This window comes from Bufo gargarizans, chromosome 9 (assembly GCF_014858855.1).
Source record: "Bufo gargarizans isolate SCDJY-AF-19 chromosome 9, ASM1485885v1, whole genome shotgun sequence".
Taxonomy (NCBI): domain Eukaryota; kingdom Metazoa; phylum Chordata; class Amphibia; order Anura; family Bufonidae; genus Bufo; species Bufo gargarizans.
Genome location: NC_058088.1, coordinates 124,010,526 through 124,082,614, shown reverse-complemented (window position 1 = coordinate 124,082,614; position 72,089 = coordinate 124,010,526).

The window sequence follows — 72,089 nt, the reverse complement described above, 5'->3', positions numbered from 1 at the left end:
TAAATGGGGATTTAATAGTAAATAATAACATCTAATGATGAGGTCACAGAATGTGTGCAAACTAATTATATTTGAATTAGGAGTATCACATAATACTGAAAAACACAGTGCAAATAGCTTTAGACAATTTTATTTGCAACTAGCAGAAGAACCCCGCTTTGCATGGGAATATTTAGTCTATTTCACTTAATGTTTGTGTGTGTCTTTAAAAGATATTGACAGTATCCCCCATAACAGTAACCTCTACAGCACCCCGTCCCTTAACACTGACCCCCCCCCCCCCACAGTGCCCAGCCTTCTTAAAATGGGGCCTCCACAGCAGCTTATCCCCTTAACTTTGACCTTTATATTAGCATGCCCCTTAAACAGTGAGTTTTACAGCACCCCACTCACGTGACAGTGACTTCCTCATGGGCCTGCCCCTTAACAGTGACCTCCACAGTGCCCGTCCCTTTAACAGTGACCTCCACAGTGCCCGTCCCTTTAACAGTGACTTCCACAGTGCCCGCCCCTTTAACAGTGACATCCACGGCAGCTGCCCCTTTAACTATGATCTCCACAATGGCTGCCCCTTTAACAGCGACCTCCACAGTGCCCGTCCCTTTAACAGTGACCTCCACAGTGCCCGCCCCTTTAACATACAAATATATATATATATATATATATATAAATATATATATATACGTCCTTCTTTATATATATATATATATATATATATATATAAAGATACTATTAAAGCCATTTACTCTGCGTATTGCAGTATGGAGTCTCCATACAGCACTGTATTAAGGCTCATGCACACAAACGTATTTTCGGACCGTATGTGGAACAATTCATTTCAATGGGTCCACCAAAAAGTTATTTTGTGTGTATTCCATTCCCGTATGTCCGTATTTCCGCTAAAAATAGAACATGCCGTATTATTGTTCACATTACAGACAAGGATAGTACTGTTCTATTAGGGGCCAGCTGTTCTGTTCTGCAAAATACGGAATGCACATGGACAGCATCTGTATTTTTTGCGGATCCGTTTTTTGCAGACCGCAAAATGCATACGGTCGTATCCATGAGCCCTTACAGGCATATTTTCCTTTAGAAGCAATGCTGTTGAGGGAGAATAGCTTTATATTGCATCTAATGCATTTTTATGCCGGACTCCATATGAATTTGACAGAAAAACTCAATATGGCTCCATATGAAGTTGGAGACAACAGTGGTACAGTAGGGCCACAAAGGGGGAAAGTCAGAGCTTGTACAGAGCCATTCCAACAATTTGAAATACATGAACTCTGTTTTAATTTAAAGGGGCTGTCCAGTTTAGAAAGCATATTATCTTACACACTGTTAGGACATTGTGAGTTAATAGGGACTGGAGAGCAGGTGTCCTGTAGCACACAGACAGTGCATTGATGTGAATGGCCACTATGTAATGCTTATTTTTAGTGATGAGCGGCATAGGCAATATTAGTTTTCGCGATATTTTGCATACATTTGCAAATTCTAGAATTCACAATCTCCAGTCATTATTTTCTTGATTGCAAAAATTGGCGTATTGCGCACGCATTACAGGCGTGGCTCACTTTTGCTACATTTGTCATGCTGCTAGAAGTTTCCTGAGACCGGAAAAATGGTTGGCAGCAACTTTCGTAAGTGTGAGGAAGAACTCCTCATCACTGTAATTTTACATTACAGCACTGTTTTTGATAACATTTTGCATGCATTGCAGGACAATAGCTTATTATGCAGATAGAGTGCTCCAGTATATCTGCGATTGAAACTTCAAATTGTATCAGGTCTGAGTAGATATTACTGATTGGTGCACTAAATATTCTTGTGACATCACAGCACTATGTCTGTAGCATGTATGTATGGACAGCAGAGAAATATCTCTCACATGAACATTGCACATCCATTTTCCTGCCACTCAGCATATACCCCCCCCCCACACACACACACACAGTCTATAGTTTAGAGTTTGTGTCCTGTTGGTCAGGAGAAGCTTTCTTTGTCTGACCACCAGCTGTACACCCCATACAGTACCGTCACTTCACAAGACAGGTACAGCTCTGCTCAGCTGGCCAATATCTGATTACTTTTTGCTGTGTTGTTGAGGACATTATTTTTAATACTTGTAGTTAAACAATTTGGGATGATATGCCTGCATCCAAGAAGAAAAGCAGACCATTGTGAGGGGGATACGGAAGGAGTCTAAGGGGAAACACAGTGCGATGGCGATCATCAAACATTGCTCGGATCTAAAGAGGAGGCATATCGGGTGGATCAGAGAGATCCGTGACAGGAAATGCCCAGGTACAATGCGTACATTACTTTTGTATCTCTCGCCAACACTCTGTAATGTATATATATACAGTTATGCAAATAAGTATTTCATCCCTTTACAAATGATTATTTAGTAACTGGTGTGACACGTAGCAAATCAGCCGGTTACATCATACATCTCTACCTTGCCATGAGTATATATACTGTGTGTATATATATATATATATATATATATATATATATACACACACACACAGTACAGACCAAAAGTTTTGACACACCTTCTCATTCAAAGAGTTTTCTTTATTTTCATGACTATGAAAATTGTAGATTCACACTGAAGGCATCAAAACTATGAATTAACACATGTGGAATTATATACATAACAAAAAAGTGTGAAACAACTGAAAATATGTCATATTCTAGGTTCTTCAAAGTAGCCAGCTTTTGCTTTGATAACTGCTTTGCACACTCTTGGCATTCTCTTGATGAGCTACAAGAGGTAGTCACCTGAAATGGTCTTCCAACAGTCTTGAAGGAGTTCCCAGAGATGCTTAGCACTTGTTGGCCCTTTTGCCTTCACTCTGCGGTCCAGCCGACCCCAAACCATCTCGATTGGGTTCAGGTCCGGTGACTGTGGAGGCCAGGTCATCTGGCGCAGGACCCCATCACTCTCCTTCATGGTCAAATAGCCCTTACACAGCCTGGAGGTGTGTTTGGGGTCATTGTCTTATTGAAAAATAAATGATGGTCCAACTAAACGCAAACTGGATGGAATAGCATGCCGCTGCAAGATGCTATGGTAGCCATGCTGGTTCAGTATGCCTTCAATTTTATAACTAAATCCCCAACAGTTTCACCAGCAAAGCACCTCAACACCATCACACCTCCTCCTCCATGCTTCATGGTGGGAACCAGGCATGTAGAGTCCATCTGTTCACCTTTTCTGTGTCCCACAAAGACACGGTGGTTGGAACCAAAGATCTCAAATTTGGACTCATCAGACCAAAGCACAGATTTCCACTGGTCTAATGTCCATTCCTTGTGTTCTTTAGCCCAAACAAGTCTCTTCTGCTTGTTGCCTGTTCTTAGCAGTGGTTTCCTAGCAGATATTATATGATGATTGCCTGATTCACACAGTCTCCTCTTAACAGTTGTTCTAGAGATGTGTCTGCTGCTAGAACTCTGTGTGGCATTGACCTGGTCTCTAATCTGAGCTGCTGTTAACCTTCGATTTCTGAGGCTGGTGACTCGGATGAACTTATCCTCCGCAGCAGAGGTGACTCTTGGTCTTCCTTTCCTGGGACGGTCCGCATGTGAGCCAGTTTCTCTGTAGCGCTTGATGGTTTTTGTGACTGCACTTGGGGACACTTTCAAAGTTTTTGGAATTTTTCGGACTGACTGACCTTCATTTCTTAAAGTAATGATGGCCACGAGTTTTTCTTTACTTAGCTGTTTTTTTCTTGCCATAATGCAAATTCTAACACCTGACTTCTCCACAATGCAACTGATGGTCCCAACCCAATTTATAGGTCAAGAAATCCCACTTATTAAACCTGACAGGGCACATCTGTGAAGTGAAAACCATTTCAGGTGACTACCTCTTGAAGCTCATCAAGAGAATGCCAAGCAGTAATCAAAGCAAAAGGTGGCCACTTTGAAGAACCTAGAATATGACATATTTTAAGTTGTTTCACACTTTTTTGTTATGTATATAATTCCACATGTGTTAATTCATAGTTTTGATGCCTTCAGTGTGAATCTACAATTTTCATAGACATGAAAATAAAGAAAGCTCTTTGAATGAGAAGGTGTGTCCAAACTTTTGGTCTGTACTGTATGTATATATATATATATATATATATATATATATATATATACAGTTGCAAGAAAAAGTATGTGAACCCTTTGGAATGATATGGATTTCTGCACAAATTGGTCACAAAATGTGATCTGATCTTCATCTAAGTTACAACAATAGACAATCACAGTCTGCTTAAACTAATAACACACAAATAATTAAATGTTACCATGTTTTTATTGAACACACCATGCAAACATTCAAGGGGCAGGTGGAAAAAGTATGTGAACCCTTGGATTTAATAACTGGCTGAACCTCCTTTGGCAGCAATAACTTCAACCAAATGTTTCCTGTAGTTGCAGATCAGACATGCACAACGGTCAGGAGTAATTCTTGACCATTCCTCTTTACAGAACTGTTTCAGTTCAGCAATATTCTTGGGATGTCTGGTGTGAATTGCTTTCTTGAGGTCATGCCACAGCATCTCAATCGGGTTGAGGTCAGGACTCTGACTGGGCCACTCCAGAAGGCGTATTTTCTTCTGTTTAAACCATTCTGTTGTTGATTTACTTCTATGCTTTGGGTCGTTGTCCTGTTGCAACACCCATCTTCTGTTGAGCTTCAGCTGGTCGACATAAGGCCTTAAGTTCTCCTACAAAATGTCTTGATAAACTTGGGAATTCATTTTTCCTTCTATGATAGCAATCCGTCCAGGCCCTGATGCAGCAAAGCAGCCCCAAACCATGATGCCCCCACCACCATACTTCACAGTTGGGATGAGGTTTTGATGTTGGTGTGCTGTGTCTCTTTTTCTCAACACATAGTGTTGTGTGTTTCTTCCAAACAACTCAAGTTTGGTTTCATCTGTCCACAGAATATTTTGCCAGTACTACTGTGAAACATCCAGGTGCTCTTGTACAAACTGTAAACGTGCAGAAATGTTTTTTTTTGGACAGCAGTGGCTTCCTCTGTGGTATCCTCCCATGAAATCCATTCTTGTTTATTGTTTTACTTGTCGTAGATTCGCTAACAGGGATGTTAGCATATGCCAGAGACTTTTGTAAGTCTTTAGCTGACACTCTAGGATTCTTCTTCACCTCATTGAGCAGTCTGCGCTGTGCTCTTGCAGTCATCTTTACAGGATGGCCACTCCTAGGGAGAGTAGCAACAGTGCTGAACTTTCTCCATTTATAGACAATTTGTCTTACTATGGACTGATGAACAGCAAGGCTTTTGGAGATACTTTTAAAACCCTTTCCAGCTTTATGCAAGTCAACAATTCTTAATCGTAGGTCTTCTGAGAGCTCTTTTGTGTAAGGCATCATTCACATCAGGCAATGCTTCTTGTGAAAAGCAAACCCAGTGTGTGGTGTGTGTTTTTTATAGGGCAGGGCAGCTGTAAGCAACACCTCTAATCTCATCTCATTGATTGGACTCCAGTTGGCTGACACCTCACTCTAATTAGCTCTTGGAGAGGTCATTAGTCTAGGGATTCACATACTTTTTCCACCTACACTGTGAATGTTTGCATGGTGTGTTCAATAAAAACATGGTAACATTTAATTCTTTGTGTGTTATTAGTTTAAGCAGACTATGATTGTCTATTGTTGTGACTTAGATGAAGATCAGATCACATTTTATGACCAATTTGTGCAGAAATCCATATCATTCCAAAGGGTTCACATACTTTTTCTTGCAACTGTACTCATGCCGAGGTAGAGATGTATGATGTAATCGGCTGATTTCATATGTTTCACACCAAGTATATAGTGCAAAGTTAATTTATTTCAGAAATGCAACTTGAAAGGTGAAACTAACACAGAGATAGACTCATTACATGCAAAGCTATATATTTCAAGCCTTTATTTGTTATCATTAGGATGATTATGGCTTACAGCTTATGAAACCCCAAAGTCACAATCTCAGGTACCCTTTGCTCAGGGGGTATGGATTAATTAGCTGACTACAGTGTGACACTTTGAGCCTAAAATATTGAACCTTTTCACACAGCGAGGTACATATGTATGGTGTAATTGACTGATTTTGTACATTTCACAGACACATAAATATACCGTACACTGTCCCCCCCAAAAAGTTTTGTCCTTGTATATTAGACTTCATTGATAAATTCTACTCATGACATCATCCTTTCTCTCACATCCACGTGACTCACAATAGCTAATCCTGGAAAAGCATTACATATTACACATTTACTCCATTCCTTCACTTCTAGCAGCTGGGTGCAATACAGCTCAGGTAAGTCACGGGAATATACCATTATGTCAAGCATGGTTTTAAATCACACTCTACATTTAATCCTTATGGCTGGATAGTATCCAGTGCGTACATCCACTTCACTTCTTGTCGCTCTACTTTAGCAATAGTGTCCCCTCCTCGCTGATTACCCCTCACTAACTCTACTCCAGTGACTCTGGGTTCTTCTAATGGGCAATTTAATAATGCAATGATACCCCATGCGTTTCCAAACACTTTCTAATATTTCTTATGTGCTCCTGCATACTCACCTTAAGTTTAAGTTTCATGGTGCGGCCCACATACTGGAGGCCGCAAGGGCACTGTAAACCACAACAGAACTATCACACGTAATTGCACCTTTAATTTTATAGTCCTTGTTCCTCTTATTCGAGTGGATTGTTGATGTCATTCTCAGTCTTTCATCCTTATTTATACAGTCAGGTCCATAAATATTGGGACATCGACACAATTCTACAATTTTTGGCTCAATACACCACCACAATGGATTTGAATAGAAGCGAACAAGATGTGCTTTAACTGCAGACAGTCAGCGTAATTTTGAGGGCATTTACATACAAATCAGGTGAACGGTGTAGGAATTACACCCGTTTACATATGTGCCTCCCGCTTCTTAAGGGACCAAAGGTAATGGGACATAATAATAATTATAAATCAAACTTTCACTTTTAAATGCTTGGTTGCAAACCTTTTGCAGTCAATTACAGCCTGAAGTCTGGAATGCATAGACATCACCAGATGCTGGGTTTCATCCCTGGTGATGCTCTGCCAGGCCCCTACTGCAAATGTCTTCAGTTCCTGCTTGTTCTTGGGACATTTTCCCTTCAGTTTTGTCTTCAGCAAGTGAAATGCATGCTCAATCGGATTCAGGTCAGGTGATTGACTTGGCCATTGCATAGCATTCTACTTCTTTCCCTTAAAAAACTCTTTGGTTGCTTTCGTAGTATGCTTTGGGTCATTTGTCCATCTGCACTGTGAAGCGCCGTCCAATGAGTTCTGAATATGAGCAGATAATATTGCCCGAAACACTTCAGAATTCATCCTGCTGATTTTGTAAGTAGTCACATCATCAATAAATGCAAGAGAACCAGCTCCATTGGCAGCCATACATGCCCACGCCATGACACTACCACCACCATGCTTCACTGATGAGTTCCTTTCCTTCTCCATACTCTTCTCTTCCCATCACTCTAGTACAAGTTGATCTTGGTCTTATCTGTGCATAGGATGTTGTTCCAGAACTGTGAAGGCTTTTTTAGATGTTGTTTGGCAAACTCTAATCTGGTCTTCCTGTTTTTGAGGCTCACCAATGGTTTACACCTTGTGGCGAACCCTCTATATTCACTTGGTGAAGTCTTCTCTTGATTATTGACTTTGAAACACATACACCTACCTCCTGGAGAGTGTTCTTTATCTGGCTAACTGTTGTTAAAGGTGTTTTCTTCAGCAGGGAAATAATTCTTCAGTCACCCACCACAGTTGTTTTCTGTGGTCTTCCAGGTCTTTTGGTGTTGTTGAGCTCCCCGGTGCGTTCCTTATTTTTAAGAATATTCCAAACTGTTGTTTTGGCCATGCCTAATGTTTTTGCTATCTCTCTGATGGTTTTTTTATTATTTTTTTTTCAGCGCATTGATGGCTTGCTTCACTGATGGTGACAGCTTGTAAGTTGATAGCAACAGATTCCAACTGCAAATAGCACACTTGAAATTAACTATGGACCTTTTATCTGCTCATTATAATTGGGATAATGAGGGAATAACACACACCTGGTCATGGAACAGCTGAAAAGCCAATTGTCCCATTACTTTTGGGACAATATGTGAGGCACATATGCAAACTGTTGTAATTCCTACACTGTTCACCTGATTTAAATGTAAATACCCTCAAATTAAAGCTGATCGTCTGCAGTTAAAACACATCTTGTTCATTTCATTTCAATTCCATTGTGATGGTGTATAGAGCCAAAAATGTAAGAATTGTGTCAATGTCCCAATATTTATGGACCTGACTGTATTTCTGCACAGAAGTCAGAACCCACACCATAAGAATTTATTCTGCTTTCCCTTCCCAATAACCATGGGAATGGCGCTGTGCACTAAATGGTCACCAAGGTTCCGGGCTTTTCTAAAAAAAATATATATTGGGATGATCCTGCATTTTGTTCACCAAGATAGGGTCATTTTTCACTGGGCAGTGGGGAACAAAATCCAGGATCGTCCTGATATTATTTTTATTTTTAAGGGGTTGGCACTGTGGAGGTCAATGTTAAAGGGGCTGGTACTGTAGATGTCACTGTTATGGGGATACTGTCGATATCTTTTTACGACACACAGAAACATGAAACAAAATAGAATAAATAAAGCCGAGTCCTTCTGCGCGTCTCTTATATTATAAAAATGAGTTTCTGTCTGTCTGTCTGTCTAGATGTCTGTCTGTTCTTTTTGCGCGACTAAACGACTGGACCGATCTTCACCAAAGTTGTCACTCATGTGCATCAGGTGTCTATGAAGGTTTTAGACCTGGTCTCAGCTCTCTAGGACTTACCGTTCCTGAGATATTCCCCAAAAATGACCTGCATTAGCTAATAGAAGTCAGCAAGCCTTTCACTTAAATCCGAACAGCCATTTACACAGTCACATGCCCCTTATTAGCCAATAAAAGCTCACAGGTCCTACTCCAGGTTTCCATAATAACTGATCACAGGTTTTAGGAGTTTGCAGGTCCTTAAATATTCAGTCATGTGAGGGTTAAACAAGGGGGGGGGTTTATGTTTCTATATATAAACCAAACCTTCCAAATTCTCCTGTATGATTGTATACTGCGATTGTCCCACGCAGCAATTTCCTCAAACCTACATAGTTGATCCATCTTCCCTATCCAATGAGAAAGGGGGGGTACTTCCTCAGAAAGCCAGAATTTGGGTATTAGTAGACACGCTGCACTTAACATGGTATGAAAAACTTTAGTTGGAGGTATTTTAAGTGTAGCAGAGGGTAGACCTAATAGTGCTAATTGGGGAGAAATTGGGATATCCAATTTGCATATCATTATTAGCTTTGGCAAAGATATCTTTCCACCAGTCAATATACATTCATATTTAATTTGTCCAGGTTTTCATAATAACACAGCCATAAATAGACTATGCATATGGTCACATGTCCATTATCAGCCAATAGGTCACAGTTAAAGGGGCGGTCAAAGTTAAAGATGCGGTCAAAGTTAAAGGGGCGGCCACTGTGGAGGTCACTGTTATAGGGGCAGCCACTATGAAGGTCACTGTTAAAGGGGCGGCCACTGCTAAAGGAGTGGCCAATAATAACCCCTTAGGGACACAGCAATATTTCACCTTAAGGACCAGGCCATTTTTGGGAAATCTGACCAGTGTCACTTTAAGTGGTGATAATTTTAAAACGCTTTGACTTATCCAGGCCGTTCTGAGATTGTTTTTTTTTTTGTCACATATTTTACTTCATGACACTGGTAAAATGAATTTAAAAAAAAATACCAAATTTGCCCCAAATTTGTAAAAAATTGCAAATTTCCAAGTTTCAATTTCTCTACTTCTATAATACATGGTAATACCTCCAAAAATAGTTATTACTTTACATTCCCCATATCTCTACTTCATGTTTGGATAATTTTGTGAATGATATTTTATTTTCTGGGGCTTAGAAGTTTAGAAGCAAATCTTTCAAAAACCCAATTTTTAGGGACCAGTTCAGGTCTGAAGTCACTTTGTGAGGCTTACATAATAGAAACCACCCAAAAATGACCCCATTCTATAAACTACACCCCTCAAGGTATTCAAAACAGTTTTTTTAAAACTTTGTTAACCCTTTAGGTGTTCCACAAGAATTAATGGAATATAGAGATACAATTTCAAAATTTTACTTTTTTGGCAGATTTTCCATTTTAATAAAAATAAAATCCAGTTACAAAGCAAGGGTTAACAGCCAAACCAAACTCAAAATTTATGGCCCTGATTCTGTAGTTTACAGAAACACTCTATATGTGGTCGTAAACTGCTGTATGGGCACACGGCAGGGCGCAAAAGGGAAGAAATGCCATACGGTTTTTGGAAGGCAGATTTTGCTGGACTGTTTTGTTTGACACCATGTCCCATTTGAAGCCCCCTGATGCACCCCTAGAGTAGAAACTCCATAAAAGTGACCCCATCTAAGAAACTACACCACTCAATGTATTAAAAACTGATTTTACAAACGTCGTTAACCCTTTAGGTGTTCCACAAAAATTAATGGAAAATAGAGATACAATTTCAAAATTTCACTTTTTTTGCAAGATGAGGTGACGGTTATATTGATATTATTTTGGTGGGCAGTTGCCTTTTTGATCGCTTTCTGTTGAACTTTTTGTGATGTAAGCATACAAAAAATGGTTTATTAAACACAGTTTTTATTTTTTATGATGTTTATCTGAAGGATTAGGTCATGTGATATGTTTATAGAGCCGGTCGATACGGACGCGGTGATACCTAATATGTATACTCCCCCCCCCTCCCCCCCATTTAAAACCCCAAACTTTATTATTTCAACTTTTTCTTTCATTTCACTTTATTTTCTTGTCTTACTTTGGGACTTGAACTTTTGGGGATCTAATCCTTTACAATGCATTCCAATACTTCTGTATTGGAATGCATTGGCTGTATGATCCAGGGGGCTGGATCTCACAGGCTCGTCACCGGAAGGCAGAGCGATTCCTTCCTCAGGCATCGCGCTGCCTTTCATGCCATCGGGTCCCCCCTACAGCCGCATAGGGACCCAATGGCACCTCCACACGCCGCCGCAAACCGCAGGTAAAGCCGCAAACCGCAGGGTCACGGGACCCCCCGCGCATTCAGCCAAGGTGCCTGCTCAATGATTTGAGCAGGCACCGGGAACTTCCAATCACCGGTAGTCACTGTAGAGGTCACTGTTAAAGGAGGCGGGCACAGTGCAGGTCATTGTTATGGAGGAAACTGTTGACATCTTTTTACGACACACGGAAACATAAAATGTATAGATGAAATATACCCGTACACTCTTAAAGGGGTGGGCACTATGGAAGTCACTGTTAAAGGGGCGGGTACTGTAGAGGTCACTGTTAAAGAGGCAGCGAGTATGAAGGTTACTGCTAAAGGGGCGGGTACTGTGGAAGTCACTCTTAAAGGGGAGGGTACTGTGGTAGTCACTGTTAAAGGGGCAACTACTGCGGAGGTCACTGTGGAAGTCATTGTTAATGGGGCGGGTACTGTGGAGGTCACTGTTAAAGGGGCAGGCTTTGTGGAGGTCAATGTTAAAAGGGCGGGCGCTGTGGAGCTCACTGTTATAAGGGCGGGCACTATTAAGGGGACGGGGGTCACTGTTAAAGAAGCGGTCACTGTTAAAGGGATGGGCACTATGGAGGTGACTGTTAAAGGGGCAGTCACTATTTAATGGGCCGCCATTGTGGAAATCAATGTTAAAGGGTTGTCCACTAAGGAGCTCACTGTTAAAGGGGCGGGCACTGTAAAGGTCAATGTTAAAGGGGCGGGCACTGTGTAGGTCATTGTTAAAGGGGCGGTCACTGTTATGGGGATACTGTTGATATCTTTTTATGACACACTGAAACATGAAATCAAATATACCAATGCGTAGCCAGATGCTTCTGCTAGTTCTAGATATTTGCGAATTCTCAAAGTGCCTATATTCATGATAAAAATTTACGATTAGAATATTCCTGCTCAACTCTACTTATTTTCCCCTGTGATGGCACTGCAGAGAAAATCAACCCTTAGTACCAGGTTTCCTCACAGATTACAGTGAATTCTAGCAAGAGGACATTTTGTGATTCCCTTGCTGCTTCTTCCTCTTCTGCTTGTGGTGGCTGTTTAGGGTAATTGCTCTGCCTTGTATTTAAAGGGGTTGTCCGGGTTCAGAACTGAACCTGGGCATCCCTCCATTTTCACCCCAGCAGCCGCCCCCCTGACATGAGCATCGGAGCAGTTCATGCTCCGATGCGCTCCTTTGCTCTGCGCTTTTTAGGAGTTTTTAGGCATTTTTAGGAGTTCCGGTGACGTACTGGGGCTTTCCATGGGGCTGACAGGAACCCCGGTGATGTCACCGGCACTGATAGGTGGGATTTAGCTCTGCCCTAGCCAGTAAAATGGCTAGGGCAGAGCTAAAGCCCGCCCCTCAGAGCCGGTGACATCACCGATCACACTGCGGGGCGGAAGTTACTGCCCAGCATTGTGTTATTGAAAACAAAAGAGCCCGTGCCCTGTGCGATTTAGCGCAGGGCACGGGAGCGCATCAGAGCATGAGATGCTCCGATGCTAGGCTCAGGGATGCTGCCAGGGTGAAAATAAGGGTATGTCCAGGTTCAGCTCTGAACCCGGACAACCCCTTTAAGTCTGGGTTAGGTTATCGCACAGCTTAGGTTGGCCTGTTTTTTTTTAAGGAGGAGCTGATGATTGCTTAGTCTTTAAAAGTCAAGGCTTTTTGCTTCTCTGCATATTAGTTTTGAGATTCTTATTATCCATATTGTGTTGTGTCTTTGAATCCTGGGACTTGTGGTCCTAAATCCTGTCAGTTTTTCCCTGTGATTCTGTTATTGTCTGTTTGCTTAGTTGAGTTCTGGTTTATCTCTTGACTGTCTTGCTGAGTTAGGCCCTACGCACACGGCAATTTGCAGTCCCCAATGCGCGGGCAACGTCCGTGCAGCGGCCGGGACAGATTGAGACCCATTCAACTTGAATGGGTCAGTAATTCGTCCGGTGCCGAGGCATGTACAGAAACACCACGGAAGCACTCCGTAGTTCACCGCAGCTCCGGATTGCGGACCCATTCAAATGAATGGTTCCACATCTGTGATGCGAGGATCACACGGCCAGTGTCCACATATTGCGGACCTGCTGTTTTCAGGCCGCAATACGGCCAAGGCCAGGCAACGGCCACGTGCATGAGGTCTAATATTATAGACCAGGGTCAGTTCAGTGTATTTATTATTTCTGTTCAATATACCATTATGTGTGTCATTACCACCTCCCATCTATTCTACTTCCAGTCTTCCATCTTATTCATTCATGATCAATCATTTCTATTCATCACAGTTTATTTTAGTACATTATTGTCTGCCAATGTTGATACAAGCTACAAATGCCCAGTCGGTGTGCAACTCCGCTTTACCATAAGTTCTGGGGATATCTTAGTATCAGGAGACACTGTTGGTACTTGGGAAAGGTGACTGCCACGGGTGAAGTCTGATTCTGCAGTCTTTTGAACAACTGGTGCCATTACATGTGACCAACTTATTGTAATTGCACCCATATAACAAGTAGGAGTTTCTCAAAGTGGAGAACTTCTTTACGACACCAAAATGTCAACATTAATTAGCAGTTTTGTTTTTAAATGTCTGTATGTAGCATGGCCCAATACTGACCATAAATTAGTTAGGAGAGCCTCAACTGCAGTTTAGGCCTCATGCACAAGGCCGTTATTTTGGTCCGCATCCGAGCAGCAGTTTTGGCGGCTCAGGATGCAGACCCATTTACTTCAATGGGGCCGCAAAACATGTGCACATTAGTCCGTGTGCTGTCCACATCCGTTGCTCCGTTCCGTGGTCCGCAATAAATATTTTTGCAGACAAGAATAGGCAGTTATATTAAAGGCTGTCCTTGCCGTTCTGCAAAATTGCAGAACGCACACCATCCTTTTTTTGCGTATCCGCAGTTTGCGGACCGCAAAACACACAACAGTCATGTGCATTAGGCCTTAAATGCAGCGTCTTTTTGTGCCATCCTGTCTTAGGAATTCCTAGAATGTTTCACTTAATTTACATTATGAGTTTATCTAAGCACTGTGATGCACTATAATAACGGTAACTTTGTTATAACCCCCCTTCTTTAAGAGGGTGGCCATTTTCTGGCTATTGCTAACCAATGTGTAAGTTAGGTAACTCTAAGGCATTTACCAATAAAGCCTTTGTTGATGTTATACACAGTTTTCTTCATTCCATAAGCCATGTTCCTTTGTTTGGGAAGTGTTTTTTGTGCTGTCCATATGGTGGTCTTGTCCATAAAATGTCTGCTAATGGAGGGTCATGTGACAAATCACTCAGCCTCCTTCATTCAAACACACTGCCCCTGCGCTCAGCACTTGCACTGTTGGGAGCATAGTACAGGGGCAATGTGTTTGAATGCGGGAGGCTGAGTGATGTCTGGTCATGTGACCCTCCATCAGCGGCCATCTTATGGACAGGACTTCTATATGGTCAACACAGAAGCTCATCCCAACAAGGGGATGGTTTATGAAATATAGTAAATGGCACATAATACCAACAAAGGCTATTTTAGTAAGTTCCATATAGCCATTAATACTGGTTTACAGTAGCCATAATATGGCCAACCCCTTTATCTCACAAATGCTGCCAACTTACCTAAATGGGAGTGAATACATGATGTGTTGGGTTGACAGTCAAAAAATATAGCACCAAATTCCAATAAAGCATTTTAAAGGTATTAGATGGTTTAGAAGAACACTAGATATCCTATGTTATAGACATATACATTATGTTGCTGTCAGCTAGCTACATAATGTGCATGACCAGCTAGATTCACAAACATATCTAGAGGCAGCAAAGAGTGTCTCACTCTGAAGGAACCAGATGTTCATTAAAAGCAGAACTGTGTAATGCTTAATGTATTCTGTACTGGTTGTATAGGAGAACTCAGCAGTTCCTTTTAGGTTCCCACACAGATTACAGCTGATTTCTAAGGGTACCAATAAAGCAACAATCTGTAATCTGCTTGTTGTCCAGGTATAATTCTAACATAAGGGCATTCTCCAGTGGGAAGAAAGAAACTGATTTCTAATGGGTTCCTTGTATGAGGAGGGAAACTCTAAGAAGAAAAATATTTGATTTCCATGAGAAACCATAATGACTTCCTTTCTGTTCATCTGTCTGTTATTAATGTTTTCATAAACAAGCCCTGGCCACGTGTCAGTAAGTTTGAGATATGTAGGAATGAGGTGTCTATATGTGAAGAATATGCTCATGGTAATACCATTACCACACCTCCTACGCACTTCAGAGACCAATCCATTATCCAGATCACTTCATATTTTGACAGTAAATATGTGATATCATTAATTATCTTCTATTTAGTTTTTTTTTGTGTTGATTGAAGTTATTGATACTTAGCACGTGAATAAAATCTTTCAGTTTATGGCCCAGCATATTTTGTTTATTTACAAGTACAAGGGCGTTAGAATAAAAGTGAATTTATTTCAGTAATTCAATTCAAAAAGTCAAACACATCTATAGATTCAGTACACACAGAGTGAGCTATTGCAAGCCTTTTTTTTCTTTTTATGTTGATGATTATGGCTTAACGCTAATGAAAAAACTAAAGTCAGTATCTCAGAAAATTAGAATATTATATAAGACCAATAAAAAAATGAAATTAAATAAAGAAATGTTGGCCTACTGAAACATGTACATACTGTTTGTTTTGAATGAATTACTGCCTCAATGTGGAGTGGCATGGAGGAGATCAGCCTGTGGCACTGCTAAGCTGTTACAGAAGCCCAGATTGCTTTGGCCTTCAGTTCAACTGTACTGTTGGGTCTGTGGATATTACTGGGGGGGCCCTGAGTATGTCACTGGGGCGCTGTGGATGTTTCTGTTATGGGAGCACTGTGGATGTCACAGTTATGGGGGGACTATGGACGTCACTGTTATGGGGGCGCTGTGGATGTCACTGTAGTGGGGGCTCAGTATGAGTTGTAGGGCTCATGCAAATGACTGTAAGCAGGAATCATGGTCCATGTGTTGGCCACATTTTTAAGTTTGCTGGTGGCTTCCCTCACCCGATCTGCCTGTAGTTGGGCACTGTGGATGTCACAGTTATGAGAGCACTCTGGATGTCACTGTTATGGGGGCACTGTGGATGTCACTGTTATGGGGGCACTGTGGATGTCACTGTTATGGGGGCACTGTGGATGTCACTGTTATGGGGGCACTGTGAATGTCACTGTTATGGAGGCACTGTGGATGTCACTGTTATGGGAGCACTGTGGATGTCACTGTTATGGGAGCACTGTGGATGTCACTGTTATGGGAGCACTGTGGATGTCACTGTTATGGGGGCACTGTGGATGTCACTCTTATGGGAGCACTGTGGAGGTCACTGTTATAGGGGCTCAGTATGAGTTATAGGGCATGGTCATGCAAATGACTGTGAACAGCCCAGGAATCATGGTCCATGTGTCGGCCATATTTTTAAGTTTGCTGGTGACTTCCCTGACCCGATCTGCCTGTATGATAGTAATGTATAATACAACCAGTCTTTATCTGACCATAGGGCCATTCTCGTGCACTCAACTCATCATGTGTACCTACACCCTGATCAGATAGAGACTGACTGTATCATGCATTACTGTCATACAGTCAGTTCAGGTCAGGAGAATGTTGGCCTCAGAAATGCGACCTGCACACAACCGTGTTCCCCGGGCTCATCATGGTCGTATAAGATAAACCCTTCAGCAGGCAGAACCGAAAAAGTTAGGATTAGGCACATGCACATGACCGTATCCGTTTTGCAGTCTGCAAGTTGTAGATCCGTTAAGTATACTGCCCGTGTACGATCTGCATTTTTTGTGGAGCCATTTCATTCTATGGGTTCCAGATCCACAATTTGAGGACCAGAATAGGACATGTTCTATGTTTTACAGAACTGATATACTGATGTGGAAAGCACACTGATGATGTCTACGTGTCTTCCACATCTGTATGGGATCTTAAAACATAAAACCCAACGGCTCTGTAAATGCTGATTGCACACAGACAGTATACTTATTTAGCTTGCAGACCATAAAACGGATATGGTCGTGTGCAGGAGGCTTTAGATACACACAAGAGCTGGCAGTATAATACAATATAGGATTAGATACACGATTTAGCAGGCAGTATCATACAAAATAGGATTAGATAAACCTTTGAGCAGACAGTATCACATATGAAAATCTTTGCTACAGGAACAGAAGACTGTATTGCAGTCAGTATTTCACATGATGAGCTTAGATACAAACCACACTAGGCAGTATTGTACAGGATGGGATTAGATACGTAGCTCAGCAGGTGTGGCACACAACAGGCGTGGCCAGCCTGTGACTCATCATCGTGCAGAGTAGCCATGTAAACAGGAAGGGGAGAATGTAGATTTGCCAGGAAAGCATGATGCCCAGACAGGGGAAAGAAAAGCACAGACATAAAAAACAGGTATTGGGGGCATATGTATGCATGGTGAGGGGTGTTAGGAGCACATAAAAATAATTTTTATTTTGAGCCTAGTCCATTACTTTAATTTCTATTTTGTATGCCCATAGAAATGTATATAGAACACTATTATAAGGGCTCTTTTTCTAAATTGGGTTTGGGCGCTTATGAGGACACACCCCCTTTCACTCTCTCTCCACACTTTAGTTAACCTTAATATAATTGATCCGTGATCTCTCCTAACTGTTTGTTCCATCCACTCCATTTTTATGCTGGTAGAGGCTTATTTAATGTAAAGTTGTCCAGGATCTAGGGAATTCCATGCTGCTGCATGGCAGATGATAGCTCCAATGGTAAAACTTTATGATGACTAGAGGGTATTTTCAGTGGGTTATCTACTGCCATGAAAAAGCACAATAATGAAAGCCTATTTGAGGTGCCACATTAGTGTAGGGACCCACATGAAAGAGGCCACTATGATGTTGTAAGTGGGTCTTTGAAATTTGATCAAACCATATACAAAGTGCCTCATGCTTATAATTAGTGTAGAGCGAATCGAGCTTCGGATCAGAGATCCAGTCTATTTGATCATACACTTCGGTTTTAATGCCATGTCCCTATACAGCATTAAAATGTATTGCCCCTGTGTAGGCAAAATTGTGTTTCAGCTGAAGTCACGCGAGACTTCAGTGAATTAATTCGGTAATCACTTCTGCGTCTTTAAGAACATTTTAAAACAGTAATTTGAAGTCAAGTTTGGTACTAATCAAAATGTCGACTCATAACACAAGGCCTCACACATTTCCATTGATGGAAAAAAAAAAAGGCGCTTGGAATATGGTGACACAAAATAAATGAAAGAGGTGGCAAGCATCCTTTTATATCCTGCTTTCAATTGAAAGCCAGCAGTCTCACTCACATCACAAACGCCTATGGGATCAACACATGATGATAAGTACAAGCAGCACACAAACTCAAAGTCACCATCCTCCTCCTGGTCCAGCATCTTCAGCCACGTCAACCACTGCTGTCCTCCTTGCCCCCTCTCAACCACATGCCACTCTGCCTCTCGCCTTGAGCAGTTCCTGCTCATCTGCCCATAGTCAGGTGTCTGTCAAGGAAATGTTTGAGCGTAAGAAGCCAATGTCACGGAGTCACCCCCTTGCCCGGCGTCTGACAGCTGGCTTGTCGGAACTCTTAGCCCGCCAGCTTGTAGCATACAAGCTGGTGGAGTATGAGGCCTTCAAATAATTTGTAGCTATTGGGACACCGCAGTGGAATGTACCCGGCCAAAATTTCTTTTCACAAAAGGCAATCCCCAACCTGTACTATTGTGGAAAAGGAAGTCATGGCATGTCTGGCACACAGTGTTGGGGCAAGGGTCCATCTGATCACTGATACCTGGTCTGCAAAGCACGGTCAGGGCAGGTATATCACATACGCTGCTGATGGCTGCCAAGCATGGAATGCGTAGCACTGCAGAGGAGTTGGTGACACCGCCACGACTTGCAGGCAGGCATGCTGCCACCTCCTCTACTCCTCCTACTCCATCCTCTTCGCTAACCTCCTCGGCTGAGTCATCTTCTGCTGCTGCGTCTTGCTCCAATCAACTGCACCCCCCCCCCCATCTCCCCAGGGGCTATTCCACATCCCGGATACCACAGTGTCACGCCGTGTTGGGGTTGACTTGCCTGAAAGCACACACACCGGACCAGCACTCCTGTCCACCCTAAACACACAGGTGGATCAGTAGCTGACTCTGCACCAACTGGAGATCGGCAAAGTGGTGTGTGACAGCGGAAGCAATTTGTTGGCGGCATTGAATTTGGGCAAGTTGACACATGTGCCATGCATTGCACATGTGTTGAATCTGATCGTACAATGATTTGTGCATAAGTACCCAGGCATACAGGACGTCCTCAAGCAGGCCAGGAAGGTGTGTTGCCATTTCAGCTGTTCCTACACCGCCATGACGCACATTTCAGATATTCAACAACATGCCAGTGAGGCGCTTGATTTGCGACAGCCCGACACGTTGGAATTCAACACTCCTAATGTTTGACCACCTGCTCCAACAGGAAAAAGCCGTCAACGAATATTTGTATGACCGGGGTGCTAGGACAGCCTCTGCGGAGCTGGGTATTTTTTTGCCACGTTACCGGACGCTTATGCGCAATGCCTGTAGGCTCATGCGTCCTTTTGAGGAGGTGACAAACCTAGTCAGTCGCACCAAAGGCACCATCAGTGACATCATCCCATTTGTTTTCTTCCTAGGGCATGCCCTGCAAAGAGTGCTGGATCAGGCCGTAGATGTGCGTGAAGAGGAAGAGGACCACCATGACCACCAGAAACAGACTTATCAGCATCGCTTGCTGGACCTGCAGCAACGCTGGAAGAGGAGTCTGAGGAGCAATGTGGCTTTGAGGAGGAGGAAGACCAACCACAGCAGGCATCCCAGGGTGCTCGTTGTCACCTATCTGGTACCCATGGTGTTGTATGTGGCTGGGGGGGAAGAACAGACCTTCAGTGAGATCAGTGAGGACGAGGAAAGGGACATGAGTAGCTCGGAATCCAACCTTGTGCAAATGGGGTCTTTCGTGCTGTCGTGCCTCCTGAGGGACCCTCGTATAAAAAGGCTGAAGGAGAATGACCTGTACTGGGTGGCCACGCTACTAGACCCTCGGTATAAGCAGAAAGTGCCTGAATTGTTACCGAATTACCGGAAGTCGGAAAGGATGCAGCAGTTCTAAAACAAGCTAAAAAGTATGCTTTACACAGCGTATAAGGGTGATGTCACAGCACAATGGGAATCTAACAGGGGAAGAGGTGAAAGTAATCCTCCTCCTACCATGACCACACCGGCAAGGACAGGACGTTTTACAGACGTGTTGTTGATGGAGGACATGCAGAGCTTTTTAAGTCCTACGCATCGCCACAGCCCTTCAGGGTCCACCCTCAGAGAACGACTCGACCGACAGGTAGCAGACTACCTCGCCTTAACTGCAGATATCGACACTCTGAGGAGCGATGAACCCCTTGACTACTGGGTGAGCAGGCTTGGCTATCCCAATTTGCGATAGAACTTCTGGCCTGCTCCGCTTCAAGTGTCCTGTCAGAAAGGACCTTCAGTGCAGCAGGAGGTATTGTCACCGAGAAGAGAAGTTGCCTAGGTCAAAAAAGTCTAGATTGCTTCACCTTTATTAAGATGAATGAGGCATGGATCCCGAAGGGACTGACAGTGGGCGGTACATTTGACTAAAAAAGGCCTGATGAGATGAGATGCCTTGGGCTAAAAATGGTCCACACGCTGGTGTATTTTATCTCTGCATGCCAGATGACTTCCGTGACTTCTCCGCCACCAACTAGGGTTCAAGCCGCAATGTTTTAGTGCACTTTCTGCCTGGAAAACATCAAGCGGCTGCATATTTTTCTGGCCTCTGGTGCTGCACTGTGGCTGCAAAAACAAAACAATAAAAAAGGCACATACATGTGTCAATTCCCCTCTGTGATCGTTACCTTGTTGTGGTGAAGGGGCTTGCGTATCACAATGAAGCGATCACCTCTATGAGTGTGTTGGCAATGGCACTGTTGGCACACCCCAGATGATAAGGCCGTTGCTTCATTGTAAACAGACCAAAAGCGATCGGCTGGATAATTTTTCATAGAAAAAACATTACTTTTCTTTGTGATCATCTAAGGTGATCATTAAAGCCTACTAGGCCAACAATGGGCCCACACTGCAGAATCATTGTTTTCTGAGTCACTTACCTGTCACTGAACTACCTCAGCACAACCATAGGCTTTGAAAAAAAAACATCGCCTGAAATCTCCCAAACGTGCGCACGAGCACAGTCATCACTACACCAAGATTGACACATAGAGAAAAACTTTATGTCATGAGTGTGTCAACTATTGACAACTCTTTGCGGTTGTCTAAAATCTATTCGGTACATGTCCCCTGATAGGGGACGTAACAGGGATTAAACTGATAAGAATAGTACTACTTAACACACCACTCATATCTGGTGGCACAGTACATTGCACGGCACATGCACAGTGCCCCAAATTGGAAGTAGGAGGACCAACCAAGCATCTTTTTCCATCTCCCAGTTCCTAAAATCTATTCCATAGACTGGCCCCTGATGGGGGATGTAACAGGGATTAAACTGTTAGGAATAGTACTACTTAACATACCACTCAGATCAGATAGCACAGTACATTGCACGGCGCACACGCAGTGCCCCAAATTGGAAGTAAGAGGACCGACCAAGCTCCTTTTTCCATCTTCCGGATCCTAAAATCTATTCCATACACCGGCCCCTGATAGGGGACAAAACAGAGATTAAACTGGTAAGAACATATTTTTTAAATTAACAAAAAAGAGGACAGGCTCTGAGGAGCTGGATATTTTTTGGCCGTGTTACTGAACGCTCATGCACAATGGCTGTAGGCTCGTGCGTCCTTTTGCGGAGGTGACAAACCTGGTCAGTCAAACCCAAGGCAACATCATCGACCTCATCCCATATGCGTTTTTTTCTGGAGCATGCCCTGCAAAGAGTGCTGGATCAGGCCGTACATGAGCATGAAGAGAAAGAGTTGTGGTCACCATCACCACCAGAAGCAGCCTTGTCGTTGTCGATTGCTGGACCTGCGACAACGCAGAGAGAGGAGTCAGAGGAGGAAGGTGGCTTTGAGGAGGTGGAAGACCAACCACAGCAGGCGTCCCAGGAGGCTATTTGTCACCTTTTGGGGACCCTTGGTGTTGTACGTGGCTGGGTGGATGAAGAGACCTTCAATGACGTCAGTGAGGACAAGGAATGGGACATGGCTAGCTTGGTACCCAACCTTGTGCAAATGGGGAGTTTGAGGTTGTGCAAATGGACTGTTTGCGCTTGTTTGCGGTGCGTTAAACGGGGAGTTTGGTCTGTCATAGTTTGGTCTGTCACTGTGAAGCGGGTGTAACCCTTACTCTACCTGATCAATACAACATCATACCTGATGTTTTAAAGCACGTTATTCCAAACAATTTAGGAATGTTAGGTGATTTTTGCCCTTTACGGATAAAAATCTGACTCTGCGTCAACTACGTAATTTTCCATGGGAGTTTTGCCATGGATCCCCCTCCGGCATGCCACAGTCCAGGTGTTAGTCCCCTTGAAACAACTTTTTATTCACTATTGTGGCCAGAAAGAGTCCCTGTGGGTTTTAAAATTCGCCTGCCTATTGAAGTCATTGGTGGTTCGCCAGATTCGCCCGTTTGCGGAAGTTTGCCGTCCGCGAACGGAAAATTTGATGTTTGCAACATCTCTATATATTTCTCATTTTCCACAGATATAAGCCACTAAAGGCTTTTCAACATAACACTTGCTCCCCTACAACAAATTGCTGGAATGACAGAGCTGTAAAATGGCTATTTGGATCCCCAAATAATCTTTCCCTGCACTTAGAAATCATATTTTTTCCCAATGATGTTTTCTGTATGACTCTACCTAGCCTGCAACATCTGTCTCTGCACTAAGATGCTGTGAAATGATTCCTCCCTATCCTTACCGTGCACTTATAAACCTCTTAGTTTTTCACAGTTTTCTTTATCACTCTCCCTAGAGCCTGAAACGTCTGTCTCTGCACATAGATTATGTGATTTTTTTTTTCACAATAAGGTTTTCTTTCACTCTCCATAGCGCCTGCATAAACGTCTGTCCCTGAACAAAATATAATGGTGAATGGCAGAATCTAAGATGGCCACCATATTTATAGGGCTGTGACATCACCGGGCTAGCTGGCTGCTGATTGGCTGTATGCATGGCATTATGGGTCATCCCGCCTTCCCAGAGTTCCTTGTCCCATGTCTTCACAGGTGTAGCCGCCATTTTATCCACCATTGTAGCCGCCATGTTAGGAAAAATTGTGATTCGTTACCACGAAGCGAGGGAAAATACCCTTTCATTCAAAATCATTTTTTTTCTGAAATTTGGAATGAATTTGACTTTGTAAGCTTTGATTCACTCATCTCTAATAACCACCCTCTGTTTTCTATCATGGAGTCAGTTACTTACCCACATACAGATGTTTTCTCCCAGTCCGAGCATTCTCATTTTATATACTAACCTTTTATGTGGTACAGTGTCAAATGCTTTGGAGAAGTCCAGATACACGACATCCATTGATTCGGCGCTGTCAAGTCTAGAACTTACCTCCTCATAGAAACTGATTAAATTTGTTTGACATGACCGAGTCAGAGAAGTAAATCCCTTTAGGCTGAAAAGAAGAGTTTGTACAGTCTGATAAAATAGAGAAACTGACCCCCATAAATGTACATTCTTGGGAATTGCTTATATCAGCTGTAAAGACTGCATTCCATGTATACAGTGCTTGTGAGAATCACTTGTTAACCGGCTTCAGTGAAGTATAATGGATTTGTTGCACCAAAACCCGCACTGCATCATCATTTTCACTGCAGTGCACAACCTCAGGAAGCGCTGAGGAGGACAACTACGTGACTACTGCAACCCCAATCTATGCCACTACTACTACTGTCATCCTCTTCATCCCCTCACTAGGCCATTGCACTTATCCAAGGCATTTCATATTTAAAGGGGTTGTCCCATGAAAAATCTTCTACAGTTTTCAAACCAGCACCTGAATCTGAATACTTTTGTAATTGCATGTAATTACATATTTAATAAAATGTATCTCTATACGGACACTTAATTTCTTATTTCTTTCACCGGCTCACTAAGTATCTGGGCTTCATCTTTCAACCTCCTCCTGAGTTTTGATAGGGAGAGCTGAGACATGGCTCCTAAGCGGCAGAGAAGAACCTCCCCTTGAGATGTCAGCTTGATATAAATCTAGCAGAGCAATGAATGGGGAGATGTCTGGATCCATGTGAGGTATAGGGTCCTAGCTTTGTTAGAAAGAGATTGTCATGTACTACAGTATATGATGTTTGATTTCCATGTTTTACATTATTTGTTTTCCTATGAAAAATGAAAGGTGGAATCTGATTGGTTGCTATAGCGACCAGTTTTAATATATCCTACTCATGTGTGTATGTACCCTAACTGTTAAATAAACTATAGCTATTGCTGCCACAGTTCAGTGACAAGGCTACTATTTCCATTCTTTAACTAGAGCTTGTATACAGCCTGGGTTTTATTCCCCTAGCCTTGTGTTTGTGATTTGGCATCTAACAGCCATTGAGCAACTGTCACTATAATGAACTGAACCCCAGGATACCCTTTTAGGAAAACCACAAGGTCATAAGGGAAATGAAACTTCTTTGTTCAGCAAAATATATTAATGTGCTTTGACTTCTGTAGCTAAGCTTATTGCAATACTGATATGTTCAACCCCTTTCCTTGTGATTTTTTTTCCTCCGGTTGATGGTGCTTTGGGGCCACATTGCTTTAGAATTGGTTTGAAGGGAGACATTTTACAATTGGAGCATAGAGATTTACTATGTACTGAAGTATGTAGTGAATGTGCGCTTCTCTAGTTAATGTTCCATTAAAATGGGATTGGGGATGGTTATAAGAGTGTTAGAAAGGAAAATAAAAGGTAAACAGATGGGACTAATAGTGTAACTCAGCCACTGTAATGAAAAGGCACAAAGTGCTATAAAAATAAAGACAATACAATTTCTCCTGGTTTTACAGTACAGTTTATTTTTTCTTTACTCTTGAGTAGAGATGGTTCGCAGTTCGCCGAACGGGCAAACATATTGAGATGTCTGCCGACGCCATATTCTTTTACATTGTGAAAAACTTTGACCCATGACACATCCATCAGGTGGTACAGGACAGCCAATTGAGACGTTTCAGCACATGGACATACCCCCTACCCTATAAATAAACCCGATCTGGCCGCCATTTTATTTTCAGTCTTTTGCCAGTGTATGGAGAGGTTGCCGTGTGGAGCAGGGGCAGACTGTTAGAGACACCAAACGCTAGCTAATAGGGCCACAAAAGTCCTTTTAAGAACTGGTATAGGTGTGCTATTGATAGGTGTGACTTACTGAGGGGTATAATATACTTATAATATACTTTCTAACATAGAAAGTATATTATAGTGCATTTGTATTGTGTAGCAGTTGTGTGCGGTTCTGCTGTGATACGGCAGCTACACAGAGTGCCAAACGCTATTGGAACAAATAATTTTCTACTGGTGTGATTTAGGAGTTGCCCCCCAAAAAAACTGATTGAAGCAGGGGTGTTATATACCAATAAAATACTGTCTGTATAGTGAATTTGGGTAGTGCAGCATTTGTTTGCGGTTTTGCTGCGTTACTGCAGCTACACAGAGCGACAAACACTATTGGAACAAATCATTTCTACTGGTGTGGTATACCAGTTGCCCCTTCAAAAAACTGATTAAGGCAGGGGTGTGATATACATTCTTCCACAAATACTGCTCTTCTATAGGGACTTTTGTCATTTTGAAAATGACAGGCAGAGGAAGAGTCAGGCCATTGTGCAGGGGTGGTAGGGGTCGGGCAGGTGCACCAGGCCAGAGCCTAAGTGGGAAGTTGCAGAAGGTGCGTGCGATTATGTCAAAAGACGCACCAGACTTGGTTGAGTGGCTCACTCAGCCTTCCGCTTCTGCACCCTCCTCATCCTCTCTATCTGCACCCTCTTCACTCTCTGCTGTGTGCACCCAAAAGACACCACCACCACCACCATATCCCCTCTGCTCGAGTCAGAGGAATTATTTTCCCATCCATTACAAGACCTTACTGATGTGCAGCCATTCTTGACATCGGATCAGGAAGAGGAGGTATCAACGGTCACCACCCAGCAGTCTGACGATAGTACTCAGATCAGCCCAAGGAGGGTGGTCCCCACTGTTGCTGCTTAATCCGAGATCTCTAATGTCAGTGGTGGTGAAGATAACACTGATGATGTGTCTATGGACATCACGTGGGTGCCCACAAGAGAGGAAGAGGAGGGGAGTTCAGAGGGAGAGACGGAGGAGCAGATAGGGAGGAGAAGCAGGCAGAACTTACAGTGCACAGGAGGCAAAATGCAGACTGCTGATGTATCTGGAACAAGCCATCCACCATGCAGGGTCACATATGGCGCTCCCAGGATGCCGCCACATGGCTCCGCAGTGTTGGCTTTTTTTTAACTTGTCAGCTGCTGACAATAGTTTTGCCATCTGCAGCCTGTGCTGTCAACGCATAAGGCGCTATAAGCCAAACACTCACCTAATGACGACCGCCTTAAGAAGGCATCTGGCCTCACATCTCCGAGCCCAGTGGGAGCCACACCGTCAGAACCCACAAAGCCACACATCCTGCCTCAAATTTGTGGCCATTGGCACACCGCAATGGAAGGTCCCCAGAAGGAAATATTTCTCCCAGAAGGGCATCCCGGAGCTATATAGCCACGGTTTAGTGGCAAGTGAATGTATATCTGGCACACAGTGTCAGTGCCAAGATACATCTGACCACAGACACGTTGTCTAGAAAACACAGGCAGGTAAGGTACATAACTTTTACTGCCCACTGGGTGAACCTTCTGACTGCCGTCAAGCATGCAACCCATGGCACCCATGTGGATTTGGTCTTACCGCCACAGACTGCATGCAGGCCTGCCTCTTCTTCTTCTCCTCCTACTCTATTCTCCGCCTCCTTTTCCACTGCTACCGCCTCTTCCGCTGCGCTCCCCAAGATCCCTAGTACCTACTTGATGTGCCTGGTGAGACGTTGCCATGATGTGCTGAGGCTGATTTGCCTAGAAACAAAGAGCCACACCAGTCCTGCACTCCTTTCAGCTTTGCGGTCACAGGCAGATCAGTGGCTAACCCCACTCAATTTGACAGTTGACAAAGTGGTGTGTGACAACGGTGCCTATCTGCTGAGCACGCTGAAACAGGGCAAAATGACACACATGCTGTGCCTGGCACACATCCTGAACTTAGTCGTGCAGCGATTCATTGCCAAAAACCCCAGGGTCCAGGACGTCTTTCAGCAGGCCAGGAAAATCTCTGGCCATTTAAGAAGATCTTACGTGGCCATGGCTCGCCTTGCTGATGTGTAGCAGCAACACCATCTGCCCGTCAGGCGTCTGATTTGTGACTGCCCGACGAGCTGGAACTCCACCTTGTATATGCTTGATAGGCTGCTCCAGCAGAAACGTGCAGTTAATGACTACCTGTACAAACTGTGCGGAAGGACAGGTTCTGGGGAGCTTTCTTTTCACCGCGTCAGTGGCTGCTCATGCGCGACACATGCAGACTTCTGCCGCCATTTGATGAGATCACCAAACTTGTTAGTTGCAGCCAGGGCATCATCAATGACCTTGTACCTTACGCCTTTTTTCTGGAGCATGCATTGCATCGTGTCATTGATCAAGCCGTCGAGGAGCAATGCTGGATGAATTCCCGGGGGGGCTACTCCATCTGAGAATCGTCAACAGAAGTCTGAAGAGAACTCAGAGGAGGATGGTGCCGGAGCAGAGGAGGAGCAAGAAGAGTATTCTTCAAACCTTTCTGGGATCCCTGGTGTTGTCCGTGGCTGGGGGGAGGAGACAGAGGATGACATTATCCTGGACAATGAGCAGGAGCCAGGTCACTCCACTGCTTCCAGTTTAGTGCAAATATGGGCCTTCATGCTCCAGTGTTTTGAAGAGGGACCCCCGTATAAAAAGGATAAAGGCTAAGGACCAGTACTGGGTGGCAACGTACTTAGACCCCCGGTACAAAAACAAAATGGTGGACATGTTACCAGCATCACAGAGGACTGTCAGAATGCAGCACTTCTAGGCCTTTCTTCGAGAAATGCTGCATTCTGCTTTTCCGGGTGCTGGTAAAGGAATTTCCACTCACAGAGAAACAGTTGTGGGTACCAATCCAGCAGCACATGCAAGAAGAGGGCAGTTTGAAGTTGCGTTGGTCACTGTGGATATGAGATCAATCTTGCAGCCAACCCATTCAACAGTCTCCCTCCGGATCCAGCCTCTGGGAACGCCTAGACCGAGAGGTGTCTGACTACATCGGGTTAACGGATGATGTGGACGCTCTGAGAATCGAGGAACTCCTGGACTACTGGGTGTGCATGCTTGACCTAAGCCAGAGCTGGCACAATTTGCCATGAAACTTTTGGCTTGCAACTCGTCCAGTGTCCTGTCCGAAAGGATTTCAGCGCAGCAGGGGGAATCGTGACCGATAAGCGTAATTGCCTAGCTCACGACAGTGTGGACTACCTCACATTTCTAAAAATGAACGAGGCATGGATCTCAGAGGAATTCAACACATGTGATGAGTCAACCACGCTTAATAGAATTTCCTCATGACAACCCACCACCCAGAACAAATAATGCTACCTGTCTTAGATAAATACAGTCGAATGTCTAATGTTTTGGGCTTCGGAGAAATTCAACACCTGTGACAACCATGTTTTTTCAACTATTATCATTAGGGGAGATTTTGTTTTTAATCCAATATTTCATTTTTAGTTCTTTTAAACATATGCATTTGACCAGTATTTGTATATCTATTGACCGTCTAACAGACCTCTAGCCACATACTTACTTTTTCTTTTCTATACGCTGAATGCATAATTTTTGGGGCCTGTAGTCCACTGGCCTGCTGTAAAATTGATATCCAATGACCGTGTAATCTACCTCCAGACACATACAGTACAGACCAAAAGTTTGGACACACCTTCTCATTCAAAAAGTTTTCTTTATTTTCATGGCTATTGAAATTGTAGATTCACACTGAAGGCATCAAAACTATGAATTAACACATGTGGAATTATATACATAGCAAAAAAGTGTGAAACAACTGAAAATATGTCATATTCTAGGTTCTTCAAAGTAGCCACCTTTTGCTTTGATTACTGCTTTGCATACTCTTGGCATTCTCTTGATGAGCTTCAAGAGGTAGTCACCTGAAATGGTTTTCACTTCACAGGTGTGCCCTGTCAGGTTTAATAAGTGGGATTTATTGCCTTATATATGAGGTTGGGACCATCAGTTGCGTTGTGGAGAAGTCAGGTGGATACACAGCTGATAGTCCTACTGAATAGACTGTTAGAATTTGTATTATGGCAAGGAAAAAGCAGCTAAGTAAAGAAAAACAAGTGGCCATCATTACTTTAAGAAATGAAGGTCAGTCAGTCCGAAAAATTGGGAAAACTTTGAAAGTGTCCCCAAGTGCAGTCACAAAAACCATCAAGTGCTACAAAGAAACTGGCTCACATGCGGACAGCCCCAGGAAAGTAAGACCAAGAGTCACCTCTTCTGCAGAGATAAGTTCATCCGAGTCACCAGCCTCAGAAATTGCAGGTTAACAGCAGCTCAGATTAGAGACCAGGTCAATGCCACACAGAGTTCTAGCAGCAGACACATCTCTAGAACAACTGTTAAGAGGAGACTGTGTGAATCAGGCTTTCATGGTAGAATATCTGCTAGGAAACCACCGCTAAGGACAGGCAACAAGCAGAAGACACTTGTTTGGGCTAAAGAACACAAGGAATGGACATTAGACCAGTGGAAATCTGTGCTTTGGTCTGATGAGTCCAAATTTGAGATCTTTGGTTCCAACCACCGTGTCTTTGTGCGACACAGAAAAGGTGAACAGATGGACTCTACATGCCTGGTTCCCACCATGAAGCATGGAGGAGGAGGTGTGATGGTGTGGGGGTGCTTTGCTGGTGACACTGTTGGGGATTTATTCAAAATTGAAGGCATACTGAACCAGCATGGCTACCACAGCATCTTGCAGCGGCATGCTATTCCATCCGGTTTGCATTTAGTTGGACCATCATTTATTTTTCAACAGGACAATGACCCCAAACACACCTCTAGGCTGTGCAAGGGCTATTTGACCATGAAGGAGAGTGATGGGGTGCTACGCCAGATGACCTGGCCTCCACAGTCACCGGACCTGAACCCAATCGAGATGGTTTGGAGTGAGCTGGACCGCAGAGTGAAGGCAAAAGGGCCAACAAGTGCTAAGCATCTCTGGGAACTCCTTCAAGACTGTTGGAAGACCATTTCAGGTGACTACCTCTTTAAGCTCATCAAGAGAATGCCAAGAGTGTGCAAAGCAGTATTCAAACCAAAAGGTGGCTACTTTGAATAACCTAGAATATGACATATTTTCAGTTGTTCACACATTTTTGTTATGTATATAATTCCACATGTGTTAATTCATAGTTTTGATGCCTTCAGTGTGAATCTACAATTTTCATAGTCATGAAAATAAAGTAAACGCTTTGAATGAGAAGGTGTCCAAACTTTGGTCTGTACTTACTTGTTCTTTTCTGTACGGTGAATGAACAATTGTTGCGGCCTCGGAAGAATTTAACACCAGTGACGACCATGCGTTATTGAATTTCAACTATTATCAGTAGGGTTTTTGTCAAGAGGGGGGATTTTGTTAGCCATGTTTTTAATCCAATTTTATATGTTTAGTTCTTTTAAACATATGTATTTGACCTGTATTTGTACTGGCCTTCAGTAAAATTGATATCCATTGACCGTCTAATAGACCTCCAGCCACATACTAACTTGTTTTCTGTACGCTGAATGCATAATTTTTGGGGCCTGTAGTACACTGGCCTGCTGTAAAATTTATATCCAATGACTGTGTAATCTACCTCCAGCCACATACTTACTTGTTCTTTTCTGTAGTCTAAATGCATAATTTTTGGGGCCTGTAGTCCACTGGCTTGCTGTAAAATTGATATCCAATGACAGTGTAATCTACCTCCAGCCAAACACTTACTCGTTTTTGTCTGTACAGTAAATGAACAATTGTTGTGGCCTCAGAGCAATTTAACACCAGTGACAACCACGTGTTATTGAATTTCAACTATTATCATTAGGGTTTTTGTCAAGAGGGGGGATTTTGTTAGCCACGTTTTTAATCCAATTTTATCTTTTTAGTTCTTTTAAACATATGTATTTGACCTGTATTTGTACTGGCCTTCAGTAAAATTGATATCCATTGACCGTCTAATAGACCTCCAGCCACATACTAACTTGTTTTCTGTACGCTGAATGCATAATTTTTGGGGCCTGTAGTACACTGGCCTGCTGTAAAATTTATATCCAATGACTGTGTAATCTACCTCCAGCCACATACTTACTTGTTCTTTTCTGTAGTCTAAATGCATAATTTTTGGGGCCTGTAGTCCACTGGCTTGCTGTAAAATTGATATCCAATGACAGTGTAATCTACCTCCAGCCAAACACTTACTCGTTTTTGTCTGTACAGTAAATGAACAATTGTTGTGGCCTCGGAGCAATTTAACACCAGTGACAACCACGTGTTATTGAATTTCAACTATTATCATTAGGGTTTTTGTCAAGAGGGGGGATTTTGTTAGCCACGTTTTTAATCCAATTTTATCTTTTTAGTTCTTTTAAACATATGTATTTGACCTGTATTTGTACTGGCCTTCAGTAAAATTGATATCCATTGACTGTGTAATATACCTCCAGCCACATAATCATTTGATCTTTTCTGTCCGGTGAATGCCTAATGTTTGGCACTTGTAGTCCAGTCGCATACAGTAAAATGTTTATCCATTGACCGCATATTGTACCTTGAGCCACATAATCAGAATTTCAGGTCTGGTTATGTCAGGTGAAAGCCTAATTTTTAATGCGCGTACTACCATTCCGCGGCTTAAAATAAAAAATTTCTAGGCTCCGACATGGCACATTTCAGAGAATTTCCCTTTAAGGTGCATAAAAATGGCCCCTGATTGAGACATATTTTTGGTTGGAATTTTTGTCATTTATCCCCCTCTATTATGTCACTGTCCATGTTGTAGGACTATTTGTGCACGTCTACTAAGTATTTGGTGGCTGCAAATATGAACTGAAGGTTTTTCAGGTTTGCCTGCCGCGATCACATTAGCAAACCGTCCCAGGCCGATGTTTGTCCAGTACTAGAGTACTAGTCTTGAGTTAAACCCTCATTTTTACTTTCAACTTTGACTTAACCTTTGACTTAGGGTCCTATTACTTGGGCAGCTATTCTGTCAAATAACAATTGATGGTAATAGAGTAATGGTCAGTGCATATTACAAAGATTTACATGCAGCAAGTCAGAGCTTCTAAAGCATAGTCAGAAGAGAAATTAGCTCAGTCAGTGAAAAACTGTGATTCTTCAGATACATAAATGAAAAAAGGAAACTAAAACAATGAATTACCAAATGAAAAACAAAAGAAGGAAAGTATATGGAAGAAGATAAAGAACTAGCTGACTGCCTCAATGAATACTTCTGTTCAGTTTTTACAAAGGAAAATGAAGGAAAAGGACATCAGTTAGGGAGGAATACTAGTGAATCCTTTGATGCATGTGTCTTTACAGAGGAGGAGGTTCTAAGTCAGCTGTCTAAAATGAATACAAATAAATCACAGGGGCCTGATGGGATGCACCCAAAGCTATTATAAGAGCTTAGCGGTGAACTAGCAAAACTATTAACAGATTTATTTAACCAATCACTGGTAACTGCAGTCGTCCCAAAAGATTGGAAATTAGCAAATGTTGTGCCAATTCACAATAAAGGTAGTAGGGAGGAATCGGGCAACTATAGGCCAGTAAGCCTGACATCAATAGTGGGGAAATTAATGGAAACCATACTTAAGGAGAGGATTGTGGAACATCTAAAACCTAAAAACCATTCCTCTGACCCTGCTCTTTTGGTTCCTCTTGCAAGAGCATGATGGAATGCACACTCTGTAACAAACTGTCCTACATTCATGAACTTTTCATCTCTCAAAACCTTTCCTTTCTGGGTCTCACAGAAACATGCAAACATGGTGGAGTTGGTCTTCTCCTATCAGACACCTGCTCCTACAGCCCAACTCCACTGCCACCCTCCATTACGCTCATCTCATTTGAAAAACACTCTGTTCGCATCTACTCTCCCTCCAACCTTCAAGTAGCCGTCATTTATCGCCCCGCAGGCCCTGCCACCATCTTTCTTGACCACTTTAACACCTGGCTACTACACTTTCTTTCTGCCGACATCCCCACTATCATCATGGGTGACTTCAACATCCCTATTGACACCTACCACTCGGTCGCCTCTAAACTCCTATCACTCTCATCCTCCTTCAGCCTATCAAAGTGGTCTCCAGCTCCCACCCACAGAGATGATCACACTCTGGATCTTATCTTTACCCGCCTCTGCTCCCTATCTAACCTTTCTATTTCGCCTCTCCCCTATCTGACCACAACCTACTCACCTTCTCTTCATTGGTCTATTCTGCTGCTCCCACGGTCCACACACTATCACACCCCCGCAGGAGCCTTAAACATCTGGATTTTGCTTGCTTTCTGATTCTGTTCTCCCACTCTCTACCATCTGTTCCCTCCAAGAGCCAGATGCTGCTACCACCCTATATAACACCACAGTAAGTACAGCTCTGGACACTGTTGCCGCCCTCACACACAACAAAACCTGAAAAAAATTAACAGACAACCCTGGCACACCAACCTGACCAAAAAAAAACTGACTAGCTTCCAGGGCTGCTGAGCGGCAATGGAAGAAATCCCATTCTAAAGATCATTTCACTGCATACAGCTGAGGACACAGTTCCCAGAGACCCTCTACACGACTGTTCGGTCCTCTTCTCCCAAAACCCGCTTTTCCACCATTACAGAAGAAAAACTCTCCACTCTACTCTCCAGGTCTCATCTGACCACATATGCATTTGACCCAATCCCATCCCACCTCATCCCTAACCTCACCACAGTGTTTATCGCAGCCCTAACTCATTTCTTCAACCTATCACTAACCTCTGGTGTATTCCCCTCTGCTCTTAAACATGCTACCATTACACCCATCCTCAAAAAGCCTTCACTTGACCCATCTTCTTTGTCCAGTTATCGCCCCATATCACTTCTTCCGTATGCCTCAAAGCTACTAGAACAACATGTAAAATCTGAACTGTCCTCTCACCTCTCCTCTTGCTCCCTCTTTGAGTGCCTGCAATCTTCTGACCCCACTACTCGACGGAGACTGCCTTTACCAAAGTGACCAATGAACTACTAACAGCCAAAACCAAGAACCAATACTCTGTCCTCCTTCTCCTTGACCTGCCCTCTGCCTTCAACACTGTTGACCATTCCCTTCTGCTGCAAACTCTCTCATCTCTTATCATCACTGTCCTGGCCCTCTCCTGGATCACATCATACCTCACAGACCGGATGTTTAACGTCTCCCTCTCCCACACAACCTCCTTGTCTCATTCCCTCTCTGTTGGTGTCCCGCAAGGCTTTGTCCTAGGACCCCTGCTCTTCTCTATCTACACTTTCAGTATCACTCTTATGCTGACAACACACAAATCTACCTCTCTGGTCCAGATATCACCACCTTACTATCAAGAATCCCACAATGTCTATCTTTTATAGCACCCTTCTTCGCCTTTCGCTTTCTAAAACTTAACATGGATATAACAGAATTCATCATCTTTCCCCCATCTTGCTCAACCCCCTCCCCCCCCCCCACATACCTATCTATCATGATCAATGGCTGCACACTCTCCCTGGTAAACCAAGTACGCTGCCTTGGAGTGACCTTGGATTCTGCCCTTTCCTTCCAACCGCACATCCAAGCCCTTTCCAGCACCTGCCGCCTCCAACTCAAAAACATTTCCTGCACCCGCGCTTTCCTTAACTTTAAATCTGCGAAAATGCATGTACATGCCCTCATCATCCCCTGCCTAGACTACTGCAACACTCTCCTCTGTGGCCTTCCATCTAGCACTCTCGCACCCCTCCAATCTATCCTCAACTCTGCTGCCCGACTAATCCACCTCTCACCCTATTACTGCTCTGCCTGTCCCCTCTGCCAATCCCTTCACTGGATCCCCATTGCCCAGCGAATTCACTTCAAAGTACTAACAAATACATACAAGGCCGTCCATAACCTGTCCCCTCCCTACATTTCTGAGCTACTTTCCCGATACATCCCCACACGCACTCTCCGATCCTCACAAGCAAGACCTCCTTCTCTCCTCTCCTCTTATTGCCTCTTCCCACAATGGACTCCAACATTTCTCCCGTGCATCCCCCATACTCTGGAACTCGCTAACCCAACATATCAGACTCTCACCTACAGTGGAATCCTTCAAAAGAAGCCTGAAAACCCACCTCTTCAGACAAGCCTACAACCAGTAACCCTGCTGCCTCTATACCACCATGACCAACTTCACCCGCACCTACTGTGTCCTTCTCCAATACCAAGTAGATTGTAAGCCCTCACAGGCAGGGCCCTCTCTCCTTCTGTACCAGTTTGTAACTTGTCTTGTTTATGATTAGTGCTATTGTCTTTATTATGTATGTATACCTCTTCTCAAATGTACAGCGCTATGGAATGAATGTCACTTTAATAAATATTAATAATGATAATAATAATAATAATAATAATCTAACATCCCATGGATTGAAAGATGAAAAACAGCATGGGTTTACTTCAGGGAGATCATGTCAAACTAATTTTTTTTTAATTGGGTGACTAAAATAATAGATGGTGGAGGTGCAGTAGACATCGCTTATCTAGACTTTAGTAAGGCTTTTGATACTGTCCCACATAGAAGGCTTATCAATAAATTGCAGGCTTTGTGCTTGGACTCCCATATTGTTGAATGGATTAGGCAGTGGCTGAGGGAGTATATTCAGACCATGGTCTTGTTACCAGTGGGGTACCTCAGGGATCTGGTCTGGGACCCATATTGTTTAATATCTTTATCAGCAAAATTGCAGAAGGCCTTAATGCAACAGGGTGTGTCTTTTTGCTGATACAAAAATTTGTAATAGGGTTGATGTTCCTGAAGGGATACACCAAATGGAAAAGGATTTAGGAAAACTAGTAGAGTTGAGCGGACACCTGGATGTTCGGGTTCGACGGGTTCGGCCGAACTTCGGGAAAAAGTTTTTGAATTCGGGACCCGAACTTGACCCCGAACCCCATTGAAGTCAATAGGGACCCAAACTTTTGAGCACTAAAATGGCTGTAAAAATGTCATGGAAAGGGCTAGAGGGCTGCAAATTTTGTCAAAATGTGGTTAAGAGCATGGCAAGTGCTCTGCAAACAAATGTGGCTAGGGAAATGACTTAAAATAACAAAATATGTAAAAAATAAATAAATAAATCTTGATCTAGGAGTACCAGGTCCATATGGAGTAGGAGGTGGAGGAGGTGGTGGATGTGGCGGTGTAGGTGGAAGTGGCGGTGGAGGAGAAGGAGGTAGCCTACACTGCTTTTTGGTTTAAACATTTATTTTTTATTTTCTTAATTAAGGTACACCCCAAAACATTGGGAAAAAAAAAAACCTCCAGTCGTGCTAAACACACGTTCAGACAATACACTGGCTGCAGGGCAGGCCAGCACCTCCAAGGCGTAAAGGGCAAGCCCAGGCCATGTGCCCAATTTGGAGACCCAGAAGTTGCAGGGGCTGACCCCTCTCAGTTAGATCGTGTAGGCATGTGCATACTTACTGCCCCACCATGTCGCACGTCCCGGTGATGTTCACGATCCAATTTGATATCTGCTCTATCAACTTTAGATGTTCTTTTATGCGCCTACCATGGTGATCACGGGTGGCGAGGAATCAGGGTTCCAGGCCGGAGAGGGAGCGTGAGAAAAAGAGACCAAATTTAAGGGAGATAAATTTATTTTAAAAATTGGGGATCGAGCAGAAATTTGGAAAAAGCTATTGAGGCGCAAATATGGGACAAATTTCAAAAGCCCAAATGTGGGCCAAAAGAGTCAAGCAAAATTGTGGGAAAAGCTATTGATGCGCAAATGTGGGACAAAGTATTGAAGCATAAATGTGGTGCAACTTAAGTTTAAACATTGAATCAAAGGAGGTGGCATACATCAATTAACCACTTCAACCCCCCTAGCTGAAACACCCTTAATGACCAGGCCACTTTTTACACTTCTGCACTACACTACTTTCACAGTTTATTGCTCGGTCATGCAACTTACCACCCAAATGAATTTTACCTCCTTTTCTTCTCACTAATAGAGCTTTCATTTGGTGGTATTTCATTGCTGCTGACATTTTTACTTTTTTTGTAATTAATCGAAATTTAACGATTTGTTTGCCCAAAAAATGACATTTTTCACTTTCAGTTGTAAAATTTTGCAAAAAGAACGACATCCATATATAAATTTTTCGCTAAATTTATTTTTCTACGTGACTTTGATAAAAAAAAAATGTTTGGGTAAAAAAAAAAATGGTTTGGGTAAAAGTTATAGCGTTTACAAACTATGGTACAAAAATGTGAATTTCCGCTTTTTGAAGCAGCTCTGACTTTCTGAGCACTTGTCATGTTTCCTGAGGTTCTACAATGCCCAGACAGTAGAAAACCCCCACAAATGACCTCATTTCGGAAAGTAGACACCCTAAGGTATTCACTGATGGGCATAGTGAGTTCATAGAAGTTAGCGGAAAATGATGATTTTTTTTTTTCTTACAAAGTCTCATAATCCTACTTAACTTGTGACAAAAAATAAAAACTTCCATGAACTCATTATGCCCATCACAAAATACCTTGGGGTATCTTCTTTCCAAAATGGGGTCACTTGTGGGGTAGTTATACTGCCCTGGCATTTTAGAGGCCCAGATGCGTGAGAAGTAGTTTGAAATCAAAATCTGTAAAAAATGACCGGTGAAATCCGAAAGGTGCTCTTTGGAATGTGTGCCCCTTTGCCCACCTAGGCTGCAAAAAAGTGTCACACATCTGGTATTGCTGTACTCAGGAGAAGTTGGGGAATGTGTTTTGGGGTGTCATGCTGGGTGAGAGAAATATCTTGGCAAAAGACAACTTTTCCCATTTTTTTTATACAAAGTTGGCATTTGACCAAGATATTTCTCTCACCCAGCATGGGTATATGTAAAATGACACCCCAAAACACATTGCCCAACCTCTCCTGAGTACGGCGATACCAGATTTGTGACACTATTTTGCAGCCTAGGTGGGCAAAGGGGCCCACATTCCAAAGAGCACCTTTAGGATTTCACCGGCCATTTTTTACAGATTTTGATTTCAAACTACTTCGCACACATTAGGGCCCCTAAATTGCCAGGGCAGTATAACTACCCCACAAGTGACCCCATTTTGGAAAGAAGACACCCCAAGTTATTCCGTGAGGGGCATTGCGAGTTCCTAGAATTTTTTATTTTTGTCACAAGTTAGTGGAATATGAGACTTTGAAAGAAAAAAATAAAATAAATCATCATTTTTCGCAAACTTGTGACAAAAAATAAAAATTCTAGGAACTCGCCATGCCCCTCACGGAATACCTTGGGGTGTCTTCTTTCCGAAATGGGGTCACATGTGGGGTATTTCTACTGCCCTGGCATTTTAGGGACCCTAAAGCGTGAGAAGAAGTCTGGAAAATGAATGTCTAAAAAAATTTACGCATTTAGATTCCGTGAGGGGTATGGTGAGTTCATGTGAGATTTTATTTTTTGACACAAGTTAGTGGAATATGAGACTTTGTAAGAAAAAACAAAACAAAAAAAAAACATAACAATCTCCACTAACTTGGGCCAAAAGAATGTCTGAATGGAGCCTTACAGGGGGGTGATCAATGACAGGGGGGTGATCAGGGAGTCTATATGGGGTGATCACCCCGCTGTAAGGCTCCATTCAGACGTCCGTATGATTTTTACGGATACGCGTATTGGATCCGCAAAACACATACGGACGTCTGAATGGAGCCTTACAGGGGGGAGATCAATGACAGGGGGGTGATCAGGGAGTCTATATGGGGTGATCACCCCCCTGTCATTGATCACCCCCCTGTAAGGCTCCATTCAGACGTCCGTATGTGTTTTGCGGATCCGATCCATGTATCCGTGGATCCGTAAAAATCATACGGACGTCTGAATGGAGCCTTACAGGGGGGTGATCAATGACAGGGGGGTGATCAATGACAGGGGGGTGATCAGGGAGTCTATATGGGGTGATCACCCCGCTGTAAGGCTCCATTCAGACGTCCGTATGATTTTTACGGATACACGTATTGGATCCGCAAAACACATACGGACGTCTGAATGGAGCCTTACAGGGGGGTGATCAATGACAGGGGGGTGATCAGGGAGTCTATATGGGGTGATCACCCCGCTGTAAGGCTCCATTCAGACGTCCGTATGATTTTTACGGATACACGTATTGGATCCGCAAAACACATACGGACGTCTGAATGGAGCCTTACAGGGGGGTGATCAATGACAGGGGGGTGATCAGGGAGTCTATATGGGGTGATCACCCCCTTGTCATTGATCACCCCCCTGTAAGGCTCCATTCAGACGTCCGTATGTGTTTTGCGGATCCGATTCATGTATCCGTGGATCCGTAAAAATCATACGGACGTCTGAATGGAGCCTTACAGGGGGGTGATTAATGACAGGGGGGTGATCAGGGAGTCTATATGGGTGATCACCCCCCTGTCATTGATCACCCCCCTGTAAGGCTCCATTCAGACGTCCGTATACGTTTTGCGGATCCGATCCATGTATCCGTGGATCCGTAAAAATCATATGGACGTCTGAATGGAGCCTTACAGGGGGGTGATCAATGACAGGGGGGTGATCAGGGAGTCTATATGGGGTGATCACCCCGCTGTAAGGCTCCATTCAGACGTCCGTATGATTTTTACGGATACACGTATTGGATCCGCAAAACACATACGGACGTCTGAATGGAGCCTTACAGGGGGGAGATCAATGACAGGGGGGTGATCAGGGAATCTATTTGGGGTGATCACCCCGCTGTAAGGCTCCATTCAGACGTCCGTATGATTTTTACGGATACACGTATTGGATCCGCAAAACACATACGGACGTCTGAATGGAGCCTTACAGGGGGGTGATCAATGACAGGGGGGTGATCAGGGAGTCTATATGGGGTGATCACCCCCTTGTCATTGATCACCCCCCTGTAAGGCTCCATTCAGACGTCCGTATGTGTTTTGCGGATCCGATGCATGTATCCGTGGATCCGTAAAAATCATACGGACGTCTGAATGGAGCCTTACAGGGGGGTGATTAATGACAGGGGGGTGATCAGGGAGTCTATATGGGTGATCACCCCCCTGTCATTGATCACCCCCCTGTAAGGCTCCATTCAGACGTCCGTATACGTTTTGCGGATCCGATCCATGTATCCGTGGATCCGTAAAAATCATATGGACGTCTGAATGGAGCCTTACAGGGGGGTGATCAATGACAGGGGGGTGATCAATGACGGGGGGGGGGTCTATATGAAGTGATCAGGGGTTCATAAGGGGTTAATAAGTGACAGGGGGGGTGTAGTGTAGTGGTGTTTGGTGCTACTTTACACAGCTACCTGTGTCCTCTGGTGGTCGATCCAAACAAAAGGGACCACCAGAGGACCAGGTAGCAGGTATATTAGATGCTGTTATGAAAACAGCGTCTAATATACCTGTTAGGGGTTAAAAAAAAATCGAACGATCGCCGCTGGCAGGCTGGAGATCCACTCGCTTACCTTCCGTTCCTGTGAACGCGCGCGCCTGTGTGCGCGCGTTCACAGGAAATCTTGCGTCTCGCGAGATGACGCGTATATGCGTCGTTGAGCGAACAGCTGCCGCCTCCGGACCGCAGATCTGCGTTAGGCGGTCCGGAGGTGGTTAAGGACGGTATGTTGTCCTTGTAACAGGGATTCAGCAGTGTGGCCACCCAGTAATCAGCACAAGTTAGAATGTGGGCAACTCGGCGGTCGTTGCGGAGACACTGCAGCATGTAATCGCTGTAATCACATGTGTGCCAGGCTGCCCAGAGGCAACGGAAAGCTGTCCTATGTAGGAGGTGTTTCGTCTGTGTCCTCTGTATCCCCCCATCCACGCACCATTGATGGCCATGAGCTGGTCTGGGTGCCACCCTGCTGTGAACATGGTTCCTCCTCATCTTCTCCTCATCCTCCACCTCGTCATCCTCCAGAACTGTGCCCTGGCTGGACAATTGTGTACCTTGGGTTTGTGGGTGCAGGAACTCACCCTCGGAGCCACTTGGGAATGACTGGCTGGAAACCCTATGTTATGATCGTTTTTTCAAGGAGGCATAGAAGTGGGATAGTAACACTAAGAACAGCGTTATTGGCATTGGCCATGTTGGTGGAGTCCTCAAAACAGTGCAACAAGGAACACAGGTCTCGCATAGAGTCCCAGTCATTGGTGGTGAAGTGGTGCTGTTCAGCCGAGCGACTCACCCATGCGTGCTGCAGCTAAAACTCCACTATCGCCTGTTGCTGCTCGCACAGTCTGGTCAGCATGTGCAGGTAGAGTTCCACCTTGTGGGCACGTCGCATATGAGGTGGTGAGCGGGAAGACCGAAGTTACACAGCAGCACGAGCAGCAGCAGGGTGAGAATGCCGAAAGCGCGCACAGACAGCCTGCACTTTATGCAGCAGCACTGACATATCAAGGTATTTTTTAAGGAATCTCTGCACCACCAAATTCAGCACATGTGCCAGTCAAGGGATGTGCGTCAGAGCTACGAGATTTCGCCCATTATCGCACACCACCAGGCCGGGCTTGAGGCTGACTGGCACAAACCACTCATCGGTCTATTGTTCAAGCCCCGTCCACAGCATCTGCGCAGTGTTGGATTTGTCCCCCAAACAGATACGTTTTAAAACTGTCTGCTGTCGTTTACCCCTGGCTGTGCTGAAGTTGGTGGTGAAGGTGTTACACTGACCGGATGAGGAACTGGTAGAGGATGAGAAAGCAGAGTAGGAGAAAGAAGCAACAGGAGGCAAACTGAAGCGCCCTACAATCCTCGGTGGCGGAAGGACATGCGCCTAACTGCTTTCTGTCTCAGGCCCAGCCGCCACTGCATTTACCCAGTGTGCTGTTATGCAGATATAATGGCCCTGACCGTGCTTACTGGTTCATATGGAGTCAGGTGCACCTTACCACAGATGGCGTTGCGCAGTGCACACCTGATTTTGTCCCCTACTTGGTTGTGCAGGGAAGGGATGGCTCGCCTGGAAAAGTAGTGGCGGCTGGGCACGATGTACTGTGGGACAGCCACCGCCATAAGGCCTTTAAAACTATCCGTCTCCACCAGACAGAATGACAGCATTTCAAAAGCCAGTAATTTAGAAATGCTGACATTCAGGGCTAGGGATCACGTGTGGGTAGGAGGGTACTTCCTCTTCCTCTCCAGCGTTTAGGAGATGGAGAGCTGAACGCTTCCGTGGGACATTGTGGAGATGCTTGGTGACCCAGGTGTTGGTGTTGCTGGTAGATCCTATGTTTGCAGGGTGGCAGGTGGCACTGTCACTCCAGAGGTGGTTGAAGAGGCCGAGACTGCAGCAGAAAAGGAAGCAGGAGGAAGCCAGATAACTTTTTTTGTTTTTTGAGATGTCTACTCCACTGCAGCTCGTGCTTTGCACTTAAATACCTGGTCATGCAGGTTGTGCTCTCGTTGAGAAGGTTTATGCCTCGCTTCAGGCTCTGATTGCACAGCGTGCAAACCACTCGTGTTTTGTCGTCAGCACATTGTATGAAAAACTGCCACGCCAGGGAACTCCTTGGAGCTGGCTTTGGTGTGCTCGGTCCTTTGCTGCGTGGGCAGTAGGAGGTGTACTGTGTAGAGGACGGCTGCTCTGCTTTTGCACCCTGCTCCCTCTTCTGCTGTGCTGGTGGCTCTGTGCGACCATCACCTCTTCCTCCGAACTACATAGGTCACTTGCATGACCTTGATTCCATGTGGGGTCGAGGACTTCATCATCCTGCACATCATTTTCCACCCAGTCTTCACCCCTAACCTTCCTTGTCGGTCTGCACACTTTCGAAAGCCCCAGCAGTTGGCACCTGTGTTTCGTCATCGTTCCAAGACGTACTGCGATGGTCCTCCCATGTACTCATCTTGCATAAGTGGTTGGGCATCGGTGCACTCAATCTCTTCCACTTCTGGGGCAGGGCTAGGTGGATGGCCCTGGGAAACCCTGCTAACAGAGTCATCAAAAAGCAGAAGAGACTGCTGCATGACTTGGGGCTCAGACTGCTTGGCTGATTTGCGAGGGGGTGAGGTCAAAGACTGATGGACAATGGCTGCAGTTGCCAACTGTTGTCTTTCAGCAGGAGACTGGGTGGGAGACAATGTGAAGGAACTGGATCCACTGTCAGCAACCCAATCTACTATCGCCTGTACTTATTCAGGCCTCACCAATCGTAGAGCTGCATTAGGCCCGACCAAATACCGCTGCAGGTTCTGTAGCCTACTCGCACCTGAGGAAGGGCTTTCACTTGCGCGTGTAGCTGGCACAGATCGACCACGTCCTCGCCGTGCAACAGGAGCTCCACCAACAGCACCACGACCTGAGCCACGTCTTTTATTTGATGCTCTCCTCATATTTTTCGAATTTAGGATCTTGCCGTAAACGGGGGTTTAATAAATAGTAGAATAGAACAACAGTATGTTAAGGGTGTATCTCACACGGCCTGAACCAGACTAAGCCTAAATTAAAGATTTCTGTGCCCAAAATGGCTGTATTTCAAATGCTTGAATCAAGCCCCTGTATGTAAAGGGTATATCTCACACGGCCTACCCCACTGTAGGCCTGAAGTCAAGATTTCATTGCCCAAAATGGATGTATTTTAAATGCCTGAATCAAACCCCTGTATTTAAAGGGTGTATCTCACACGTTCTGATCCAGTGTAGGCCTGAATTAAATAATTATTTGCCCAAAATGGCTATATTTCAAATGGCTGTATTTCAAATGCCTGAATCAAACCCCTGTATGTAGAGAGTGTATCTCACACGGACTGAACTTAGGCCTAAATTAAATATTTCTTTGCCCAAAATGGCTGCATTTCAAATGGCTGTATTTACAATGCTTCAATCAAACCCCTGTATATAGAGGGTGTATCTTACACGGCCTGACCCACTGTAGGTCTGAATTCAAGATTTCTTTGCCCAAAATGGCTGTATTTCAAATGCCTGAATGTAGAGGGTGTATCTCAAACAGTCTGAACCAATGTTGATTTCCCCAAAATGGCTGTATTTTAAATAGAAGTATATAGAGGGTGTATCTATCTGTATGTAGAGGGTGTATCTCACAGGGTCTGAACCAGTGTAGGCCTAAATTAAATATTTCTTTGCCCAACAAGGCTATATTTCAAATGGCTGTATTTCAAATGCCTGAATCAAACCCCTGTATGTAGAGGGTGTATCTCACACCGTCTGAAACCATGTAGGCCTAAATTAAATATGTTTTTTGCCCAAAATGGCTGTATTTCAAATGTCTGAATCAAACTTCGGTATGTAGAGGGTGTTTCTCCCACGGTCTGAACCAGTGTAGGCCTGAATTAATATTTCTTTGCCTAAAATGGCTGTATTTCAAATGGCTGTATTCCAAATGCCTGAATCAAACCTCTCTTTGACCGCCTACAATCTTCTGACCACACCACTCAACGGAGACCGCCTTTACCAAAGTGACCAATGACCTACAGCCAAAACCAAGAAAGAATACTCTGTCCTCCTTCTCCTGGACCTGCCCTCTGCCTTCAACACTGTTGACCACTCCATTGTGCTGCAAACTCTCTCATCTCTTGTCATCACTGACCTGGCCCTCTCCTGGATCACATCATACCTCACAGACCGGACGATTAGCATTTCCCACTCCCACACAACCTCCTTGTCTCATTCCCTCTCCGTTGGTGTCCCGCAAAGCTCTGTCCTAGGACCCCTGCTCTTCTCTATCTACACTTTCAGTATCACTCTTATGCTGACGACACACAAATCTACCTCTCTGGTCCAGACATCACCACCTTGCTATCAAGAATCCCACAATGTCTATCTTTTATATCATCCTTCTTCTCCTTTCGCTTTCTAAAACTTAACATGGATAAAACAGAATTCATCATCTTTCCCCCATCTTGCTCAACACCTGCACACTCTCCCCGGACAACCAAGTCCGCTGGGTGTAGAGGGTGTATCTCACACGGCCTGAACCAGTGTAGGCCTAAATTAAATATTTATTTGCCCAAAATGGTTGTATTTCAAATGTCTGAATCAAACCCTTGCTTGTAGAGGGTGTATCTCACACAGTCTGAACCAGTGTAGGCCTGAATTAAATATTTCTTTGCCCAAAATGGCTGTTTTTCGCATGCTTGAATCAAACCCTTTATGTAAAGGGTGTATCTTACAGGGCCTGATCCAGTGTAGGTCTAAATTAAATATTTCTTCGCACAAAATTGCTGTATTTCAAATGCCTAAATCAAACCCCTGTATGTAGAGAGTGTATCTCACACGGTCTTAACCAGTGTAGGTCTGAATTAATTAGTTCTTTGCCCAACAAGGCTGTATTTCAAATGGCTGTATTTAAAATGCCTGAATCAAACCCCTGTATGTAGAGAGTGTATCTCACACGGTCTGAACCAGTGTAGTCCTGAATTAAATATTTATTTTCCCAAAAAGGCTGTATTTCAAATGGCTGTATTTCAAATGCCTGAATCAAACCCCTGTATGTAGAGGGTGTATCTCAAGGGGGCTGAACCAGTTTAGGCCTAAATTTAATATTTTGTTGCCCAAAATGGCTGTGTTTCAAATGCCTGAATCAAACCCCTGTATGTAAAGAGTGTATTTCACACGGTCTGAACCAGTGTAGTCCTGAATTAAATATTTCTTTGCCCAACAAGGCTGTATTTCAAATGGCTGTGTTTCAAATGCCTGAATCAAACCCCTGTATGTAGACGGTGTATCTCAAAAGGCCTGAACCAGTTTAGGCCTAAATTTAATATTTCTTTGCCCAAAATGGCTGTATTTCAAAAGCCTAAATCAAACCCCTGTATGTATAGGATGTATCTCACACGATCTGAACCAGTATAGGCCTGAATTAAATATTTATTTGCCCAAAATGGCTATATTTCAAATGGCTGTATATCAAATGCCTGAATCAAACGCCTGTTATGTATATGGTGTATCTCACAGGGCCTTAACCAGTGTAGGCCTAAATTAAATATTTATTTGCCCAAAATGGATGTATTTCAAATGGCTGTATTTCAAATGCCTGAATCAAACCCCTGTATGTAGAGGGTGTATCTCACACGGCCTGAAACCGTGTAGGCCTAAATTAAATATATATATTTTTTGCCCAAAATGGCTGCATTTCAAATGCCTGAATCAAACCCCTGTATGTAGAGAGTGTATCTCACACGGTCTAAACCAGTGTAGTCCTGAATTAAATATTTATTTGCCCAACAAGGCTGTATTTCAAATGGCTGTATTTCAAATGCCTGAATCAAACTCCTGTATGTAGAGTGTGTAACTAAAAGGGCCTGAACCAGTTTAGGCCTAAATTAAATATTTTTTTGAACAAAATGGCTGTATTTTAAATGTCTGAATCAAATCACTTTATGTAGAGGGTGTGTCTCACACCGTCTGAACCAGTGTAGGCCTGAATTAAATACTTCTTTGCCCAAAATGGCTGTATTTCAATTAGCTGTATTTCAAATGCCTGAATCAAACCAGTGTATGTAGAGTTTGTATCTCACAGGGCCTGAACCAGTGTAGGCCTAAATTAAATATTTATTTTCTCAAAATGGCTGCATTTCAAAAGGCTGTATTTAAAAAGCCTGAATCAAATCCCTGTATTTAGAGGGTGTATCTCACAGGCCCTGAACCAGTGTAGGCCTAAATTAAGTATTTATTTGCACAAAATGGCTGTATTTCAAATGCCTGAATCAAACCCCTGTATGTAGAGGGTGTATCTCACATGGCCTGAACCCGTGTAGGCCTAAATTAAATATTTATTTCCCCCAAATGGCTGTATTTCAAATGTCTGAATCAAACCCCTGTATGTAGAGGGTGTATCTCACACGGCCTGAAACCGTGTAGGCCTAAATTAAATATTTGTTTGCCTAAAATGGCTGTATTTCAAATGTCTGAATCAAACCCCTGTATGTAGAGGGTGTTTCTCACACGGTCTGTACCAGTGTAGGCCTGAATTAAATATTTCTTTGCCTAAAATGGCTTTATTTCAAATGCCTGAATCAAACCCCACTTTGACCGCCTGCAATCTTCTGACCCCACTACTCGATGAAGACTGCCTTTACCAAAGTGACCAATGACCTAATAAAAGCCAAAACCAAGAAACAATACTCTGTCCTTCTTCTTCATGACCTGCCCTCTGCCTTCAACACTGTTGACCACTCGCTTCTGCTGCAAACTCTCTCATCTCTTGTCATCACTGTCCTGGCCCTATCCTGGATCACAACATATCTCACAGACCGGACGTTTAGCATCTCCCACTCCCACACAACCTCCTTGTCTCATTCCCTCTCTGTTTGTCTCCTGCAAGGCTTTGTCCTAGGACGCCTGCTCTTCTCTATCTGCATTTTCAGTATCACTCTTATGCTGACGACACACAAATCTACCTCTCTGGTCCAGACATCACCACCTTACTATCAAGAATCCCACAATGTCTATCTTTTATATTATCCTTCTTCGCCTTTCGCTTTCTAAAACCTAACATGGATAAAACAGAATTCATCATCTTTCTTTGCCCAACATACCTATCTATCACGATCAATGGCTGCACACTCTCCCCGGTCAACCAAGTCCACTGGGTGTAGAGGGTGTATCTCACACGGCCTGAAGCAGTGTAGGCCTAAATTAAATATTTCTTTGCCCAAAATGGCTGTATTTCAAATGTTTGAATCAAACCCGTGTTTGTAGAGGGTGTATCTCACACAGTCTGAACCAGTGTAGGCCTGAATTAAATATTTCTTTGCCCAAAATGGCTGTTTTTCAAATGCTTGAATCAAACCCTTGTATGTAGAGGGTGTATCTCACAGGGCCTAAACCAGTGTAGGCCTAAATTAAATATTTATTTGTACAAAATGGATGTATTTCAAATGGCTGTATTTCAAATGCCTGAATCAAACCCTTGTATGTATAGGGTGTATCTCACAGGGCCTAAACCAGTGTAGGCCTAAATTAAATATTTATTTGCAGAAAATGGATGTATTTCAAATAGCTGTATTTCAAATTCCTGAATCAAACCACTGTATGTAGAGGGTGTATCTCACAGGGCCTGAAGCAGTGTAGGTCTAAATTATATATTTCTTTGCCCAATATGGCTGTATTTCAAATGCCTGAATCAAACCCCTGTATGTAGAGGGTGTATCTCACACGGCCTGAAACCATGTAGGCCTAAATGAAATATTTGTTTGCCCAAAATGGCTGTATTTCAAATGTCTGAATCAAATCCCTTTATGTAGAGGGTGTATCTCACACGGTCTGAACCAGTGTAGGCCTGAATTAAATACTTTTTTGCCCAAAATGGCTGTATTTCAAATGCCTAAATCAAACCCCTGTATGTAGAGAGTGTATCTCACACGGTCTGAACCAGTGTAGTCCTTAATAAAATATTTCTTTGCCCAACAAGGCTGTATTTCAAATGGATGTATTTCAAATGCCTGAATCAAACCCTTGTATGTATAGGTTGTATCTCACAGAGCCTAAACCAGTGTAGGCCTAAATTAAATATTTCTTTGTACAAAATGGATGTATTTCAAATGGCTGTATTTCAAATGCCTGAATCAAACCCTTGTATGTATAGGGTGTATCTCACAGGGCCTAAACCAGTGTAGGCCTAAATTAAATATTTCTTTGCCCAAAATAGCTGAATTTTAAATGCCTGAATCAAACCCCTGTATGTAGAGGGTGTATCTCACAGGGCCTGAACAAGTGTAGGCCTAAATTTAATATTTATTAGCCCAAAATGGCGGTATTTCAAATTGCTGTATTTCAAATGCCTGAATCAAACCCATGTATGTAGAAGGTGTATCTCACATGGCCTGAAACTGTGTAGGCCTAAATTGAATATTTATTTGCATAAAGGCAGGGCAGAGTGCTGGTTGCAGTGTGCAATTGCATTTTGTGTTTTTGCGTTTAAACTGAATATTTGCTTGCCAAAATGGCTGTATTTCAAATGTCTGAATCAAACCTCTTTATGTATAGGGTATATCTCACAGGGCCTGAACCAGTGTAGGCCTAAATTTAAATATTTATTTTCCCAAAATGGCTGTATTTCAAATGCCTGAATCAAACCCCTGTATATAGAGGGTGTATTTCACAGGGCCTGAACCAGTTTAGGCCTAAATTAAATATTTCTTTGCAGAAAATGGATGTATTTCAAATGGCTGTATTTCAAATGCCTGAATCAAACCCCTGTATGTAGAGGGTGTATCTCACACGGCCTGAAGCAGTGTAGGCCTAAATTATATATTTATTTGCCCTAAATGGCTGCTTTTAAAATGCCTGAATCAAACGCATGTATTTAGAGGGTGTATCTCACACGGTCTGAACCAGCGTAGGCCTGAATTAAATACTTCTTTGCCCAAAATGGCTGTATTTCAATTGGCTGTATTTCAAATGCCTGAATCAAACACCTGTATGTAGAGGTTGTATCTCACAGGGCCTGAATCATTGTAGGCCTAAATTAAATATTTCTTTGCTCAAAATGGCTGTATTTTAAAAGGCTGTATTTCAAATGCATGAATCAAACCCCTGTATTTAGAGGGTGTATCTCACAGGGCCTGAACCAGTGTAGGTCTAAATTAAATATTTATTTGCACAAAATTTATGTATTTTAAATGGCTTTATTTAAAATGCCTGAATCAAACCCCTGTTTGTAGAGGGTGTATCTCACATGGCCTGAACCCGTGTAGGCCTAAATAAAATATTTATTTGCCCAAAATGGCTGTATTTCAAATGTCTGAATTAAACCCCTGTATGTAGAGGGGGTATCTCACAGGAACTGAACCAGTGTAGGCCTAAATTCAATATTGGTGCACCAAATGGCGGTATTTAAAGTCTCTGAATGTAGCCCAAATGTATTAAGGGTGTATCTCACAATAAAATCTGCATCAAAGGCTGCCATCTAAATTTTTTGTGCCCAAACGAGTGTTTAACAATTGAATTTGACCGCAGTATATAAGCCTGTAATTTTATACGTGCTGATGCTACAAGGCCTTAAAATAATGTTTTTGGTCATAAAAGTTTGTTTTTTAAACCCCAGAAAATGATGGGTGTATTTCTAGCTTAAATTGCACACTGACTAATCCAAATGTTGTAGTTTGCTTAAAAAATTGTGATTTGCAATGTCCCTAAAGCTCAGATGCAGTGCTGGTGCACGGAGTTTGCATAAAATTGCCGCCACCGCCACCCACCTAACTAACAGAATTATAAAAGTTATTTTCTTTTTGGTCAATGGGCTCAGGGCAGGGTAAAACGATTGTGCCCTGCACCCACACAACTATTTATCTATAGATCGCTGAGTTACAGTCTCTCCTATTCTCTCCCTGAAATCAAAAGTCCAGCAGCATCCTCTCCCTACACTTGTAACAGCAGAGTGATGTGCAGCGCTTTGTGACTCAAGCTTATATAGAGCCTGGGTCACATGCTGCTCTGGCCAATCACAGCCATGCCATTAGTAGGCATGGCTGTAATGGCTTCTAAGGTCAGACAGTTAACCGCTTGTTAATTGGCTGCTCTGTAGCCTTTCAAAAAGTGCCAAGAAAGCGCCGAACACCGAACCCGAACTTTTACGGAAATTTCGGGTTCAGGTCCCTGTCCAAAAGAAAGAAGGAGATGCTCATGGCGCTCTACAGATCACTAGTTAGACCTCATTTGGAGTATTGTGCACAGTACTGGAGACCATATCTTCAGAAGGATATTGATACTTTGGAGAGAGTTCAGAGAAGAGCTACTAAACTATACATGGATTGTAGGATAAAACTTACCAGGAAAGATTAAAGGACCCTAACATGTATAGCTTGGAAGAAAGACGAGACAGAGGGGATATGATAGAAACGTTTAAATACATAAAGGGAATAAACAAGGTAAAAGAAGAGAAAATATTTAAAAGAAGAAAAACTACCACAAGAGGACATCGTTTTAAATTAGAGGGGCCAAGGTTTAAAAGTAATATCAGGAAGTATTACTTTACTGAGAGAGTAGTGGATGCATGGAATAGCCTTCCTGCAGAAGTGGTAGCTGCAAATACAGTGAAGGAGTTTAAGCATGCATGGGATAGGCATAAGGCCATCCTTCATATTAGATAGGGCCAGGGGCTATTAATATTATTTACTATATTTGGCAGACTAGATGGGCCAAATGGTTCTTATCTGCCGACACATTCTATGTTTCTATGCTTCTATTAACCCATTTAAAAGCCCCATTTTGTATCAGGAAACGATTTAAACATTTTTACATTAATATAACACTTTAATTCAAATTTCTGATCACGTCATTAATAGTTTTTTGTTCAAATAATTGTCTATCTTGTTACAGACTATCAATGAAGATCAGTGAAAGTGGTCCTTGTCCTCTCTACTCCCCTCGGTAGTGCCCCCATGACAAAAGAGAAATCAGGAGTTCTTGTGTTTGGTATGGCTGAGAAGCATGCTCGTTATGTAGCGGTGCTCATATTTGATCATTATTCTGGGAAGGCAGCTGCTCTATATGAATTTGCCTTCTCTTACAGCCCAGGGGCCACACATAAGGCATATAAGGGCCCCCCACTTGCAGGCCCCAGGCCTCCAATTAGGCATCACTATGATATATTGAGTTATTTCCTATGCCTTATAAAGGCCTAATACATGATCTTGTGTGTTTCATAACTCAATGACTCCTAATGTATTACCATACATTTCATTTGTCATATTTAGCGCTCACATTAAAGTTCACTTACTTTGAAGCAGTTATTCATGAAGTAGTAATAATAATTATCATAAAAAAAGCTGCAGACACCTCAGAAGATAAAATAGACTACCCTTAAGATGTATTTCTTATTCCAAGATTAAAATATCAATAAAGAATACAAACTTAGGAAAATTAGTTGGGTCAAGCTTATGCACTTGTGAGGACTCCACTACCCTCCCCCATTCTGCCTGAAATAAAATCTCAGCATGGTGTACTATATTATAAGTCCATTATATCCAAGTCCAATATATCGCTTAACTACAATCATGGTGTTCATTACATCTGCTTTAGCCTGATTTCTCCTGAGGTTCAGTTCTAGATAGAGTGGATAGCCAGTAAAAGAAAACATGATTAATGCAAGCAACAAAGCATTCAATATAAATTAAAACATAATAAAGAACATCCTTTCACATAAAGTGATATCAATTTCTGGGTTCTGTGAGTGAGTTGTATACTGCTCAATGTTATGGACTGCCTCTACATAAATGACCAGCACCTTCCCATCACTATAGTTCATGTGCAGCTTGGCACATATATAGCTAATAACATTGGAACATCCAGTAGTTTGTAAGGTTGTCTCTCCATCCAGTTAATCCTGTTAGCTTGCATTGTTGATCTTGAGGAAGTTAAAATAAAACCCCATTAGGTAGAAACCAATTTTCTTAAAAGGATTATCCCATGAAAATCAGACATGATATAGTACATGTAGAAATACAGAAGGATCACCATAGGGAGCAAATACACTGACCAGGATTCTTGTAGTCAGGGCCGGCACCACCTAAGGCGACTTGGCAGCAAGTTTTTTTTTTTTTTAAAGTACGGCAGTGGGCCCTCCCCTGCACAGGGCGGCTGCCGCACTGCCCAGAGAGAGGGACTGACAGGAGGGAAATGCCTCTAATGTATCGTGGCCGAGCTCTGTTCGGTCCGCGGTACAGGAGCTTTTGTTTCCTTTACCCGGCCGGACTGACAGGAAGTGCTCACTTAGTGTGCACTTCCTGTCAGTCCGGCCAGGTACAGGAAATAAATGCTCCTGTACCGCGGACCGAACAGAGCTCAGCCACGCTACACTAGAGGTGGGGGGGGGGAAATGGAATGAGAGTGACAAGGGAGGGGGGGAGGAAATGATGAGAGTGACAAGGGAGTGGAAGGGGGAATGAGAGTGACAAGGGAGTGGAAGGGGGAATGAGAGTGACAAGGGAGTGGAAGGGGGAATGAGAGTGACAAGGGAGTGTGGGGGGGTGAGAGTGACAAGGGAGTGGGGGGGAATGAGAGTGACAAGGGGGGAGGAAATGATGAGAGTGACAAGGAAGTGGGGAGGGAATGAGAGACAAGGGAGGAGGGGATGAGAGTGACAAAGAAGGGGGGGATGAGAGTGACAAGGGAGGTGGGGAATGAGAGTGACAAGGGAGGTGGGGAATGAGAGTGTCAAGGGAGGGGGGAATGAGAGTGTCAAGGGAGGGGGGATGAGAGTGACAAGGGAGGGGGGATTAGAGTGACAAGGGAGGAGGAAATGAGAGAGACAAGGGAGTGGGGGGAATGAGAGAGACAAGGGAGTGAGGGGGAATGAGAGTGACAAGGGAGTGGGGGGGATGAGAGTGACAAGGGAGGAGGAAATGAGAGAGACAAGGGAGTGGGGGGAATGAGAGAGACAAGGGAGTGAGGGGGAATGAGAGTGACAAGGGAGTGGGGGGGATGAGAGTGACAAGGGAGTGGGGGGATGAGAGTGACAAGGGAGTGGGGGGGATGAGAGTGACAAGGTAGTGGGGGGAAATGAGAGTGACAAGGGAGTGGGGGGAAATGAGAGTGACAAGGGAGTGGGGGGGAATGAGAGTGACAAGGCAGGGGGGGAATGAGAGTGACAAGGGAGGGGGGGGAATGAGAGTGACAAGGGAGGGGGGGAATGAGAGTGACAAGGGAGAGGGGGAATGAGAGTGACAAGTGACTTGTAGACTACAAGTGTCCTGGCCCGTGTATTTGCGCTCTACGGTGATCCTGCTGTATTTCTACAAATTTGCCTCTTGAGAGAATAGGCTTCTTCTCCTGAAGTTTTGGACACTATGACTGCACACCCGGCGACTGGATAATTACCTTTCACATACTTGGAATAGTGTTGTGCCTATACCTAGCACAACCTCACAAGGTGAGCCTCCATTGCTTATCCTATTCAATCTAATAATGTAGAACATACTACCCTATCGTGCACTTTTTATATGCTTTTTGAGCTATCATGCACCTAAGTATCTGAATCATATAGTACATGACTGTCTATTTCTGATAAAGCTAACAATTACAAAAGTATTCTGATCCAAGTGCTGGATTGAACACCGTAGGATATTTTTCATGGGACAACTCATTTAAGGAAAAAACATTTTGTCCTATTACTAAATATAGTAATCTGAATACAACTAGCTTACTGGATCAACAACTCTTATCCAGAAATGTATCATCTATATTATTACACTCAAAAAAAGCATTTCAGCTAGATTTGATCGAGCACCTAAGTGCTTGGGTGCTCAAGTAGAACACCTCGGGATGCTCAGGTGCTCTAGGGGTGAGGGTCTGCTGCTGAGCTGACCATCTAAAAAATTAGGGGTGAGGGTCTGCTGCTGATCTGACCATCTAAAACATTAGGGGTGAGTGTCTGCTGCTGATCTGACATCAAAAACATTAGGAGTGAGGGTCTGCTGCTGATCTGGCCTTCTAAAACATTAGGGGTGGGGGTCTGCTGCTGAGCTGACCATCTAAAACATTAGGGGTGAGGGTCTGCTGATGAGCTAATCATCAAAAAATTAGGGGTGAGGGTCTGCTGCTGAGCTGACCATCTAAAAAAAATTGCAGCGAGGGTCTGCTGCTGATCTGACCTTCTAAAACATTAAGGGTGAGGGTCTTCTGTGGAGCTGACCATCTAAAACATTATGGGTGTGCGCCTGCTGCTGGGCTTACCATCTAAAACATTAGGAGCTAGGACCTGCTGCTGATCTGACCATGGAAAAAATTATGGGCGAGGACCTGCTGCTGAGCTGACCATCTAAAACATTAGGGGTGAGGGTCTGCTGCTGAGCTGACTCTCTAAAACATTAGAGGCGAGTGCCTGCTGCTGACATGACCATCGAAAAAATTATGGTTGAGAGCCTGCTGCTGATCTGACCATGGAAAAAATTATGGGCGAGGGCCTGCTGCTGAGCTGACCATCAAAAAAATTATGGTTGAGGGCCTGCTGCTGATCTGACCATGGAAAATTATGGGTGAGGGCCTGCTGCTAAGCTGACCCTCTAAAAGATTAGGAGCGAGTGCAGCCTAATAAGCATGTTGATATGATAGAGGAGGAGGACGAGGAAAGGAAGATTGAACCATATACCCTTTTTTTTGTGGTGGAAGGGGTGCATAGGAATACAGTGTATTCAGTACACCATAAAAGCCACAATTTAAGTGCCTTCATATTCAGCCGCTTTCCTCTGGTGGAGTAGAGAAGTCAGGGGCAATCTAGAACTTGTTCATTTTTTATAAGAGTGAACCGGTCAGCATTTTCAGTAATCGGTGTTGGCCAAAATGCGTACAACGCGAGGCTTACGGGAAAGGCAGCATAACAAAAAGTCAGCCATGTGTGCCAGAGTCTCAAAAGACAAGATTTTGCTGTCCTCATCACGAGGATGACTCTCATAAGGGTACTTTCACACTTACAGCAGGACAGATCCGACAGGCTGTTCACCCTGTCGGATCCGTCCTTCCGCTGTTTCGCCGTGCCGCCAGACTGTCGCTCCACCAGCACGGCGAAACAGCGGAAGGACAGATCCGACAGGGTGAACAGCCTGTTGGATCCGTCCTGCTGCAAGTGTGAAAGTAGCCTAAACCTGCTTTGGGCACTACTCTCTGTAGCATAGGCTACCGTCTCCTGCTGCTCCTTGTAGTGGTCAGGGGAGGAAAAGACCACAGGGAAGGTTTTAAATGCAGTACAGCAGACAAGGAGGCTGAAGCAGATACCGGCTTTATTAAAGGGGAAAATATAACGGCCGGAAAACATAACAGTATTGTGCCAATGCACCAGAGGCACAATCGACAAATGACAGAAACAGTGTAAACAGGTTTACATAAATTTACAGGAAGAATTACTGAACTTTGCATCCAAACAAAATGTGCTCTAAACAGCAAAAACATAAAAAATGCAAGCTACTCTCCTCTAATATACACCTGTCTGAATTGAACACTTTGCTCCTCTGGAAAAGACTTTGCAGTTTCTGTCCATCTGTCCCACAGCAGCCAGGAAAAATCAATTCATAGTCCCTGTAGCTCTGTCCCACAACAGCAGACTCTCTCTCTGCACACCTCAGCAAGGATGCAGCACTCCAGCATTCTTGCCTGGGAACTTCAACTACTCCTACCTCCTCTGGAAGCAACAACTTTCATTTCTCTCTTAATCAGCGACACAGTGGCCTCTTGTGGCCAGAGGAAGACATCACAGTCTGTGTGAAACATTATCATTAGCAATACAGCGCAATGTAAATTGGTGTCCTCCTCCTCCTCCTCCTCATCATCCAATTTTTCGCTGAATGACTAAATGAGTGTGGTGTCACGATGTGCTCTGTGCGTGGTTCCAGGAGGCGGGGACGGCCGAGGGGCGCTCACGTCATCAGCGCGTCCGGTGTCGCCCGTCCGTGTGGTAACCACTCTGGGGCTGAGTGCCAAGCTGATCACTCGGCGCTCGGCTGTATTGGAACTCAGGAGTCATGTGACGCTGGCGACATCACATGACTCCACTGGTGCTCTATTTAAACAGGCAATCTGCTGCCCACAGATTGCCTGTTCTTGAGTTCCTTCCTGCATGATACTCACCTGGTTTGTTTGTTCCTGCTTGGCTTCCGAATTCCCATCCGTCTCATCCTCTGGTCTTGGTGTGCTCTCCTTGTCCTGATGATTCTCTGCTTGCGCCTCCAATACCTTTTCTGCTCTCTTGGTTTTGACGCGGCTTGTTTGACTTTCTGTTTATGTGTTGTTTGTCTTTCCTGCACTATCCAGACTAAGGGTTTGTCGACCAGTTGTCCCTTGTCGCTAGGACTTGCGAGGCAAGTAGGCAGGGACAGCAGTGAGGGTGGAGTTCAGTGGTCACTACCCTAACCTCTGTGTGTGTGACAGAATACCAGGCCAACATTTCCACTGTTATCACGAATCCTTTGGTTAATCTGACAGAGCATGTTTCTAATCTGACTTAGATGGTTCAAGAATTAGGGGAGAAACTCCAGTTCCATGAATCAGGACAGAGTGCTTCCACTCCATATGTATCTAGTCATCACATGGAGCCTCAGATTAAGCTTCCAGAACAATTTTCAGGTGACCGTAAAAAGTTCCTTTCTTTCAAAGAGAATTGTAAACTTTATTTCAGATTATGCCCCTTGTCCTCCAGTTCTGAGAGCCAGCACGTGGGCATTGTAATCTCCCGTCTCCAGGGAGATCCCCAGGATTGGGCTTTTTTCTTGCCTGCTGACGCTGGTTGTCTAAGCTTTGTCGAGGGCTTCTTCCAGGCCCTGGGTACCTTGTATGAGGAACCTGATAGGGCCATGGTAGCTGGGACCGCTCTTAAGACTTTGGTACAGGGAGATCAACCTGCAGAAGAGTATTGTACCCAGTTCAGGAGATGGTGTGTTCCTTCTTGCTGGAATGAACCAGCCCTAAAAAGACAGTTCAGGTCAGGGTTGTCTGAAACTCTCAAAGACCTGTTAGTGAACTACCAGCTTCCTGAGACATTAGAGGAGACTATGCTGTTCGACTTGACAGACGTGTTAGGGAGAAACGTCAGGAACGTTTTCTTTTTTCCCAGGAGATGCTCCAGTCAAAGGTCTGTCCTGTGACCAGAGCCGATTTCTCTTCTGAGGAACCCACCCATTCAGGTCAGAATGACTTGTAGAGATCAGCGTCACTGACAAGCGGCTTGTTTCTATTGTGGCGAGTCAGATCATTGGATAAACTAATGCTCCAAGAAACCTTCTTCCGGTAAATCTGCCAAGACGGGGGAGCTTACGAACCAGGTATTTCCTAATGTGGTCAAGAAAAAGTTATTAGTACCTATTACAGTCTCCATGGGTATTAACAAATGTTCTGTAAATGTGTTCATTGACTCAGGTTCTGCTGCCAACTTTATTGATATGAGGTTTGCATTAAAGTTGGGTATTCCGATTTTGACACTACCCACTCCCATCCACATCATGGCTATTGATTCCACCCCCCTGGTGGGTGGTACTGTGAAATAGTCACTCTGAAATGTGTTCTCTGTTTGTTCTAGAAAACTTACTAGTAGAGGTGGCACTGGGAATGTCTTGGCTTCAGTTACATAACCCCATTATTGACTGCACCAAGGAGGAATTGGTGAAATGGGGGGTTGAATGTGACTCATACTTGTCTATAATGCAAGCGGGGGTCTCAGCAGAATCCAATACATTGCCTTTACTCTTAAAGGAATATATGGATGTGTTCTCCTGCTCGAACCGCCCCATAGACCATATGATTGCGCCATTGAATTGGTAGAGGGGGCCAGATATCCCAAGTGACATATCGATAATCTTTCCAGACCTGAATGAAAGGCCATGAAAGATTATATTGAATAGTCTCAGTAAGGGACACATTAGGCCTTCTGTGTCTCATATGGGTGGCGGGATTTTTCATTGTCAAAAAGAAAGATGGAGGCCTCAGACCTCGCAACAACTACTGGGAGTTTAATAAGATTTTGATCAAGAATCAATACTCCTTTCCATTGATTCTTGATTTGTTTAATCAGGTAATGAGGGCTTCCTGGTTCTCTGAAATAGATCTGAAGGGGGTACAGTGGGATGCGAAAGTTTGGGCAACCTTGTTAATCGTCATGATTTTCCTGTATAAATCGTTGGTTGTTACGATAAAAAATGTCAGTTAAATATATCATATAGGAGACACACACAGTGATATTAGAGAACTGAAATTAAGTTGATTGGATTTACAGAAAGTGTGCTATAATTGTTTAAACAAAATTAGGCAGGTGCATAAATGTGGGCACCACAAAAAAGAAATGAAATCAATATTTAGTAGATCCGCCTTTTGCAGAAATTACAGCCTCTAAACGCTTCCTGTAGTTTCCAATGAGTCTGGATTCTGGTTGAAGGTATTTTGGACCATTCCTCTATACAAAACATCTTTAGTTCATTCAGGTTTGGTGGCTTCCGAGCATGGACAGCTCTCTTTAAGTCACACCACAGATTTTCAATTATATTCAGGTCTGGGGACTGAGATGGCCATTCCAGAACGTTGTACTTGTTCCTCTGCATAAATGCCTTAGTAGATTTTGAGCAGTGTTTAGGGTTGTTGTCTTGTTGAAAGATCCAGACCCCGTGCAGCTTCAGCTTTGTCACTGATTCCTGGACATTGGTCTCCAGAATCTGCTGATACTGAGTGGAATCCATGCATCCCTCAACTTTGCCAAGATTCCCAGTCCCTGCACTGGCCACACAGCCCCACAGCATGATGGAACCACCACCATATTTTACTGTAGGTAGCAGGTGTTTTTCTTGGAATGCTGTGTTCTTTTTCCTCCATGCATAATGCCCCTTGTTATGGCCAAATAACTCAATTTTCGTTTCATCAGTCCACAGCACCTTATTCCAAAATGAAGCTGGCTTGTCCAAATGTGCTTTAGCCCACCTCAAGCGGCAAATTTTGTGCTGTGGGCGGAGAAAAGGCTTCCTAAAGTGCGCCGAATGGTTGAACGATGCACAGTGACTCCATCTGCAGCAAGATGATGTTGTAGGTCTTTGGTGCCGGTCTTTGGGTGGACTCTGACTGTTCTCACCATTCGTCGCTTCTTTCTATCCGAGATTTTTTGGGGTCTGCCACTTCGAGCCTTAACTTGAACTGAGCCTGTGGTCTTCTATTTCCTCAATATGTTCTTAACTGTGGAAACAGACAGCTGAAATCTCTGAGACAGCTTTCTGTATCCTTCCCCTAAACCATGATGGTGAACAATCTTTGTCTTCAGGTCATTTGAGAGTTGTTTTGAGACCCCCATGTTGCTACTCTTCAGAGAAAATTAAAAGAGGAGGGAAACTTACAATTGACCCCCTTAAATACTCTCTCATAATTGGATTCACCTGTGTATGTAGGTCAGGGTCACTGAGCTTACCAAGCCAATTTGAGTTCCAAAAATTAGTTCTAACGGTTTTGGAATCAATAAAATGACAACAGTGCCCAAATTTATGCACCTGCCTAATTTTGTTTAAACAATTATAGCACACTTTCTGTAAATCCAATAAACTTCATTTCACTTCTCAAATATCACTGTGTGTGTCTCCTATATGATATATTTCACAGACATTTTTTATCGTAACAACCAACGATTTATACAGGAAAATCATGACGATTAACAAGGTTGCCCAAACTTTCGCATCCCACTGTATATAACTTGATTCGAATCAAGGAGGGAGATGAGTGGAAGACAGCTTTTAATACACCAGCTGGACACTTTGAATACCCTGTAATGCCTTTTGGACTCAGCAATGCGCCAGCTGTGTTTCAAAACTTTATGAATGATATTTTTAGAGAATTATTGGGTACATTTTTAATTGTTTACCTTGATGATGTTTTGATTGTTTTCTCATGTGAAACAAGTGTTGGAAGTTTTGAGGAAGAATACATTGGCGGCCAAAGAGGAGAAATGCATTTATGGGGTACAAGAGATTCTGTATCTTGGGTATGTCCTCACTCCTCATGCTTTTAAAATGGATCCCAGCAAGGTATTGGCAATTTTGGACTGGGTAAGGCCATCATCCTTAAAGGCCTTACAACTTTTTTTAAGGATTTACTAATTATTAACATACATTTATAAAGAATTTTTCAGTAATTGCTAGGCCCTTGACCGACCTCGCCAAAAAAGGGGCGGGCCTAAAGAACTGGTTTGTTGAGGCTACTGAAACTTTTGAGACACTTAGAAAGGCTTTCACTGCACCCCAGTTTTGATTCAGCCTGATCAAGAAAGACCTTTCATTGTGGAGCTGGATGCCTCTGAGGACTGAGTGGGGGCGGTCCTCTCTCAAGGTCCTGCTAGTCTTACCAATTTAAGGCCTTGTGCCTTTTCCCCAAAAAAATCTCCAACCGAGAGAAATTATGATGTGGAGAATCATGAATTGCTGGCCATTAAATGAGCATTTGAGGAGTGGAGACATTTTCTTGAGGGGGCTAAGCATTGTGTTACCGTTGTTACTGATCCAAAAATCAGATGTTTCTTGAGTCTGCTAAGATGTTTAATCCCAGTCAAGCCAGATGGGCATTGTTTTTCACCATCACTTTCAGGGGAAGTAAGAACGTGAAGGCAGATGCCCTATCCCGGAGTTTCTGTCCGTTTCAGCCTACAGACGCACCGCCTGAAACCATATTACTAGCTAGTATCTTTTTAGCAGCCGTGTCCCAAGACCTTACAGCTCTTATTAAGGCAGAACAACATCTGGCCCCAGCACTCAGACCTACAGATAAGTTCTTTGTTCTTGAACAATTCCGTCTCCAGCTGTTGAGCGAGTGTCATGACTGTTTTGTGTGGACATCCTGGTATCAAGTGTAATAAAGAGTTGGTATTCAGGTCTTATTGGTGGTCCACCCTATTCAAGGATGTCAAGTCCTATGTGTTGGCTTGCGAGGTGTGTGCCAAGTCCAAAACCCCTAGAACTCAACCTGCTGATGAACTGCGACCCCTACCCATTCCCAGTAGACCCTGATCCCATATTTCTATGGACTTCATCACAGATCTGCCAACTGCTGAGGGTAAGACTGTGGTTTGGGTAGTGGTCGACAGATTCATTAAGCTGGTACATTTTGTTCCCCTTGCTAAACTTCCGAATGCTAAGAGACTGGCCTCTGTTTTTGTGGAACAAATTTTGCGTTTGCATGGTGTACCCGAGAACATTGTGTCTGATAGAGGTGTCCAGTTTGTGGCAAGATTTTGTAAAGCCTTCTGTCAGAGGTGCCAAATCTCTTTATCCTTCTCGTCTGCCTATCATCCTGAGAGTAACGGGCAGACGGAGCGACTTAATCAGTCTGTGGAACAATTTCTCAGGTCACATGTCTCTGGTGATCAACAGTTCTGGGTTAAATACCTTCCTTTGGCAGAATTTGTGATTAATAACCATGTTAATTCCTCCGTTGGTGTCTCCCCATTGTTTTGTAACTACGGTTTCAATCCTCATTTTCATTTTGGGTCATCTGTCTCCTCGTCTAACCCTGAGGCGGATAAGGTCTCATCTGAACTGTGCACAGTTTGGGCCTGGGTTCAGTCGAACCTACAGAAGGCTCAAAATAATCAAAAAATCTAAGCTAATAAGAGACGTTCTAGGGGGATGGATTTTCAGGTTGGGGATCAGGTGTGGCTATCCACTAAGAATGTGCCTCCAAAAAGTTTGCACCTCAGTTTATACGTCAATACGAGATTATGGAGGTAATCAATCCAGTGTCATTTAGATTAAGGTTACCTGATTTGTTCAACATCCATGATATCTTCCATAAATCTCTGCTGAAAAAACATGTTACTCCTGTTCTTAATTCACAGCCCGCTCCACCGCCAGCACTGGTTAATAATTCTGAGGAATTTGTGGTTTCAAAAATGTGGGATGTTAGGAAAGTCTGCAACTCCTTACAGTATCTTGTACACTGGAAAGGCTATGGACCGGAGGGAAAGTACTGGGTGCCAGCTAAGGATGTTCATGCCGCCAGACTTCATTTGTTCATGTTTCATTTGAAACATCCTGAGAAGCTGTCGCTTGGGGCCTTGAGTCCGGTGGCCCCACGTGAAGGGGGCGGTAACTGTCATGATGCGCTCTGTGCGTGGTTCCAGGAGGTGGGGATGGCCGAGGTGCTCTCACGTCATCAGCGCGTCGGGCGTCGCCCGTCCCCGTGGTAACTAATCTGGTCAGTAGAGCTGGTCACTTGGCGCTCTACTGTATTGGAAGTCAGGAGTCATCTGACGCTGGCCACGTCACATGACTCCACTGGTGCTCTATTTAAACAGGCAATCTGCTGGCCACAGATTGTCTGTTATTGAGGTCCTTCCTGCATGATACTCACCTGGTTTGTTTGTTCCTGCTTGGCTTCCGAATTCACGTCCGTCTCATCCTTTGGTCTTGGCGTGCTCTCCTGGTTTTGACTTCGGCTTGTCCTGATGATTCTCTGTTTGCTCCTCCAGTACCTTTTCTGCTCTCTTGGTTTTGATGCGGCTTGTTTGACCTTTCTGTTTATGTGTTGCTTGTCTTTCCTGCACTATCTGCACTAGCTAAGGGTTTGTTGACCAGTTGTCCCCTGTCGCTAGGACTTGCGAGGCAAGTAGGCAGGGACAGCGGTGAGGGTGGAGTTCAGTGGTCACTACCCCACCCCCTGTGTGTGGGACAGGTGGTCTGGCTATCACCCTGTGTACTGTTTTCCCTCATTTCCACCTCTTACAAATGCAAAGAGTCGGCCTTCATTGTGATCAGCGAGCGTTTCAGTAGACACAGAATTGGGATGGTTACGCTGATAATAGTGTTATCGCCACTCACGATCTGTGTTTATTCCTCAAAGTTGCGTAAAACCTCACAGACGTCAGACATCCATGCCCACTCATCGCTTGTGAAGAGCGGCAGCTGACTGGAAAGGCGACAACCATGTTGCAGCTGGTCTTCCACCACTTCCCTCTGCTGCTCATAAAGCCTGACCAACATGTGGAACGTGGAGTTCCAGCGCGTGCTCACATCGCACAACAGCCAGTGAGCTGTCAATTTCCAGACCGACGGCAGCTGTAGATGACATCCAGCTACTGACTGATTGCTGACTGGTGCTGCAAGAGGACAATTCAGAGGTGGAAGTGGAGGACGAGAAGGATGGGTTGCAGCCACTAATATAGGTGGTGGAGGAAATCCTGATGGAAGTAGGGCACGCAATCCTTGGTGTCTGTTTCACCTGTGCCATTCCTAAGGTACAACTCACTCCCGGTCTCCACAACGTTCACCCAGTGGGCCGTCAGTGAAATGTAGCGTCCCTGGCCACAAGCACTTGTCAATGGATCGTCCCAATAACTGCGTTGGTCAGGGCACGGGTGATGTTACGGGACACATGCTGGTATAAGGCGGGGACGGCACACCGTGCAAAATAGAGGCGGCTGAGTACTGAGTAATGAGGGACGGCTGCCACAATTAGGCTGCGGAAAGCATCAGTGTCCACAAGCCTAAATAGCAACATTTCCAGGGCCAGCAATTTTGAAAGGTCCGCATTTAGTGCTTTGGCCTGTGGATGGGTGGCTGGGTATTTGCACTTTCGTTACAAGGCCTGGGGTATGGACATCTGTACGCTGCAGTGGGACACAGAAGTGGATGTGCTAGCTGATGGTGCTTGCGAAAGTCCAGGTGCAGGGCGGGAGGCATCCGGGCCTGCGTCTTGTACAGGGGATTGGCTAGCACGTAACACAGGGGAAGAGGCGGCAGTGGTGTGACCCGCAGACACTGATTGTGGACCCAGGCGTTTGGCCCACCTATTAAGGTGCTTTGATACCATGTTGCAGATCATGCTGGTGGTGGTGAGGTTGCTAGTGTTCACGCCCCTGCTCATTTTGGTGGGGCGCAGGTTGTAAATAACAATTCTTTTATCCGCACTTTCATTAAAAAAGGGCCAGACTGCGTAACACCTACCCCATGGCAAGGGAGATTTCCGCAACAAGGTGCTCTGGGGAACAGTTGCTGGCCTGTTTGGTGTGGCCCGCCTTCTCCCTTTTGCCACCACACTGCCTCTTCCAGCCTGTTTCCGTGCTGCAGACCCCTCCACCTCAATACTGCTGACCTTGCTCAGCTTGCCACCTTCCCTGGTTGGGTCAGTGATTTCATCGTCCAGCACCACCTCCTCTTCCACTTCCTCACTCTGGTCATCCTCCTGACTTGTTGACCTAACAGCAACCTTACTTGTTGACAACAGTGTCTCATCCTCATCATCAACCTCGAGAAACTATTTGCGGTTGACTTATTGGCAACTGTATCTCATCATTATCATCCACCTCATGAAACATTAATTGCTGTTCCCCACCGCCATCTTCTTCTGACTGTGGATGCTCAAGAGTTTGGTAGAAAGATCTCCTCATGTCTCTCTTCAAGCGGCCTTGGCGAAAGGCCCAAATGAAGGAATGGCGCTGAAAAGAGCTCCTCGGAATATCTGATTGTGGGATCACTTGTTTGCCCAGACTCTCCATGGTGGGAGGAAGGAGGATCAGAGTGAGGATTGTGTTGAGCCGACTTTTGACTACTGAGACTGAACTTGGTGGAAGACAGGGTGGTGCTTAACAGACTGGAAGCATTATCTGCTGCAATTCAAGAGACCACCTGGTCGCACTGGTATGATGTCAAAAGTGGTGTCCTGCGCCACCCTGCAAACTGGGACATGAAGCTAGGTATCATAAATGAATGTGTTTCTTGTGCTCTGGCAGCATGCACAGTTTCATCATGCACAGGGCCACAGCCTCTGCGTGCACCAACAGCAGCACGGCCACTACCCCTCCCTTACTGCTTGCCTTTCGCATAATAAATGGTATGTATGTTTGCAAATATGTCACACATACAGTAGCGCAGGGTTTGTAAGTGTTTGCACAAATAAATTAGACTGAATGTCACTGATATTTAGGATGGGCAAACGTTATACAGGAGATGTAACACAGGTAATGTCGCTGCTACCAGCAGCATAAAAAGTAGACTGAATGTCACTGATATTTAGGATGGGCAAATGTTATACAGGAGATCTACAAAGGGACACTGAGAACTAATAAGCTAAAAATATTATTTTATTGAGTATATAGTTGAAAAATTACAAAGAGATGACAGACAAATGCAAAAAGTGCAGTACAATCCTGGGAGAGTTTATAAGGTACAACAATGTAATAAGGTAAGTGACCTAAGTGTAAGCGCCTATAAGTAAAAAGACTACCATATAAGATATATATTAAAAGAGTATCCACTAATGATGAGAGTGCAAATGGTAGCATCAAATATAAAGTGCAAGTGTAACAAGTGTATGCTAAAATGTAAGCAAGAAAAACGATGACAACTCTCCAATGTGGGTCCTAAAGTATATATGTGTGTGTATATATATATATATATATATATTAAAGAAATTGGACTGCACTCCAAAAAGGTCTTCAGTGAAAAAAGAACCCACAGGAAGACTGCACACCCCGACGCGCGTTTCGATTTGAAACCTTCCTCTGGGGGTACAGTCTTCCCACTGGAGAGGTCATATTTAAATGCATATTCCACCAATCACGTGGCCGCTGAACATCTCGCGGGATCATGACGCTATTGACGTCACGGAAGGTCCTCAATCAATAGGTGCAGCTGCACTTGCGCAATTGGCCACCGCACGGTTCACCTGTGCCTTTGAATAGTTAGCCTTATGGGTATCACATGCTCGACCAGCGTACTCTGATTGGTGGAATATGCATTTAAATATGACCTCTCCAGTGGGAAGACTGTACCCTCAGAGGAAGGTTTCAAATCGAAACGCGCGTTGGGGTGTGCAGTCTTCCTGTGGATTTGCTACCTTTAACACACGGTATGTGACCTTACCTTTTTAAACCGCCTGGTTGATGTATTTTCTTGCGGATTTTGCCTTCTGAACTGACATTCACTATGTCTTTTTACTACTTTCTGTAGCTTGCACATGCACTTTACTATTTGCTGCGTTTGGCTAAATATATATATACTTTAAGACCCACATTGGAGAGTTGAAACCTTTATTTAGGTGTGTTGGTGGGGTCCGTCATGAACAGAATTTATAGATCAATGAGAAATGTTATAAAAATATTTAAAAAGGTTAAAAAAATGGTGAAAATTAATAAAAAATAAATAAAAAATAAATAAAAAATAAATAAAGAGATGGTTCTAATGGTGGGGTTATTTCTCTCTGGGTACAATGGGTCCGAGTTTAATAATCAGAGACATATGTATTTAAAATGTGGTTTCGGTGTAATCGATATTTCAATAAATAAATAAATGTGAAATCAGTTTGCTCTATTTGTGTTGTTCTTTCATTAATTCTTCTGTATATATGTATATATGGGCAGATATATGTGTGTACATTCTCTTCATATATATTCCGCTTTCGTCACTCTTTGCTACACCTTTTTCTTTCTTTGTGTTTGCATACTCTATATTGGGTTTTATTTAGGAATTTTTTATATAATACTTCGGTGTTTTGATCTGAATGTGTCTAGCAGTTTTTTAATAAATGGGAAATAAATGTTGGTTGGGCAGTCTGGGGTGTTTTTTTTTTGTTGTGTGGGGTATTGTAGGGTCTGACTATTATGGTGAATTTATGGTTAGTAGTAGTTGTTGATTAATAGTTGGCGTGTTCCAGTGTTTCGTTGAGGCCAAATGGAGTGAGGGTGTTGAGTTTAAAAATCCAGAGCATTTCCTTCCTACAGAGTTGTTGGTAGGAAGGGGTTTGTTCTAGGGGGATAACCTTTAGATCTAAGGGGTTGCCTTTGTGCGCTAATGTGAAGTGGCGTGAGACGCTGTATGTCGTGATTTTTCTTTTTATGTTTGATCTGTGTTCATTCATTCGCTCTCTCAGGGTTTGTGTCGTGCGGCCAACATAATAGATGTTGCAGGGGCATTGAAGTAAGTAGATGACATTTCTACTGGCACAGGTCATTTGATGTAGGAGTGGGATTTTGCCTATGGGGTGTGGAATGTCTATCTCTCTGTTTGCTGTTTTAATCATCCAGCAACATTTGCATTTTTTCACGCCGCATTTTGAAGATCCCTTGAATTCTGATGTTTGTTTGTTGATTTTTGTCTGTGTCGTCGTTTTAGGGGTTTGTTTGGCCATGATGGGGCTAGAATGTTTTTAAGGGTTTTGGATCTTCAGAAGGTAAATTTACCTACGATACCACAATATTTTAATATATGTATCGGTATCCTTTTAAACATTTTTTTTAACCTATTGTTCTGTCTAACTGTACCACACTATACTGTGTACGACGCTGCAGAACACGACCTCCCAGGCATTCGAGACTGTATGCAGTGATCCCACCTATATGTACAATCTTTTTATCCTTTTTATTCTTTCGGCAGAATTTATATATGTGTACAATCATTTGATCTTTTTATGCAGATTTTTTTTACATATATGTGTGTGTGTATATATATATATATATATATATATATATACACTTTTATCCTACACATTGATATCCCTATACACATCACTTTACCGTCTCCATTTTTACAAATATAACGCAGATGGAAAACCTATTACACACTTAAGCAGCTCGACACAAATCCACCATTTTCAGTCGACCACTACTGGTGCCCAAAAGGGTTTATTCAAAAATAGGCGAGACTTGGAGGGTATCTCTACCCACCAGTCCCCCTGTTTTGGCTCACTACCATATTATATACAGGCAGACATCCTTGTCGACCTGACTAACCCCGGAGAAGCCTCTAGCACCTAGTACCCAACTTTCTTTCCACCCCACTCCTATCAACCCGAGGCGCCTCAAGTCTTTCAGATCTAGTGGAATCCCTTCCAAGAGATCCGTCTGACCCTCATACTTTCTCTCTCTCTCTTATACCCACATCCTTTATCTGCCACCAGCTGCAGCAGAAAGGACACACAACCTGAGCTGCGAGCTTAAAATAAATCTAGCAGAACAATTGGAGCAATGAATGAGGAGATCTCTGCATCCATGTGAGGTACAGGGCTGGTTCTAGCTGTTGTAGAAAGAGGTTGTCATGTACTAAGTTATGTATGATATTCCTATTTTCTTTCAATGATGGGATGACCCCTTTAATAAGTTTGGTCCAAATAACTTTTTACTAAGACTGGCACATAAAACACCAGTTTTGGTACATCTGACCCTATGTTATCTTGTGCATCTATGCCATTTTATGCACCCCATGATCTTATTAGCCTTGGTAGAAGCTGCCTGACACTGGTTGGTAGATTTAAAAGGGTTATGCACTAATTGATGTAAAAAATAAAAGTCAGACATACGTAATATAGAACCTGACAGTCTCTTTCTAACAAAGATAGAACCAGATGCAAAAGTATGCTCCAGCTCACCTGTACCTTTTTTTGTTGCAGACGTACCTGATTGTAGTCAGATTCCCAACCTTTTGTAATCGACAAAGTAAAAAAAACAGCACTTTTCTTAAAAGCAGTGATGATCCTTTATTCTTAACCACTTCCCTTCCGGGCCATTTGCCCCCTTCCTGACCAGGCCTAATTTAGCAAATCTGACATATCTCACTTTATGTGGTAATAACTTTGGAACGCTTTTACTTATCCAAGTCATTCAGAGATTGTTTTCTCGTGACACATTGTACTTCATGCTAGTCATAAATTTGAGTCAATATATTTCACCTTTATTTATGAAAAAATCCCAAATTTACCAAATATTTTGAAAAATTAGCAATTTTCTAAATGTCAATTTCTCTGCTTTTAAAACAGAAAGTGATACCTCATAAAATATTTATTACTTAGCATTCCCCATATGTCTACTTTATGTTGGCATCATTTTGGAAATGTCATTTTATTTTTTGGGGACGTTAGAAGGCTTAGAAGTGTAGAAGCAAATCTTTTAAGAAAATTGTCAAATCCCACTTTTTAAGGAGCAGTTCAGGTCTGAAGTCACTTTGTGGGGCCTACATAGTGGATGCCCCCATAAATGACCCATTGTAGATACTACACCCCTTAAGTTACTTAAAACCGATTTTACAAACTTTGTTAACCCTTTAGGCGTTCCACAAGAATTAAAGGAAAATGGAGATAAAAATTTTAAATTTCACTTTTTCAGCAGATTTTCCATTTTAATCCAATTTTTTTCTTTAACACATCGATGGTTAACAGCCAAACAAAACTCAATATTTATTACCCAGATTCTGCGGTTTACAGAAACTGCTGTATTACCACATGGCAGGGCGCAGAAGAAAAGGAGTGCCACATGGTTTTTAGATGCAATGTCCTGTTTGAAGCCCCCCTGATGCACCCTTTCAGTAGAAACTCCCAAGAAGTGACCCCATTTTGGAAACTAGGGGATAAGCTGCCAGTTGTATTGGTACTGTTTTTGGGTACATAAGATTTTTTGATCATTCACTATAACACTTTATGGGGCAAGGTGACAAAAAAATTGGTTGTTTTAGCACAGTTTTTATTTATTTATTTTTACATCATTCACCTGAGGGGTTCAGTCAAGTGACATTCTTATAGAGCAGATTGTTCCGAACGTGACAATTCCTAATATGTATACTTTTTCTTATTTATTTAAGTTTTACACAATAATAGCATTTTTGAAACAAGAAAATTATGTTTTAATGTGTCCATGTTCTGAGATCTATATATATATTTTTTTGTTTTGAACGATTTTCTTATGTAAGGGCTCATTTTTTGCTGGATGAGGTGACGGTTTTATTGCTACCATTTTGTGGGACATATGCCTTTTTGATCACTTGATGTTGTACTTGTTGTGATTAGGGATGAGCGAACTCGAACTGTATAGTTCGGGTTCGTACCGAATTTTGGGGTGTCCGTGACACGGACCCGAACCCGGACATTTTCGTAAAAGTCCGGGTTCGGGTTCGGTGTTCGTCGCTTTCTTCGCGCTTTTGTGACGCTTTCTTGGCGCTTTTTGAAAGGCTGCAAAGCAGCCAATCAACAAGCGTCATACTACTTGCCCCAAGAGGCCATCACAGCCATGCCTACTATTGGCATGGCTGTGATTGGCCAGAGCACCATGTGACCCAGCCTCTATTTAAGCTGGAGTCACATAGCGCCGCCCGTCACTCTGCTCTGATTAGCGTAGGGAGAGGTTGCGGCTGCGACAGTAGGGCGAGATTAGGCAGATTAACTCCTCCAAAGGACTTGATTAACTGATCGATCTGCAGCTGTGGATCATTGAGCTGCTGATCCTCAATTGCTCACTGTTTTTAGGCTGCACAGACCGTTTGTCAGTCTCATTTTTCTGGGGTGATCGGCGGCCATTTTGTGTCTTGTGGTGCGCCAGCACAAGCTGCGACCAAGTGCATTTAACCCTCAATGGTGTGGTTGTTTTTTGGCTAAAGCCTACATCAGGGTGAAGCTGTCACACCAAGTGCATTTATCCAGCAATAGTCTGTTCATTTTTTGGCCATATACAAAATCAGGGGCAAGCTGCGCCTGTCACCAAGTGCATTTAACCCTCAATGGTGTGGTTGTTTTTTGGCTAAAGCCTACATCAGGGTGAAGCTGTGACACCAAGTGCATTTAACCAGCAATAGTCTGTTCATTTTTTGGCCATATACAAAATCAGGGGCAAGCTGCGCCTGTCACCAAGTGCATTTAACCCTCAATGGTGTGGTTGTTTTTTGGCTAAAGCCTACATCAGGGTGAAGCTGTCACACCAAGTGCATTTAACCAGCAATAGTCTGTTCATTTTTTGGCCATATACAAAATCAGGGGCAAGCTGCGCCTGTCACCAAGTGCATTTAACCCTCAATGGTGTGGTTGTTTTTTGGCTAAAGCCTACATCAGGGTGAAGCTGTCACACCAAGTGCATTTAACCAGCAATAGTCTGTTTATTTTTTGGCCATATCCCAGTCTAATTCTGTCACTAAATCCATACCGGTCACCCAGCGCCTAAATACTAGGCCTCAAATTTATATCCAGCTAAATCTGTCCCTAGTGCTGTAGCTGGGCGAGTTATTTAGTGTCCGTTCAAGCACATTTCTTGTTCTGGGTTGAAATACAATTCCCAATTTAGCAATTTCATAATTT